General features: G+C 42.5%; 1 protein-coding gene across 8 annotated transcripts; it reads left to right on the forward strand.

The window, feature by feature from the left end:
* Positions 1-12,339: 12,339 nt before the first annotated feature.
* LOC142492591 (vomeronasal type-2 receptor 26-like) lies at positions 12,340-29,559 on the forward strand. Of its 8 annotated transcripts, none has more exons than XM_075595362.1 (6): positions 12,341-12,566; positions 12,657-12,776; positions 16,144-16,989; positions 19,216-19,443; positions 23,880-24,003; positions 27,963-29,559. In XM_075595362.1, exons 3-6 carry the CDS (start codon positions 16,231-16,233, stop codon positions 28,856-28,858), a joined length of 2,007 nt encoding a protein of 668 aa, XP_075451477.1. In that variant the 5' UTR covers positions 12,341-12,566; positions 12,657-12,776; positions 16,144-16,230; the 3' UTR covers positions 28,859-29,559. The 8 variants fall into 8 exon arrangements, with proteins under 8 accessions (XP_075451478.1, XP_075451479.1, XP_075451477.1 ...); XM_075595361.1 differs by having other exon boundaries at positions 12,665-12,776; XM_075595363.1 differs by having other exon boundaries at positions 12,340-12,776; positions 16,206-16,989.
* Positions 29,560-72,089: the final 42,530 nt, after the last annotated feature.

Raw genomic sequence — 72,089 nt, forward strand, 5'->3', positions numbered from 1 at the left:
ACGGGCATTCCAGGCAGTGTAGGGCAGGAAGTGAGAGGTTTTAGGCATCATAGGGCTTTATATACAAACGGGGTGTAGAGAAGACACCCTTTAGCTGAAGGCAAGAGTCGTGCAAGTTTATAGTGAGACATTAGTGCTGAGATGTAAGGAGGGAGTGGGGGTGTATAGACTTTATAAAATAAAGGAGAATAATTTTGTAGGTAATAGAGGATTTAATAGGAAGCCCAGAGAGAGATTTCAGCAGGGGAGATGCTGAGACAGATTTAGGAGACAATAAAGTGATTCTAACAGCAGCGTTTAGGATAGATTGTACAGGAGACAGGTGAGAGGCAGGAAGGTCTGACATTAGAAGGTTCCAATAGTCGAGATGGGATAGAATGAGGATCTGTGTTACAGTTTCAGCAGTGGAACGACAGAGAGGGCATATCTTTGAAATGTTACAGAGGAAAAAATTATTATGTTTTTAGACTATATACAAATAAGGGTTAGACAGCACCTCTATCAATAGAATGATTGATGCAGTTCTATACAGCAGCGATGCACGGACCAAGTGCCCTCCTGGGGAGCAAAAAATAATCAATAAAAATGGGTGGTGTTCCAGCACTCAAAACTCACAGTAAGCAAATATCTTCAATCAATAAATTGATATATTGTAATATACAGAAACACATGAAGGTCAGATGATGTGATCTGCGAGATTGTCACACAAGTGTATAGGTTTCCCACTTACTCTGGTCTAGGACAGTGTACAGTATGTAATTGTACCTAAACCTATATCCTGGAATAATCACAACTGTACTGTAGTATGTATCTTTATACTGATATACCCCTCAATTTGGGTGTTACCTGTTTACTTTAAGCCGCCCCTCCCCACATGTGACCTACTGAACACATCAATTAAGGGTGTTCATTAGAGCTCAGGTTCTATTAATAGTTTTTTTTATCAGATTTTGCCATTTCCTCCTGAGACAGATAGTCATTGAGATGATTTATACTGTACATGTTAAACTGGTCACTATAGTATTACCCAATTCAGAATACTTAATTATGAACTCACTGATTTGACCCTCACTTCCCACTTCACGGAGTTATCTCACTGACTTCAACTTTAGTCTCAGTGGATGCTTATTAATGACCTTTGGTTCACAATTGATATTTTTCTGTACATGTTTCCTCATAATTTTCCTACATACTGTATGGATAACAGACTAAGTGCATCAGAGGGGACTCCAGACGGATTTTGCTGTTCCCCTGTTGCCTAACTGGATCTGAAAGGAGACTAAGAGTCTGCTTCCTGATTCCACGATGACAGTGCGTATTACTGTTTATATGAATTCCCATGAAAACAGCATGTCCATTGGAGGCTGCCATAGACATGCCGTTGTGTGATTATGCCACCAAGGCATCCTATTAATGACCTGCCTGTAAGCAGAATCCCACGCCGGGGCTCACCAGGATGCAGCACGAGCCTGCAGTTAGCAGTTGCTTTCAAGTCAGGTGTATTCTACAAACGCTAACTCAAGGAAGTACCGCAGACCTCTGTTTTTTTGCGAGAATGGGCCAGAAGAAAGGCTGGAGGAGCCCAAATATGTCCACCACACAGCTGGGTACAGTGGGGCAAATGATTTCTGGTTCTTTTAGCCCTTCTGGCCCATTCTCACAAAAAGAGAGAGATATGGTACTTACCTGAATGAATGTTTGTAGAATAAGTCCGACTTGAAAGCAACGGCTTGTGCTTCATCCTTGTGTGCGACTCTGAGTACGGGGAGCTAGGGCTGTCAACAGATTTCCTGGGGCCCAGGACAAGAGTTTCAACAGTCTCCTTCACCCTGTGTCGGAGGCCCTGTGAGTTTCACCATGTCACACCTTGCGAGCCCCTCCTCTATTTCCCCCCTCTCCTCATGTTCTCTCATGCCGACGTCTGATGTGCACTGGCATCAAAGTGAGGCGTAGAGAATGAGGAAGAGGCAGGCAGCCCACATCTGGGGAGAACTGGGGCCGGCAGCAATGTGAGGACCAGCAGCCGGGCAAAGAAGCAGGGCATGGCCGGCTCCGACAGGCCAGGCCCTCCACAGCCTCCGGGCCTGTGACATTTCTCCCAGCCCTCAACCCCCCCCCCACCCCCTGGCAGCGGCCCTGCAGGGGGTACCATGCTGCTCCTTAATAGGATGCCTTAATGATGTCATCCCACATCGGCATGTCTATGATGGCCTTGAACGGACATGTTGTTTTCATGTGAACCTGTATAAACAGTAACGAGTGCTGTCGTCATGGGGTCAGGAAGCAGGCTCGTAATCTCCTTTCAGACCTAGGTGGGAAACAGGGGGACAAAAAAAATCCCTCTGGAGTCCCCTCAGGAGCACTTTGTCGAAAATCAATATGTAGTAAAATGAAAAAGTAGAAAAATGTGAGGAAAACGTACAATCAGACTAAAAATCAATTGTGCACCAAAGGGCATTAATAAGCATCCGCTGAGACTAAAGTTGAAGTCAACAAGCTAACCCAATGAAGTGGGAAGTGAGGGTCAAACTGAGTTTATAATTACTGTAAGTATGAATTGGGAAATACTATAGTAACCAGTTTAACATGAACAAGTCATCTCAATGACTATCTGAGTCACAGGAGGAAACTGCAACATTTGATAAAAACTATTGAAAGAACCAGACCTTTAATGAACATGCTCATTGATATGTACACAAGGACACGTGGGGAGGAGCGGCTAAAAGTTAACAGGTAAAACCACATTGGAAGTGTAGCCCTGTTTCCTGCTGAATACAGTATGCTACCAATGCTGTCTAACCTGTTGGCTCGCAGGGCCTAAGCCTGCGCCATGGAGAGCCTGGGGCGATAAGTATGTGTACAGATAATCTCTTACCAAGTGCAGCGCCTCCACCTGTGATGGCTCCCAGCAGAGTGGGAGTTGTGCCTCACAGAACAATAATACAATACTACGCACACAGCATATAAAAGAAACAGTGGCTTTAGTAACGGTAACCATAACCATGCAAGTCATTCATTAAGTGTCACTCTTCTAGGAGACAAAATAGCTAACACGTCTCGCAGGATGCAACCCTTCACCGTGTGCCCTCACCGTGTCCAATTCCCCCACACCAATAACCCCCACCACCAAAGTAATGTATGTGTGTGTGACTGCGCAGACACTTGTAGAACTGATTTATAGTTGGTGCACTTAATGGATGTTACCTGCCGAGCGCTCCTGCACTCGGGCCTGCAAACAGACTTTGCAATGGATCCGACGACGCAGATCTGCCTGTGGTACCTTCCGGGGCGATCCCACCCGGTTGGCTACTGATGTGCTTGAAGAGGTCTGGTCCCAAACCTCTGGGCTGGTGCCGCGACAGTCTCTGGGTCTTGACATTTCTCTCACTAATGTGACAGGTTCCTATTCTAGGGCCTGTCCCTGCATTAACTCTAACTGACTGTGACTCAGGCGTATCTGGTCCTGGGGGTATTGGGGCCTAGTGTAGTGTCTACATGCCTCTCTACACGCAGAGCTCCTACCTCTTCTCCTTCCCGTTCTTCTCTGACCAGCGTGCTCCCCTCCGCAACCTCTTATATCCCCTGCCACGATCCTGTTGCCCTATTGGCTCCCTGGCGTCACCTGGTCTGGCTGAGGCCTCTGGAACTTATAGTCTCCTGCTCTAAACCCCCTCCAATTGGTACGTGTTTCGCACGCTACCGCAACCACTGACTGCGCATGCGCGACCTCTCCTTTGTTGCCGTCGCCTACGGGGATCACGGCGCAGGCGCTAAAACCAAAATGGCGGCGCCCTGAACACTCGGGCCGCCGCGGAGCCTCCGGTGCACCGGAGCACTCCCTGCACTCACTGCAACCTTCCCTTACTCTCCCTTGGCAGCGGAGATAAGGGTGAACCTGGGGACCTGGCTACAGGAGGAACATCCATATGGAATACGTACACAAACAATCACAAGACGATTTATACATGTTAAACTAGTCACTATAGTTTTGACCAATTCAGGATACTTGCTTTTGAACTCACTGATTTGAGCATCAATTCAATGTCTCACCCACTTCATAGGGTTATCTCGCTGACTTTAACTTTAGTATCTGCGGATGCTGATGGATGCGCTCAAATATGCAGATTGGATTGGTGCACAATTGATATTTTTCTGATAGTACGTTTTCCTCATATTTTTCCTTTTTCCTACATATGGATATTCAGCTAAGTGCACCTGAGGAGGCTCCAGAGAGATTTTGTTGTCCCTCATGTTACCCAACTGGGTCTCAAATTAGACTACGCCTGCTTCCTGACCCCACATAGACAGTGCTTATTACTGTTTATATGAGTTCCCATGGAAATGTCCGTTTGAGTCCACCGTAGACATGCTGATTTGGGATGACATCATCAAGACTTTGGTCTGTGGTGCAGGTGTTGAAAAGGAGTTGAAAAGTAAATATTTGTGTCACCAGCATAGAGTTGAAATTTGAACCCAAGTGATGGGATATCGTCACCTAAAGAGAGTGTATAAAGAGAAAATGGAAGAGGCCCCAGAAAAGACTCCAAAGAGAGCAACAGAGGAATAGAGGGGGAGCAGGTGTTAGTAAATGTTACGCTGAAGGTACAATGAGAGAGGTAAATGGAAATCCAGGATATAGCTCTGTTACCGAGTATGAAAAATGTGAAGGAGAAGAGAGGGGTCTCCATATCAAAGGCTGCGGAGAGGCCGAGTAGTATGAGCAGGGGCTAATGAACGTCGTTTTTGGTCACATGGTGGTCTATGTTATTTTAGTGAGGGCTGTTTCGGTGGAATGGGCAGCCTGCAAGCCAGATCTAGGAGAGAATAGGAGTTAAGAAAAGGGAGCAATCGAGAGAATACAAGGTGTTCAAGTAGTTTATAGGCAAAAGGCAGGAGAGAGTCAGCGCGATAATTAAGGAGACAAGTAGGGTCAAGTGTGATGGTGAAGGGGTAAACAGGCTAATAAAGGTTAAGCCCACTTGGTTACCCCTGATCCGTGTTTTGACGTCCTAGAGTGCCAGCTCTTGGACCTAGATGTCGGAAATGCATTACTGTGACTGTGTGCAAATTATGCGACATTAAAGATTTTTCTGTGCTTTGCCTTCCTTGGGATGCTGGGACCAGGAGATTTCTAAGCTGTAAATTTCCGCGTGGGTTTGCCGGAGAAATTCTTTACAGAATGTGGCTCTGTACCTGGGTTCCAAAGTTGCAAGACACCCCAAAGATGTATCCGGGAATCAAGTGAGATTCTCGAATATATCAAAGCACATTGCTCCGAGCAAACCCCTACCCTGAAAACTTTCTTGCGACTCACCACCAGGATTCCTACTGCAGCATGATCCAGACAAGGTAAATGGGGCATTAAGGGGTTAATGTATGCTTGCAACATACAGGAGATTCCTAGTATAAAGGGGGATGCCCATGTACATGCCCAGGTACCTTGATCCTAGTCTAAGGGTTCAGGGGATAACCCCAGCTATAGAATAAAGCTGTGGGTAGTTTTTGTGTGTAAAAAGTTTGTCAGGTTTAGAGTGTGGCAAGGAGGAGGCTAATAAGGGTCAGTAGTATATCCCCTTATTCCATCCCTGACACCAGAACAGGGGCTTACACATTTGTAGCACGCAAGATATAGGGAACCATACATTTTATTATGTATTTTATTTTTTATTTTATTGCAAGCTCCTCGCCCCTACCACATGCAGCACTTATCATCTGAGATCAGCCTCCAAAAGACTGTTCATGGTCCCAAGGCTCAACAAAGTATCCGGTCGCTCCTCCTTCTCTTACCGTGCACCCCAAAACTGGAAAAACCTACCAGAGACTCTCACATCCACCACCAGTTTAAGTTCTTTCAAAACTAAGGCTGTCTCACATTTTAATCTGGTCAGTAACTGTTACATACGCCTATCATATATATTTTCTTTAACTGTGCATGCAACGTTTTGTATATAATGTATACCCTGTTCATTTATGTAACTGTATTTGTAACCATGTATTACTTGTCTTAACTCTATGCCCAGGACATACTTGAAAACGAGAGGTAACTCTCAATGTATTACGTCCTGGTAAAATATGTTATAAATAAATAATTAATAAATATGTACTGATAACCTGTCAATGAACTGTGGGATTTCCAAGTCCTGGGTTCCGAGGAACCAGATGGCTACCAAACTTGGTGCCTCTGAGTCTATGTGGAGTCCGGACTTGAAAGCCTCAGGGATGCCAAGGTGTTAGAACAGGCGGGGTACTGCAGTTGTACTTGAGTACCTCTGTCCTGGGCTAACACATGCCTATCCGGTGTTACGCCGGTGCTGCCCGCAGACCAGACCCGACCCCTGAGCTGAAGGGGGAAGTGGTAATACACGCACCCGCAGCAAAGGGAGCGTGTCCGGAGTGTGGTATGAAGCGTTGCCAGGCCAGGTGTAATAAGGTAGACAATACTTTCCGGTACCGGTTGTAGAGATAGAGTGAAGGATGCCTTGCCGAAGTCAGGGAGTGATCTGGAGGAGAGAAACAGATGCCATCTCCCGACGAGTGGGGGAATCGAATACTTGTTGAAACTCGGCTTTAAATGCCGGGTAATCTTGGGTAAGGTCAGAACGTCGCTCCCAAACCGGGGAAGCCCAAACCAGGGCGCTGCCAGTGAGAAGGTTATAAATGTAGGCTACCTTCTTGCGATCAGTATTGTAGAGATGGGGGGCCATTTCAAACTGCACCTCACACTGGTTTAGGAAACCCCTACAATCTTGCGGTTCACCTGCATAAGGCTTGGGGGGAGGAATCCTTACATCTGAGCTGCTAACTGCGCTTGCAGAGTGGGGGCTTACATCTGGCGGGGTCACGGTCGGTATCCTGTCTGAGAGTACTGCGACCTGGCGTGTAAGTTCCACAATTTGATCCGCCATGGCCTGTTTTTGCTGAAGCAGATTAGAGAAAAATTGTTGTAGTTCGGTCTGGTCTGCGTCTTGTGGGCTCGACATAATGTTACGCCGGTGCTGCCCGCAGACCAGACCCGTCCCCTGAGCTGAAGGGGGAAGTGGTAATACACGCACCCCCAGCAAAGGGAGCGTGTCCGGAGTGTGGTATGAAGCATTGCCAGGCCAGGTGTAGTAAGGTAGACAATACTTTCCGGTACCGGTTGTAGAGATAGAGTGAAGGATGCCTTGCCGAAGTCAGGGAGTGGAGAGTGGAGATTGGTCGTAGTCCAAGCCGTGTTCAAGGGGTTACCAGAGAGGGCGTTGTCCAAGGAGTGCCGAGATCGAGAGCTAGAGGGGGTAGTCGTACAAGCCGCGTCAGAACCTGTGAAAACACTGAGAGAATCCAGAAGTACTTCCATACAGAGACTATGTCGAACAAAGACTGAGAGCAGAGAGGAGCTAGATAAAGCAGGAAGGTCCAATTAGGAACGGAGGTGGGACAGGAAGAGCTACAGGGAGACACTGCAGATTGGTGCAGGCATAACAGGCCAGGTGGGTCTTGTTGGAAACCTGAGTATGCCCGTGCAGTGTGCGGGGGCGGAGCCTGAGGTCCGGGGGACAGGAAGAAGAGTGTGCAGACTGAGCGTGCTCCGTAATTCGTGTACGCGCATGAACCGAGCCAGTGGATGGTGCAGCTGTGCGTACAGGAGGGCGTGGGCGCACCCGGCGCTGAGCAGAGGAATCGCCGAGGGGAGTGATCCCGCGACGGCAGCAGGGACGGGGAGCTGTGGAGGCTGGTAAGGCAGGATAGTTTTGTGTGTCCAGGGGCTCCCTGCGGGGAGGGAGTGCTCTGTGTGGGGAGCGTGGAGAACGCCAATTCCTGACATCCGGCCACCATTTGCCTAACCCCAGACTCTCTGGATCCTGGATCCACGGGGTGCTCAGTATGCTAAGAGGCAGAGGTGCCAGGTTGGCTCATGTCCCTTTGCAGACCGCAGGTTCCAAGCGCCAAACCATCAGCGGCAAATTGAAGATCTGAAAAAGATGCTCTGTAACAAATAGACGCGAGCCGGCTTCAAGGATTTTCAACTCAAGAAATTTTCTGAAAACAGAACGTAGTGGTCGCGTCTGGCATTGCATGCCGAAAACAGTTCCAGGACTTTTGTGAGTAACTTCCGGTCATTGGAAAGTGCTCCTACAGACTTTTTTTGCTAACAGTTCGTTCTAGGAAAGAGTATTTCATTAGCAACATCCCAAGTAAGTGTGTTAACCGTGTAAATTGTGTTACATTGTGTGAATGTCTTTTCCTGAAATAAATTACAATTTATTTTCCTCCTTGTTCAATCATATAATCCCGGTATAAAAGGTGTTGATAAACCTGGTCTCTCGTGACAGTCCGTCTCTACTCTCCACTTCTGCCTAACAAGTCTGTCTTTTTGACATACAAAGAAACATACGCAGCCATAACACCGTATCGCTTATTTTAATGTTTCATCGGTCAAATTATGTAGACCTGTATTGTGGTTCAATTGATTGCGTATACTTATTACTGCAAATATTGACAGAAAACAAATGGCAGATGAGATATTGTACTCATTGTGTTTCGCTGACGGAGAGAGAAAGTACAACGATTTTTCCAAATTCCGAATGTTGAAAATATCATTATCATTTATTTTCTTGCTAAAAGCTGGTGATTGGGTTTAGAACCGGACTTGTGATGTTTCAGATAATAAAGAAAACTGACCATACACACATAATTAAATCATTGTTTACTCGCTCATCCCACAACGCGGTATAAAATATTGCCTTTTCCTAGTATAGTATATTTAAACACGTGGCTGTGATCTCTCACATAAAAAAACTGCTTTGTGTTAATGTTTGTGCAAGTTGTACATATATAAACCTTGAACATCACATTCACCTCCCTCTGTTTCCCCATTCCCTCTGTTTCTGGATCCTAACTGTCAAGAATGACCAGAATCTGCAAGACATTAAACATCTACAAAGATAGGATAGAAAGCCTAAAATAAACGTTGAAAAAGTGACACAAGATAATTGTATGTTGCCTCACTCTAATTATTGATTAAAATCTTAACAAAATGTTCTGATTAGAAACACCTATATTATTGTACAATTGGGGATTTTACAGTTGGTGCTCATTATTAACGTCCTTAGTCCTTAAGGCTTTTTAGTGATGCAAGATAACAATGTATCTCTTTATAAGAAGCTGCGGCTCTCATGTGCTCAGCACCGTGAAAAACATTTATGAGCTATTTCAATCAGTGAGGGTTTTTTGTTCAGACATTTTTTCGTAAATGTGTTCTTCCTGCAAATGCCTATTTAGCCAAACAGAATTATTCTATACCCTTAACCTTGACCATGCTGACTGTGAGTGCACTTCTACTGCTATTTCCAGTAACAACAGGACAGGTTACAAACCCTAATCCCGGCGGATGTGTCTTGAAGAACAGCAAATCCACCAATTACTTTAGCAAAGGGGATTTAGTATTTGGTGGTATCATGCAACTGACTACTTTGTATTTGCCTGTTGGTCGTCAGTCTACTCAGGAACCGACACTTACCAAATGCTTCACGTAAGTAAGGATTTTTTCCCTCTAATTACGTTATTTTATTTGTACTATTGCAGTGGAATACTAGTAGTGTATAACAGTGCCATGGATTTTCTTCCTAAATTATACACAGTTTATAAAGTACTTCCTGTATATTTGCAGCAGTATTGCCATGGCGGTTATATATTTTGCTTGGGTAACCGATGTATAAAGAAATGAAATCAGCACGCCTTATTTTGCTGTCAAACTCCTCTATTATTGCATTTGCACTTTAACAATTTCATTTTATTATTAAGAAAGATTATATTAATTTCAAACAGAAAGCTCTCTCCTTTACCGTTTTAGTGCCAACGTGCTATATAACAGACAGTACAGAAAACGTTTTAACCTCTTCAATTTCAACCATGACAAGTATATATTTTTTTGTTGTATATTGTCTGCCAAATGTATATATAAACTACAATTTAGGAATTGAGAGTCCTTATACTCTACCTTTTTTTGTTTAAATGAATGTTAAATACATTCCCCAATCCCATTGCCTTTTCTCGTTGGTTCCTTGATGCACATGAAGCACCTGAAACGTTATCATGTGGGTGGAAAAAACAGGACATACTGTACTACAACCAATCCTTTACTGAAAAGTAACATGTAGAAAGTGCTAGCACATTTATACTTTTCTTAAGGCATCGGTCACAATCACCCATAAGTATTGTTATCATAACTGTGCCCAGGACATACCTGAAAACTAGAGCTAGCTCTCAATGTATTACTTCCTGTTAAAACATATTTTTAGTAAAAATAAATATGGTTTAACCAATTAAACTCCAATGTTAATCAACGAAGGACCCTCTAATTCCATGGTCATTTTTTCTGCGATTGCTGCTTTAATAGTTATTGCCAGACACTTATGGTCTTCCATAAAAGGGTTGTTGAAATTTGATGAAGCCTTTTGCATTTTATTGAATATACTGTACCTTTTAATGTCAACTAGTGGGACCACAAACCGGTAAAAACAGGAACTTGACAAAAAATCGAGACATGCAGTTTGTTTTGATTAATATGATTTTCTTTACTATACATTTACAGGGTATCATTAGGACATTACTGTCATCTCTTGGCCTTCCTTTTTTCAATTGAGGAAATTAATAGAGACTCTAGTATTTTACCAAACATTACTCTGGGCTACCAGATTTATGGCTCCTGCGCCACTGAGCATACAAGTACATCTGTGCTGAATATATTATCTGGGACGAAAAACACAATTCCCAATTATAATTGTTGGAATGGTGGGAAGCTGGTGGGCTTCATAGGGGACTTGTCTACCTCCTCAACACTCTCGATAGCTCAGCTTCTAGGAATTTACAGATATCCACAGGTACTGTATGCAGGAGCGTTAATTCTACATAAATATAATCATGTTCTTAGATTGTATGCTCCTTGGTCAGGGACTCCTTTACTTGATGTTTCATTTTGCATTTGAAGAGTTTATTCCCATAATGTATTACATCCCATGTTATTTTGTTGTCTAGTACTGTTGTGAAGCATTATAGTATGTGTGTGTGATGGTGCTATACAAACAAAGATACAGTATATATATACAGTATATACAAAGATATACATAACTGTGCAAATGACACCACATGTGTATTAAATAAAAAGATCTTATTTATTTGAATAAAGAAAATGGATACATTTGGTGTAGACATTTTGCCCCCCAAATTGTATCACTTTTACCCTGATACATATGCACCTTTGTAACATTTTCTCCTTTCTTATATCCAATCGATTAAGCAAATCCCATCTTTTATTCACTTATTGCTCACCTACACCAGCTCCTCCCACTGCTAGTTGAAGATTTAGCAACCTTTAAAAAACCCCCAAAAAAAACCCAATGCATTGGCCAATAAATGATATTTTGTCAGACCCCATTCATAACAACAGGCCCTTCCTGTGCTCACAAAGCTTATTTTCTCTAGTGACTGAGATATAAATCTCCCACCTTCTCATTATCCACAACAACCTGCTCACTTAATCCCATTCCTTAACATCTCCTCTGTGATAATCTCTGCCTTAACCTACATCGTCAACCAATCTTTCAGCACTTGTATATTCCCTCATCCTTCAAGCATTCTTATTGTATGTAAACTCCCATGCTGGATTTCTTGATCTAGTCTCTTCCTCCAGCTATAGACTTATCTCCCTTCAACCTTTGCCCGCCAAACTACTGTAATATAACTGCATGCTAGAATGTATCAGGGAACCAGATAAAACAGTGAATATGGCACTTTTAACTTGAAGTGAAATAACTAAGGGCTTAAATGGTATTTCCAAGTGGTTAAGTGTAATTCAAAAGGTGCTTTCATGCTCAAAAGAATGTGATTACAAAACTGATTTAAAAAAATGCCGCTTCAACCCTATAGAAGAAGGACACGTGTCTTCCTCTGTGGAACGCTTGACAGTAGAATTTAGGGAGCGCCGTTTATCTCAGATATGAACATGAAACATAAAAAGTACAAATAGTGCAGATTGTATAGAAGGGGATATAGTAATATCTTTGAAGAGCTTGTAGGTGTACACTCACATTCTGTTAAAAGAAATAAAGCAGTTTCCAAACTCTGTTGGGTGCCTGTGTGCAATTGCTGTCACTGTCTATGGCGTGATCTTGGGCTTAAAGATGATCTTGTTAGGTGATCAGTATTTCTCAAAAAAAGATGATACAGTACACATACCATGGTGCGATCTATATCATTTAAATGTATGACATATAAAAATTGAAGGTAGAATGTAGAACTAGAGATGTAATCAGTATCTCTGATTATGGCTGATTATGGCTGCCTGGTTCTGCTCCTCGCCAGCGCCAGAATTGCCTTTCTCTGCTCCAGAGTGTGGCTGTCCAGAGTCTCTGCGTTCCATCTATCTGCGGTCCAATATCCGGAAGTGACGCGACTGGGAAATCGGAAGCTTCGTTACATGGAGGGACGCCGGAACAACAAGCGAGTACCTCGAGGAGCAGCGCCAAGCAGCCGTAATCAGAAACACTGATTACATCTTTAGTTCTACATGAATGCGTCTCACGCTTGTATGTATTTGTGATATCTTCCATTTGTATATGTTATACATTTTAAATGATATAGATCGCACTATGGTATGTGTAACATCTTTTTTTGAGAAATACAGAACACCTAACAAGATCATCTTTAAGCCCAAGATCATCGCCATAGACGGTGACAGCAATTGCACACAGGCACCCAACAGAGTTTGGTAACTGCTTTATTTCCTTTAACAGAATGTGAGTGTACACCTACCAGATATTCAAAGATATTACTATATCCCCCTTCTATACAATCTGCACTATTTGTACTTTTTATGTTTCATGTTCATATCTGAGATAAACGGCGCTCCCGAAATTCCACTGTCATGCTAGAATGTATGTCTGCTAACTCACTCCTCATCACACCGCAGACTTGGTTCTATCTTGACTTCTCCACTGAGATGACAACCATAACAAATGTAGCCAGTGACAATTTAACAGCAAAATCCCAGTGGGGCTTCTGCTTGCTCATCCTACTAGACATCTCCGCATTTTACACTGTTGAGCAACGTAATGGGACATTTAGTTGCAGCCATATCACTGTAACTAAATGACCACTAGCGTTCAGCCGCAGATTGACTCTCCACCGCAGCCAATATACCGCTGGAACCTCTGCCGCCGGCCTCTTCTAGGAGAAGGTAATTTTTAGCCGTTAAGATATACAGTGGTGTGAAAAAGAAAGTACACCCTCTTTGAATTCTATGGTTTTACATATCAGGATATAATAACAATCATCTGTTCCTCAGCAGGTCTTAAAATTAGGTAAATACAACCTCAGATGAACAACAACACATGACATATTACACCGTGTCATGATTTATTTAACAAAAATAAAGCCAAAATGGAGAAGCCATGTGTGAAAAACTAAGTATACCTTAGGATTCAATAGCTTGTAAAACCACCATTAGCAGCAATAACTTGAAGTAATCGTTTTCTATATGACTTTATCAGTCTCTCACATCGTTGTGAAGGAATTTTGGCCCACTCTTCTTTACAACGTTGCTTCAGTTCATTGAGGTTTGTGGGCATTTGTTTATGCACAGCTCTCTTAAGGTCCAGTCACAGCATTCCAATCAGGTTGAGGTCTGGACTTTGACTGGGCCATTGCAAGACCTTGATTCTTTTCTTTTTCAGCCATTCTGTTGTAGATTTGCTGGTGTGCTTGAGATCATTGTCCTGTTGCATGATCCAATTTCGGCCAAGCTTAATCTGTCAGACAGATGGCCTTACATTTGACTCTAGAATACTTTGGTATACAGAGGAGTTCATGGTCGACTCATTGACTGCAAGGTTCCCAGGTCCTGTGGTTGCAAAACAAGCCCAAATCATCACCCCTCCACCACCATGCTTGACAGTTGGTATGAGGTGTTGGTGCTGATATGCTGGGTTTGGTTTTCACCAAACGTGGCACTGTGCATTATGGCCAAACATCTCCACTTTGGTATCTTCTTTCCAAAGGACATATTCCAGAAGTCTTGTGGTTTGTTCAGATGCAACTTTGCAAACCTAAGCCGTGCTGCCATGTTCTTTTTAGAAAGAAGAGGCTTTCTCCTGGCAACCCTTCCAAACAAACCATACTTGTTCAGTCTTTTTCTAATTGTACTGTCATGAATTTTAACATTTAACATGATAACTGAGGCTTGTAGAGTCTGAGATGTAACTCTTGGGTTTTTTGCAATTTCTCTGAGCATTGCACGGTCTAAACTGGGGGTGAATTTGCTGGGACGTCCACTCCTGGGAAGATTGGTAACTGTCTTGAATGTTTTCCACTTTTGAATAATCTTTCTCACTGTAGAATGTTAGACTTTAAATTGTTTGGAAATGGCCTTATAACCCTTCCCAGATTGATGGGCAGCAATAGTTGCTTCTCTAAGATCATTGCTCATGTCTTTCCTCCTTGGCATTGTGTTAACACACACCTGAATGCTCCAGACCAGCAAACTGCTAAAACTTCAGCTTTTTTTTGGTCACACTTGCTGATGATTAATTAATCAAGGGCATTTGATTAGCAGCACCTGTCTGCTACTTAGCATCTTAATTCCTATGGAAGCAGTAAGGGTGTACTTAGTTTTTCACACATAGCTTCTCCATTCTGGCTTCATTTTTGTTAAATAAATCATGACACAGTGTAATATGTCATGTGTTGTTGTTCATCTGAGGTTGTATTTACCTAATTTTAACACCTGCTAAGGAACAGATGACTGTTATTATATCCTGATATGTAAAACCATAGAATTCAAAGAGGGCGTACTTTCTTTTTCACACAACTGTAGGGTTAGTTTTCAGGGGGTTTAGTCGCTAGGGTATGGGGTTAATTTTAGAGGTTTTTGTGGTTAAGGTAAGGTGTTTGGGTAGGCGGTTTTAGGGTGAGGGATTAGTGTAGGGGTTTTAGGGGATGATATTTTGGTAGGGGGTTTTTATGGTAAGGGTTAAGCTTAGGCACTAGACAGCAGTGAAACGACAATGACCATGTTTCAAAGCCCTGTTTAGCAAACCCTTCGCCTCGAGAGCCTCCTATCATCTTGTCTCTGTAACACAGCTCTATATTGGTTCATCTGTTATCATTTTAATTGTTCCATCAATCTTTAACTTTGCTGGTTCCCCCTCCGCTCAATTTCCACTTTGTTGGGCCCCCCCACTGGGGACTGTAACCGGACTTACAGATGTATTAAGACTGTTTCCTGAGCCACGACTGTTAAAGCGGAAAGCCACAGCTCTGGTGATAGTGTCTGTCCCAGTCATGCTGCTGGTGGGGCTCCGTGCCTCCGGATCAGACACCGAACAGCATTTATGCTCCATTTCTGGGGCAGCTGCCATCGCGTGACCTGTGGCACTGCTTAATAAATATGGCCCGCCGTGAATATGGCAGAGCTGATGCCTCTTTCACATGGAAACTCCATTCAGGTAATTGTGTGAGCAGCTGTAAGCAGAAGGATTGCCTTGTATAAATATTTACTAGCATCACAGGTAACAGGGATTCTAATTTGTGTCAGTTGCTGCTAAATCCCAGTTTATTTTTTACAATTATTGTATCTTTAGCTGGAAACATTAGAGAAACCATGCAGCCTGTGCAGCAGGCTTGTGCTTGATAAGCCAGGTGAAGACTTGTCAATTATTTCCTGCTGAAATTAACCAGTTCCCTGTTGGACTCATCAACTTAAGACTTTATTATTGAAGCCTTTTTGAAAGGGAAAAGGCCCTGTCACATATGTCCGATGTAGCCTTTTGTACTTAATGATGTGTGCTGTTTTTAATGAGCTTCGGGTCGTTTAGGTTTTGGCACCAATGTTTGCCTTTTTAAATGTGCTTGTGTATGTTATTTGCACCTGAGGAAAGGTCCATGCAGGACCTGAAACGCTGTTAATTTTTGCTGCCCTCAGCAATAAATCGTCACGAATTTATTCACTATGATGTTGTAAGTAGTTCACCACATCCTAAGGGCACGACGGTCATTCATGTAATACTGAAAAATATGCTGACTGCTTTTAAAGAAATGAAAATAGTAAGATTTATGTACAATCAATTACATTGTAATGTTCTACTTTTTTTTTTTTTTAACCTGCAGATCAGTTACGGGTCAGTAGATCTTATATTTAATGACAGGAGCCAGTTTCCATCTTTTTACAGAACTGTTCCCAATGAAATCTCCGAGATGAACGGAATTGTGCAGATGTTGGAGCACTTTGGTTGGAAATGGGTTGGGATCCTAGTTTCCGATGATGAAGTTGGACATAGAGCGAGTGAAGTGTTAAAGAAATTAATGATCAAAATTGGAGGCTGTGCGGCGTTTTTGGACTTTATTCCTCATCAAAATTCACTGTTTAAAAACTGGAGAGAAAACATGCTTTTGAAAATTGACAAGACCACTGCTTATGTCATAGTTATTTTTCTCAACTCATTGTATATTGAGAGCGTTGTAGATTTATTTTCCACACGCAGGTTTCCAAAGAAAGTTTGGATAGTGTCATCATTTTTTATGGGAATTACAGAGTTTCGTTTTCAAGAAATAAAGTACACATTTAATGGCACGTTGACACTTGCATTACATGAAGGAGTGATTCCCGGCTTTAAGGACTTTCTCTATAAAGTGAATCCCAATAGGTATCCAGATGATGATTTCCTTGCGATAATTTGGCAACATCTATTTCACTGCTCAATTACTAATGGTAATAAGCATAACAGCTCCGCTTTGGGGGGAATTAAAAGAAATCCGGCATGTACGGGGAATGAATCTTTGGAAAACATTGATTTGTCTTTTTATGATGTTTTGGACTTCAGAATCTCTTACAGAGTTTACACTGCAGTGTATGCTCTGGCTCATGCTGTACATGACATGTACATTTCTCAAAATGCATATAGTCTGTCTGGACAAATAAGTATATTGATGAAGAAGAGGTTCCAACCATGGCAGGTTAGTTAATGCCTCATCTATAAGAGAATTATGTATCTTACAAAATAAGGATTACATTGGCATGTTATTTTGGAATGGTCATAAAAATTGAACATGCTGGAACATACAGATAAAGTGATATTTAAGTTCCTTTTGCACGTGAGGGAACTGCTGATGAATAGAACCCGACCGCTGCCTGATCGCAGTCCCCCGCGTCCAAAAAGCCCAGTAATTCTGGCTGCCCTGAAGGGATTATCGCAGCGGGAGTCTCTGCTTCTGAATGGTTCTCCAGGTGTGTTAATTCTACTTGGACGACACAAATCTGTCAGAGCTGCTTAGAGAGATCAGATAGAACAGAGAGAAGCTGTTCCTCTCTCTGTGTCTCCCCACACAGCTCTTTCAGTGGATCGTACTATTTTGTGTTATATTTAGTACATAGGATTTAAGCAGGGGTTCTCCAGAGCAGAACCGCATTAATTCCAGGTTCTGGGACTCCCCTGATACCCGAGGTACAGGCCACGGTATGGGGTGCTGATAACTTCTGCAAGTTTAAATCTGCCGTGTCATGGATCATGTGACGGGACATTTAAAAAGCTCCAGATACCGACACCCCATACTAAGGCTTGTACCTCAGGAATCAGGGGGTCCCCAGACCTGGCACTTACGTGGTTCAACTCCGGAGACCTCCTGCTTCAATCCTATGGACTACAAATCAATTAAAAGCAGAGCTTCATTACCTTAGTGGCTTACCGCTACTGTAATGAAGGGGTTATTTCCTCCCACCACAACCCCGGGTGGCCTAACCACTCACCCCCCACCCCTCTCATCTAATAATAAATATATCTATTAACCAAATGTCGCTAATAGGTATTTTGGGCATTAAACAAAATAAAATACACATACAGTAATTACCAAAAAAATGTAATGTATTTGAAACATTAAACCAGTGATGCTCACTGTGGATTACTAGAAACTCTCAATGGAAAGTCTAGATAGCCACATTGTCAATAAATATTAACCTTTAATTAAAAAATACATAAACAATTAAAATACATTAATAACCCTCTCTTCTGTACCATAATGGCTGTCCGCTAGCGTAATGAAGGGTTAAAACTCCTACTACAGCCCCTCCCAGCAACCCAGGGAGGCCCAACCACCCTCCCCCATTGGGCAACTACCCCCATTCATCCCTCACCTCAATGCTCAATGTCTGCTTTTCCAAAAAATGCCCAAGCAAAACAATTTAATTACCTTAGTTGCCTAAATATTCCTGCATTATCAGGCATCCAAGAAGCATCTACTTATTGTGTCAGGGTTTAATAAAGAAGCTGCCACATTGCCTATGTAATGGAACAAGGGCTTAAAAATAACATTCAGTACCCATTGCAACATAAAAATGAAATTAATAAACAACTAAATAAATACATACATAAATGTACATAAATTGTTACCTCAATGGATGAGCTAGTCTACTGTCAAAAGTAATATGAATTATGCAATAGGTATCCATTTTACTGCAATATTGAAATATGTTGTTCTGTGAGGTATACAGACTTCTGATGAGTATGTTACCAATTTGGAAGACTCAATACCCCACTACATGATAAATTCAATGCTTATGTGCATTTACGTAAAGAAAGTAAAAATAAAGAAGAATGCAGATGTACAGATGCAGCCACGAGTATTAGAACACACTTACCTGGGAAATTCTGGGAAATTCTGGGGCAGTCTCACAGTAAATGCCTCAACATTCCTGTGAGATTCTTAATGGTCCATCGGATTAACACAGCGGGGGGTCCCTGCAGTCCCATTCAAACTGAATCAAACTGAATGGGACTGCAGGGACCCCCCACTGTGTTAATCCGATGGGCCATTAAGAATCTCACAGAAATGTTGAGGCATTTACTGTGAGACTGCCCCAGAATTTCCCAGGCAAGAGTTCTAACACTCGTGGCTGCATCTGTAGCAGACGCTATTACTCCCGTAAACACGATGAGATACAGAGACACTAGCGCGTGATAACTGCAAGTTTTAACACAAGTGGCAATGAAAACACTGGTGATACATTAATTATCTCCTTAACGCACATGCTACTAATTGTGTTATTCTGCGTTTACAGGGGCAATAACATCTGCTATAGCTCCAGGTCTTAAATGCAATCAGTGAAAAATACAATGTGTAAATGTGACTTGTTTTATACCACATAAAGAACAAAACTCTGCAAAATTGATTTGTATTTCATTTCAGCTGAATACATTTGTAAGTCGTGTACATTTTACTCCTTCTTCAGGAGTCGAGATGTTCTTTGATAGCAAAGGAGATCCACCAGCTCGTTTTGATATTATGAAATGGTTTTTTTTCCCCAACGAAAGATTTGTCAAGTTCAAGGTGGGAAGTTTTGACCCATCAGCTCCTGTGGGGGAACAACTGCAATTAAGTAAATCTATTAACTTATGGAGTCCATATTATACAGAGGTATCTTTCATTATAACAAAGTATGCCGATACTCTCACTTTCTAATTTTATTTCTATTTATTCGAAAGCTGTAACTTTAGAATTAAATATGAAGGAAAACAAAATAGCATTATAGAACTGAAGAAAGCCAGTCCATACAGTGGCAGACTTAGACCTGTGAAGTATTTCCAAACAGGCAGTTTTCCTATATTATTTCTCTATAATGTTGTAGTTGCCATTTAATCCCCAGGACTAAGGCAATATATTATTTTCAGATATCTGATATCAGCTTGATAAAGTCTATTTGGAGATGGGGCACAAATGCTGCGACTTATACTAATGTAGAAAATATTTATGATGTGTTCTGAAAATATATCTACAAATGGACCCGGGAAATCAACGAGGCATAGATTCAGGAAGATTTCTTCAATCCGGGCAATGAGGGCGAAGTTCGCTAAACCGGGAACAGCCGTTATTTTCCCTGAGTAAATGCCGTATTCACCTAAGTGATTATAGCTAAAATAGCAGCTGTAAGCGAGAGAGAAAGATAGCGACAGACAGATCTACAGGTTATCCGACACAATGCATTACTCAAAATGGCATTGGATAGCGAAACGTTGAAAAGCGAAACACATTTTCCCATAGGAACACAGTTTAAATTAAAGGTTCCGTTCCTGAAGGCATTTTTAATGCTAAAATACACAAATATTTTACGCAGACAATAAGATATGCAGCATACACATACATTATATAGTGCATATACTGTATATATATATAATATTACATAATATAATATAAAAATATAATATAGTATAATATATATATTATATACACATAAACAACTTTGCAAAGCGTCGTAAGAGCGTTGGATAAGCCGTTTTGGCGTTGTAAAAATGAACATAGTTATGCATTGCACAGTGTTGGATAAGCCATTCGTTGTAAAACGAGGACTGCCTGTATTTAGAAGAGCCAGTTACGGATTGGGCCGATTGACTTATAAACTTCCAAATAGGTTAACCTATGCTCAATGTGGGGAAATATGTGAATGTATATGTGAACACATTGACAGCATGTGAACACACGTGAGACACCTGGAAATGATGCGGCATTTCAATATGTAATATATATATAATTATTTTAATTTGTATATTTTTCTCTTTCTCTGCTCTCTAGCAAAATAGCTTTATTCAATGTTGGGATGGTAGCAACGCTCGCGTTAGACATGACTTCATATTTCACTGTCATTAACTTCAACAGAACTTAGTGAATTTGTGATGAACCTTTAGGCTCATGTGCATATATATATATTAGAGTAACGGCCATTATATATAACGCCATGTTTTTACAAGAGCAAATCTGGGTTAACATCACATTAGTTACTTTAGTGAATACTGCATTATGATCAGTGGGCGTTAACTTGGGTTACCAGCATGTGAAACCGGGCCTCAGATCTTGTGTTCAAGAATGTCAAGTGATACAAAACATTGCAATGAAAAGAACAAATAGTTACTGTATATGAAAGGAAGGAAATTGCTCAATAAGAAATACTGAAGATCCGATGCTCTTATTCTACCTTTTATGGAAAAGTCTTAATCATAGGGAAATACATCCCAGAGATGAAGACGGGTGAATCAGCCCAAATCCGTTTCCCGGATTTTCGTAGATTTTACCCCCAAAATCCGTTACGCGGTGTAACATACGCAAACAGATTTGGTCAGTTTCAAACCACGAGGATTCATAAAAACAACATCTTTGGATACAATCCGTGGACGGATTTGTAGAATCCAATCCACGGATGGCGGAACCCATGGACTATATTAGCAATAATAATAAAAAGAAAATCCTCAAAATGCGAATTGCCCTTTTATTAAATTGATCTGTGGAAATCCGTGGACCAAAGGAACCGAATGATCCACTCCGGATCAAAATCCACCAAATAAATTCACCCATCTTTACCCAAAAGGTTAGTGTGGTAATGAATACAAGGTAAGGAAGCGGTGTAACTCCCACGCAGGTAAAAATCACAGACCAGGGTAAGGACACTCCAGTGAAGCTTTAATGACACCCCACGGCCCCCAAAACCCACTCTTGACGCGTTTTGCACGTTTACTGTGCTTTGTCAAAGAAAACATAAACAGTAGAAGGAAAATCGGATTAAAATACCCATCAAACCCTGCGTTGAACCAATGGCAACTCGGCACACACCCAGTAACTCCCACCTGTTGAATAACCAATCATTGAACTGGGTGACCAGGAGAGGGGAGTGTGTGTCAAGCATCACAGGGTAGAGAGAGGTAATCTAAAATATAACCAGGTGGACAGAGATGAAGTAAAAAACAACATAACATTAGAAATAAACTTCAATAGTAAATAATTAACTCTATTCTGCCTGGTAATATGAATGGATAAAAACAACACAAGAAGAATACATAAAAACAAGAGTCAGGGGCTGTAATCCTGACAGATAAATTATTACTAAAGAATCATCTCCAATTATATATAATTAATGAAAAATATGAAACAAATACATATAAAAATATATAAAGAAGACCACATAAATAAATGCCAAAAAACAAACAAACAAACAAACAAACAATCACTCCTGCAATGGACATATAAATCTGTTATTGTCCCCACAATGAAAGAAGTATTAATTTATTGCGTAAATAATTAAATAATAATATATCTTGGTATGATGTTAAAAAAAAACGAAAATACCATTCATGGCACATATTTAATGCCAATTCAATAGTCAATAATTCAGCAATGCTGAAGACAATAATAGCGGGAGTGAATGAATGTAAAAGTATGACAAATATGAGTAACAGAAACCAATAGGCTCAAATAGCAATAAAAATAATACATGAATTAGAAATTATAATAATAATACATGATAGAAAATAATAAATAAATAATGAATAATAAATATATAAAAAAGAAGAAAAAAGAAGAAAAAAAGAGAAGAAAAAAAGAAAAAAGAAGAAGAAAAAAGAGAAAGAGAAAATAAATAGAAAATGAATAATCAATCTCAAAAATCAATCAATATAGGAAATCAATGTAAAAAATGTTGAAGCTCCCAATCAATATTGATACCTGCTGGATGCAGAGTATCAAGAGCAAAAATCCATGACATTTCTTTCTTATTGAGAAGATTTAATCTGTCCCCACCCCTTGTTGGAGTTGGTACCAGTTCAATGCCCATGAACTGAAAATTGACCAGTCCCCCTTGGGGGCAATCAAAGAAGTGCCTGGAGACAGGATGTTTCAAATCCTTATTGCGGATAAGATTAACATGTTCCCCCATTCTTTGTATCAGGGGTCTTATCGTCCTACCAACATAACCCATAGAACATCCGCACTTGATATAGTATATCAAAAATGGTGTATTGCAGGTGATCATAGATCTGATAGTGTAGTTTTTCTGTCTTTTTTTCATTGGTTTTTTTCATGATGATAGTTTTAGATGGGAGAGCATATCTACAAACTCTACATGAACCACATCTGAAGAACCCAGTGGTACCAGAAACCCGAGCCCCACTGGGTCTTCCAGATGTGTAGAGTGGGTTTTGGGGGCTGTGGGTTGTCATTAAAGCTTCACTGGATTGTCCTTACCCTGGTCTGTGATTTTTACCTACGTGGGAGTTGCACCGCTTCCTTACCTTGTATTCCTTCCGACTCAATCAGCAGGAGCACACCGGATCAGTCACACGTCCTGCTACCACAACAGTGACTTCCATTTATTTCATGGTCCCTGCCCCATATAAGATTTACCTCACGTTGGAGGCTATTGGGGGGACCGTCGTACCACTGCAATTATCAGTGTATCATCCGCATGGACAGCTGTTCAGCAAGCAGTTTCAATACACTTAAAAATGACTTTGGTTACTAATGAGAAGCGCCACTAGGGGGTGTGAGACTCCCATTTCTCTGCAAACTTAGGGGCTTATGCAGAGAGGATAGAGAAGGGAAATAGCGCCATCTTTTGCCGAAAATACGTACCAGAGAAGCTTGTCCTGCAGAGAACATGGAGAGATTCATAAAATTCGCCACAGCAGGTTTCTTTACTTTAAAAATTGCCAAACACGTGGCGAGATTGGTAAATTTGCCATGTTAAAATAGGGTGGTATGCAGGTAGCATAGATGCACTGCAACTCGCCATTCTGCCCTATATTATAGCGAGTTCAATCTAGCCAGAAAAACTTGGCAATTTTGAATCTCATCAGAAAAATGAGGTAACGCAGCTTTCAGCATACGACCATAACTTGCTCCAATTCTGTGGCTATTTTCCTGCCGTTTTCACATTAAATAACGTTCCTCTCTGCATAAGCCCCTTAGTGTGGTAATGGTAAACTTTAGCACCAGTTACATAAATTATTGATGCACCAATAGCTCAGTGCTAATTCTACTATTCGTTTCAAAATTACTGGAATATCATTGTTTCCTTTGTTTGTCCCCAGAAACCTCTCTCTGTGTGCAGTGAGAGCTGTGTTACTGGATATAGAAAGGCTAAAAGGGAGGCACAGGCTGACTGCTGCTATGATTGTGTCCGCTGTTCAGAGGGGGAAATATCCAACACAACAGGTGAGTAAGGGAAAGGGGAAAATGTTTTTAAAAGGGAGAACGAGAACGAGAGAGAGAGAGCGAGAGAGAGCAAGAGAGAGAGAATAAAAAACAAGTTGAGGGGGGGAGGGAGAGGGGAGAGGGGAGAGGAAATGGAGAAGGAGTGGGAGGGGGGTAGGGAGGAGGGAGAGAGAGTGGGAGAGAGTACAGAGTATAAAGTCAAGTAGAGAAACAAAGAAAAAAGACAAAAACATGAACATTAGTATAAATAAAAATATTGACTATAGACCTATTATGCCGTTCTTTATATGCAGTTCTGACTTTGCTAAAATGTTTTGTCGATCTTAGAGTGAAAAAAAAATCCAAATATTTGCCTAATTCCATTAAAAAATTATTTTCAAATATTTGTTTGATTTTTTTTTCCATCCGCATTCAGGTCTTAGTAAAAAGGATATATAATTAAAGCGATATTTTCCAAATATGTTTTCCCTGTCACCTAATACACTGATGTCACTGTCTTCCGTATCAGAGATACCTGGAATATACTGTATAATGATATACCTGCATGCCTACTGTAGCACCTCTAATAGAGAAAGGGCAATTATCTATTTTTATTAACCCCATATTTGCTACAGTAGATAACAATGCATTTTAAATGCATGCCTTAAACCCCATCATGACTACTAACAATTTAACACACCAAAAACTCAAGATATAGTTCAACGCCTGCATCTGGAGGAACTGGAGACGTTGCACCAGCACAGCCAGATAAGACTTCCTTATATATTGCTCCCTGATAAATATACTATATGTTTTTGGACTGGGAACTGGCCTACCCAGCCAACCACAGATAGTTAGGGCATATACTGTTTATTTATTTTCCAAAATGATGTAGGTTTCGTTTATGTTTTGTGCTGTGTGCTGTTTAAATGAACTGGCTCAATAAAGCCATGTTTTAATTTCACACTAAACGGTCTCTATCAGTGTACCTCTGCACACATCTCTCACAGGGATACGTTAGAAATGTGCAAATACATCAATGATTTTAACAAGGTACAGGAGGGAAGTATAGTTCAGAGTAAGGAAAGTGTAGTACATGAGGTCATGCTTTGAAACTGGAGGTTGGGAAGCTCAGAGGAACAGTGGGGAAGTGCTTCTTCATGGAAATCAAGATAGATTCATGCAATAGGCTCTCAACAGGTGTGGTAGAGGCTAAAAATGTAAAGAAAATTCAAAAGTGATTGGGATAGATAGAATATGCACACACCAAATGTGAGATTTTAGATATAATGCAGAAAAAAAAGACTTCACCTGGGTCTGGTGCTCAGACCCTGTGCCCGATCCTGTGCCCCGATTCTGTGATCCGACCCTGTGCCCCGATCCTGTGCCCCGATCCTGTGCCCCGATTCTGTGATCCGATCCTGTGACCCGATCCCGTGCCCTTATCCTTTGCCCTTATCCTGTGTCCTTAACCTCTGTCCCTGTCCTGTGTCCCGGTCCTGTGTCCCGGTCCTGTATCCCGGTCCTGTGCTCCAATCCTGTGCCCTGATCCTGGGCCCTTATCCTGTGCCTGTATCCTGGGCCCTTATCCTGTGCCCTGATCCTGTGACCCGATCCTTTGCTCTGATCCTGTGCCTCGATCATGTGCTCTGATCCTGTGCCCTGATAGTGTGCCCTTATCCCGTGCTCCGATCCTGTGCCCTGATCCTGTGCCCCTTATCCTGTGCCCCTTATCCTGTGCCCCGATCATGGGCCCTGATCCTGTGCCCAATCCTGGGCCCATAACCAAAAAAAGGTTGGGAACCACTGGGTTAGACATTTGAGTACATTTAAATGCTGTAAAAACACATTTGGTTTGGTATGGTACAGAAACCTCAAAAAAGGAGTGTAACAGGGAATTAACCCTGTCTTAATGAGGCTTCAATATAAAGCCTCAATGGTCTGAGGAATCCAGCAGGGAGCTGGTTAATTGCAGCTAAAGAAAATTAACCAGTCTCCACCTGGTTAATCAGAAAAGTGTAAAAACCTCCTGCTGGGAACTGACAGAGAGACTCTTGAGCACACAGAAGTCCTGTGCACTGACATCAAGACACCAGCTATTCCAGGGTGCAGCAAACCTGGGAGCTCACCAAAGGCTGGCCCCTGAACAGATACCAACATGACTGGCTGACATTGGGGTGATAGGTTGTAAAGGGGCGTATCCCCCCCAGCCCTTCAGAAAGGGACTGGGGAAGTGAGTTAGCCCTTACACAGGGATAGGCTGTTCATTTGTTTTTGTGTGTGGTTTGTGCACTGTTTAAAGTGATGGCTGAATAAAGCCATTGTTTAATTTCCCCCACATCTGTCTCCCTGGTTGTACCTCTGCACATGTCTCTTACAAGGGAGGTGACTCCAGAAATTGTAACTAAACTAGCAGTATATAGCTCATGTCATTCAGGGGAAAAGGCTGGAGCACTGAGTGGAATAGTGGCACAGATATATATCAAAGAGATCAAGAGCAAAATACTTGAATAAGAACCAGGAAGCACAGAGAGTATCTCATAGAATGTAAATATGGAACTGAACTTAAATCTGAATATATAATGTCTAAATATCCAACGTTGAAACATTAAACATCAAAAATCTGCCTACAAACTTCAATTACTGGGATGCAAATGTAGTCAAAGACTGAAATGAAAAAGAGTTTAGTAGAAATGTGAAACATCCTTTTCCTTATTTAAACCTCTGGGACTTCTGGCTTGTAATGCAAATATCCAAAAGACTTCCCTTTTACACACATCATTAAAGATCTCTCCACCTCTAGTATTAGGAATAATTGTTTCAGTAACTTGAAATGACAGAAAGGATCAATTCGACTTATGAAACAGAGAACATGTCCTGACACCGGGAAACTCATTGTCCCCAAAGTTCTAAGGGGCCTATGCAGTAAAGGTTCATAAAAAAAATTGCCGGGCCATTTAAATCGCCGTTTCTGTGACCGTTGCTATCATGGTATTCAGAAAGCGTCGATAACCTGTGAGCAAAATTCACAAACCGGGCGAGTTGCCGGCAGCGGGAAGATCGCCCCTCTGAAAAGGCATTACCCGGCGATCTGTTTCTGCTGTGGAGATAGCTGCTCAGTGAGAGCCGCCTCTCCCGGCGCAAATCTCGCCCAAAATGTATATTTTTCAATATACATTTTAATACAAGTGTAGATGAGGAGGGGGTCTCAGGAGCAGAACCGCGTTGATTTGAGGTCGGGGACCCCTGCTTCCTGAGATACAGGCCCCGTTATGGGGTGCCGGTATCTCTTATGCTTTGGATTCCCACGGTCACGTGACGCGGGACATTTAAATGCATAGGCGATACCGGCACACCATGACGAGTCCTGTATCTTGAGAAGTAAGTGGTCCCCGGTCCTCAAATCAAAGCGGTTCTGCTCCGGAGACCCCCTGATACAATACACTAGAAATAAAATTTAAATAAAAAAAACACATTTATTTCTGGCGAGATTTGCGCAGGTAGAGGCTGCTCTCTCTCTGCAGCAGATAGAACTCGCCGGGTGAGCCCTTTTCAGAGAGGCGATCATCTCGTTGCGGCTACTCACCATTTTTGCAAATGTTGCTATCACTGGTATTGGGGCATTTCTGCATAACGTGCTAGCAACGCTGTCAAAAATGGCGATTAAAAACAATTTTTTCTATCGGAGCTTAGTGCTTAGGCCCCTATATCTTTTAACAATTTAAAAGCATATTTGTTTTGGCTTATCATAAATTTTAAGTTATTTGGACATGTAAACACATTGTTGTATATGAGTGCTATAAGACGACATGAAAAGGGGATCTTACTGTTGTTCTGCTGACTATTAAAAAGTAACCCCCTTAAGTAACCCCCATAATATTTCATCCTGTGACAGTTCCAAAATAAACACATGCCCCTGCATTTCATCTTCTAGAGCTATTTGCCTACAAACTAACTCAATCATTTCTTCTTTGCTGCAGATGCTAGCAGCTGTCTGCAGTGTCCAGGGGATCAGTGGTCCAATGAAAACAGAAATGGCTGCATCCCAAAAGACCTCGAATTTATTTCCTTTGGGGGGACTTTGGGTTCTTTCTTGACCTCCATTGCTCTGATACTTTCCCTAACGACTGCCGCAGTTCTTGTAATCTTTATCAAGTACAGCGATACCCCTATAGTGAAAGCCAATAACTGGAATATCAGCTGCATTCTCTTACTCTCCATCATGCTATCTTTTCTCTGCACCTTGCTATTTATTGGCCATCCAACACGGATGAGCTGTCTGCTCCGCCAGTCTTTATTTGGAATCGTTTTTACTGTCGCCGTCTCTTCTGTACTGGCAAAAACAATCACCGTTGTTATTGCCTTCAATGCAACAAAACCCAGGAGCAAGCTGAAGAGCTGGATAGGAACCAGAGTGTCCAGCAGTGTTGTTCTGTTGTGTTCTTCGGGCGAGATAGGGATCTGCACTTTTTGGATGATTCATTCTCCTCCATTCCCAGATACAGACACAACCACTGCAACTGGGAAGATCATTTTGCTATGCAATGAAAGCTCAGTCGCTCTGTTCTTCTGTGCCGTTGGCTATATGGGTGTTCTTGCTTTGTTCAGCTTTCTGGTTGCTTTTCTAGCAAAGGATTTCCCTGATAGCTTTAACGAAGCTAAGAATATAACGTTCAGCATGTTGCTGTTTTGTAGTGTCTGGGTGTCATTTGTTCCTGCGTACTTGAGCACAAAGGGAAGCAAAACCGTGGCTTTAGAGATATTTGCTATCCTGGTTTCTGGTGCTAGCCTTCTGGGCTGTATATTTATTCCCAAGTGCTACATTATTTTAGTAAGATCCGAGCTGAACACAAGACAGATTGTTATTCGAAAGTGACATCTTTTAAGCATGAAATAGTTTGAAGAAAGCAAATATGTTCAAAATTGAAGGTAAAACTCTATTATAAGAAAATCAATATCTAGCTGCACATTTTATATTAAACATTTATTGTAGCGAAAATATGTATTGTTTCTAAAGTACTGGACCAAGTCAATAATTTATCATTAAAAAAAAAACATTTGCTGTAACTTAAATTACTATTGCTTTAAGTCTTAATTTCACATCTATGGGTTCCCTAAGACTGTTTATTACTTTTGAGTAGAGGAAGAGCGTTTTGCATTCAATAAAAAGAACACTAATGTATATGTGTTTTCTAGGACATGTCTTCTTTACAAAGTGACAGTATTTCATTTGTATTAATCCCACTTCATCATTCAATGACTCAAGACCGGCACCCAACTTTTATAACTGCGAAACGAGCCATGGAAAAGCAGGAGTAGTCAAACAAAAAGTTTATATGTACATATTTACACTGACTCGCAGGTTCAAGTACTGTTGGGACGGAGAAATTTACCCGAAATTTTACTGAGTGTACAGTTGATGCAAATACCACTACTACACCTGTACCAACTTTGACCCCTGTGGACGCCAGACCGTATCCATCATAAACACTTTGTGAAGGTTACCGAATTCAATTAACATTAGAGTCCACAACGAAACCTGGAGTTAATGCAGAATATTAATTTAACAATGGAAAGTGTCGCACAAATGTTGTAAATGTTCATCTTTCACTGCAGGGCAGGAAAGGGTCTTTTATTGGTGGTTGCATAAAGCCTTCTACAAGAAACGACCGTATAATTTCCTAACCCGCAATAATAGAGATACAAATGTAGCTAGATATCCTGTCTCTGGAGGCGTGGCCATAAAGTGAAAATATGCCGCGCCGGAGACATTGCTGTCGTGGTTGCACTGCGCTGGCTCCATGCATCCAAATGGACCAGAACTTAGTGTTAATCTTCCGGTGCCAAAACCTCAGAGGTTGCATGACCCACATCAGGTAGACCCTATCAGAAATTTCCTACACTCATTTATACTGTGTACTTTGCATTTTCTCCACTTCAAAGTGGCCAAAATATATTCCTCCCTAGTTTTAATCAATATTACACAGGGATTATTTATCAGGCAGCTGAGCATGGTATTCACCATTAAGGTACAGATGAAGGCGGGCTGAATTGCTAGGAGCGGGTACCAAATAGCTGGAGCAGGCAGAATGAAGCGGAGCCTGAAGCACGACCATAGCAATGGGCTGAGCATCACAGAATTGGTGCAGGGTCAGGCAGGCTGAAGTCAGGATAGTGCTTACCTGTCAGGGAAGGCAGAAAGCAGCAACACAGACAGGCAGGCCGGGTCAGGGACGACAGAGTTCATGATCATAGTCAGGCAGACACAAGTTCAGGCAGCAGGCAAGTCAGATAGAGGGGTGCTCTGGTCATAAAGCTGGATGCAAAGTTACAAGGCACATTGATCTGGCAACCATGAAGTGGAAGTCTCAAAAAGAAAATATAAAGAAGGCGCAAAAATGAGGCAATGAAAATTGAACAACTTTATAGATAAAAAATGTTATAACATGAATAATGAGTGATTAAAAGCAAATAATGCAAGAGTATTATTAATCACGCATTATTCATGTTATAACATTTTTTATCTATAAAGTTGTTCAATTTTCATTGCCTCATTTATGCGCCTTCTTCATATTATCTTTTTGAGGTTTCTACTACATGAAGGATTGGGTTGGGTATCCTTGCTCTGGAGGCTGCAATTATTCTGCATATGATACTGTTGCGGCCCCTTTTAACCTCCCTACAGCCCCGAAAAAATTCGGGGATGTTTTACGTTTTCACGCCACTTTGCCGCGCGTCAGCCGCATTCACCAGACAGCGCTAATAGCGCTAAACAATTGAAAGAGCCCCACGGCGCCCAAAACGACGGAAAACATGCCGCATCTGCCCGCGATTTCCAAAATCGCGGGGAAACGGCCGCAGGAGGCTAAAGGCGGCCGCCACTGTACAGACTTGTCGATAACAAACATTCAGGACTCAAACCATTGGTTCATTAACATATTTGATCAAGACCCTATATGAGAGCTCCTCATTGGTTCATGTCACATGTTTTTTTTATCCCATTATGGGTTTATTTGCACAATATAGGTTCTAAATCTTTTAGCCATTTATTCAATCCTACTGTTTATTTCATTTTTTCTGCATTGCAAGGTGGGTGCATATTTTGCATCAGTTCCATCCCCATTCCAGGGTTTTACTCATCCCCTCCACATCGTCTATTTATTTCACATATCCATCAATTGTTAGCACAGATCTTTTTAGGATTTGGTCCTCTTGGCGCACTCACACTTTTTTTCTTTTTGCATTCATGAAGTGGAAGTGGACTATAGGAAGCCAGGAAGAGTGCCAATAAGGGATTAGCTGCAGCTGTGATCAGTGAGCAGCAGAGCTGAGATGTACAGTAAGCGAGGCTGTGATTAACGGCAACAGGTATCTACTGTATTTCTCACTGCATATCAGTTCAGGCCTCGGTAATGCACACAAGGGCTTAGTGAACCATCCTGCACACTGCAGAAGAGGGGAGCTCTGGCCGGCGTGGTAGAATGACGGATGAATCCTTTCTCCAGATTGTCTTAGATGAATTCCTGCACTACCTTAACTTCAGGTTTAGACAGAGAATAAATATGGTATTTCAGCTCCTGGCAAGAGTTTGATAGGGCACTCATATGGTCTATGAGGGTGGGGGAACTCTTCTGTCTTTTTTTTATCATACACGTCCCAGTAATCCGGATAGGCTTGTGGGATAGAAGCCGTGATTGTGACCATCCCTATTCTGTTACCTTGGTATTTGTGGACTGTTTGAATTCAGTGCATTGTTTCTCAGCAGCGATTCTTTTGGGAAGGCAGAATTGTGAGCAGGGGTTTTTGTGGTATTTTGGTGCATCACCCCAACAACTTCCAACAGTGCAATATCTTGAGAAAGTATCTTGACACCTTGAGAAAGTCCTAAGCGGACGAAACGCGTTGGTGCGTGGTCCTACTGGTGTACTGACCATTAAATATTTATGTATATTTTTACCCCGTCTGGATGTGCCCTTATTACTAGCGTTTTGCTACTGCTTCCGCTGTGAGCTGTGCCCCACTTCACCACTGCTGTTCAGAATTGTGAGCAGAAAGATTACAGGAAAGAGACGTGTCTGTTAGGTCAAACAATCTGTAGTTTGTCTAGCGACAGCCCTGGCCAGCTGAGTATGACATGAAAATGCAGTGTACAGATGAGGTCAAAACGTTAAAGTCTCTTTATGGCCATGAACTGGTGACACCATTAGTGATACAGTCTTCTGGGTAACTGCTAAAACAGCAATATTAATACCAATAAAAGTGTTGAAAAAACTGTAAATAAAAAGTGATGATTCTTCAAGATTTTGGCATGTTGCACTCACATGTGTTCCTTAGTTATTACATTTATTGCACATATGTAGCAGATCTAGGGGAGGTGACAATTCACTCACACTCTTCCAGTCAAATCAAGCCTTGATTGTCATAATGGCACACTCTCGCCCAACTCTCGACAAGTTCCTTGCGTATACTCAGCCTCGGTTCAGCATAAACGCTGCCTCTCCATTGCTTCCATGTTTGAGGAATCCAAAGATGGCCACCGGTACTCATGGATGGATGGTGACCTATGAGTGCCAAATTCAGTAAGTTCCCAACACATTTTGAGTTGAGGTGCCAATGTGTTCTCTAACCTTTAATTGAATGCTTTCCTTTGAGTACTGACACTGATTGCCGTGGGAAACAGCTCAGTGAGACTGGCTATGGCTGTAAGGGGAATAAGCATAAGTAGATATAATTCTGCGCACCATAAGATAATCAATGATACCTACAGTTACCGGTGCTCCTGGTTCAGGGAATACCTGTCTAAAGAATCCTGTACTTGAATAAAGTGGATGATCCAGGGCACTGCGGATTTTCAATGAAATGTATTAGTCAGAACAGCCCAAGGTTTCGACCATCTACGTGGTCTTTTTCAAATGACTGGCATACCCACACCCCAGAATAATCCAATATATGTAGTCCCAAACACAGGTGGAAATACTTTAAAAAATCCCCACCGGTAATCCCACGTAGATCCTCCTCTGTCTGTGCCCCTCTTCCGCATTCAGCCGACTGCATGTGCACGCTGGTCCATGCATCACTCCGGGTGACGTCCTCATGTCATCCGTCCTTGTCCCCGATTGGTCCGGAGTTCCCGCGATGTTTCCTTAGTCTGTGACGTCCCCATCATTGGAGAGCTGAGGTCCCTGAATCTTGTCGCATAATGCCTCCAATCCATCCTCGCACAAGCGCAGAAGCTTCCGCATAGTAGTGCGTCCTCCGGACTTCAAAGTGAAGATCACGGTGGAGGGATAATGTCGGGTATATGGGTATTGTAGTCACACGAGGGAAGAGATAGAGAAAATCAGTGAGATATCCCAGTTAACCCTACGAAGTGCTACTAACGACCCCACGATAAGTGAGCAGTTACTCACAATAAAAATAAAAGTTTAAAAATGGAGGTCTGGCTATCATTATTTTTGCAATAGTCAAAGCACCTTTTAGAGGTGTAGAAATTACTAATATCATATTTTTTATTTATTATTTATTTATAAAAATGTTTTACCAGGAAGTAATACAGTGAGAGTTACCTCTCGTTTTCAAGTATGTCCTGGGCAAAGGAGTTAAAATGACAAATAATACATGGTTACAAATATAGTTACATAAGTGAACAAAACATTGCTTGTATACTTAAAGAATATATTATGGACGTATGTACTGTAACAGTTACAGACCAGATTACAATGTGAGACAGCTTTGGTATCAAATGTGTTAGGCCTCGGCCATGTTTACTGCGTGCTTGCGGAAGCGTGCTGATGCGCGCTCCCGCTCAGCACTGATCCCCTACAGCCGCAATTAGAGCGGCTTTAGTAGGGGCTCACCTGCGCTTCCGCGCACTTGCGGAAGCGCAGGTCTTGAGGGAATTTAAAATTCCCCCGCTTGCCGGCGAGACAGGCCGGTCACGTGAGTGGTTCGCCCTATGAGGGCGAACCAGCTCCGTGACGTCACTGGCCCGCCCCGGCCAGTGACGCGCCCGCCCCCAGCCCGCCCCCAGCCCGCCCCCAGCTCGCCCCCTGACGGCCCGCTGAGAGCGCTTGTGGTAAGCAACCGCAAGGCCAGGGAAAGCCCGCTGAGAGCGCTTGCGGTAAGCAACCGCAAGGCCAGGGAAAGCACCCGCTTTCCCTGAGCCTCAGCGCGCCTCAGCGAGCAAGCAGGGAGCATGGACTCAGCCTAAGAGTGAGGAAGAAATCAGCAGCAGCAGCAGCATGTAAGCGGTTTGTGATGAAACACATAAATGTACAAACACCACCCAATCATCAGCTGTCTAAAAAGCAGTTAAAGGTCAAGAAGTAATTGAGGTCCCTGGGGAATACAGTATCCAATGTAAACATCCAATAAGCTTCTCTCTGAAGCAAAGCTGTGTCTTTTTCCGCGCCTGAGAATGTCTTCTGGACCTGATCAATTCACATCAGTTTCAGCGAGGCAACGGTATGCTTAATCTCAGTACAGTGTGAAATTAAAGCAGTCTCCCCTTTTTTATTGTTTATCTTGCTTCTGTGATCAAGGAACCTGGTTTTTAACATCCTGTTTTTTTTCCCAACATATACTAAACCGCACGGGCATTTTATGGTATACACTACTGTACGTTTAGTGTTGGTACATGCAATCCTACTTTTGATTTTATATTTCTGACAACTCCTCGGGTGACAGAACTCATCACTGGTATTGAGACTATTGCACACAGAGCAGCTAAAACATTTGTAACACACATGTTTAGGGTGACTGAGGAAATGTGATTTTAATGTTTTTATCGTCAGCTGAAATGAGAATATCTTTAATATTTTGTCCTCTTTGAAACGCAAACCTCGGCTGATCCCTACATATATGTAAGGGGAATAAAGCATCATCTTTTCTATAATATGTGCCGTGTTGTTTTACATGTAACACTTCAGATTGATAGAATTCATAGGTTATACTCAAGGGTGTTGTTATCTGATCCAGTATGCTGATATAATACTGAAACAAGGCAGACAATGTTATGAATATAACAGCCTTTATTCTGTACACAGACGGATAATAGTTTCAAATGGCTTATGACACACAAATCCTCAGCTGCATTGACCCCTTCCCTTATCCAGTCCCCTGCCTTCTCCTAACTTTTACCCTCACGCATCTGATTGTTGCTGTCATCAGCTGTAGTTGCTTAGCAACACTGTCCCACCCCCGTTCCCTGTAATTGTACTTTCGCACGTTTTTAAGGTATTTATTGTGTTGTCCCTAGTAGGTATTTCACCCCTGATGGAGGTCCCACTGGGGTGAAAAACGTCAGGCTTGTGTGCATCTTGGATGTAATAAATATTTTTTTTCACTTTAACATATTGTGCCGGTAATATAGATATGGGGTGTGCAAAGTTTTCTTCCTGCACCCCCTGCCTGCTCTTCACCCCTTTCTCACGCCTCCCCTTCCTCCTTGGCTCCGGCGTCCAGGAGCGTCACATGACGCAGCAGGGTCATGTGACATCCCAATGTGAAGTGACCCTGCAGCGTCATTAGATGCCGGGTTCCCATGACGACACCTTCCTGGAAGGCATGGTAAAACTACGGCCACAGTGGGTGCATGCTTGTGTCGGAGCGCATGGTGGCGCGTGTGCCCTTTGCTCGAGTGATCTGTGAACTCCAGATTGCTCGCAACACCAGGGGTGGGGGCATGGCGGGGGCTCGGCCATGACGTCACACAACTGGTTTGCCTTCATTAGCTGAACCGCCTCCGGGATGTGGCCATCTCTCGGTGACCGCTTGAAAAAGACACATTTCTTGTCTTTTGAAAATGTGGTCGCGTCATCGCGCTTACTCATGCGCACTCGCATGCGGACTATGGCCAGCCCCGATCACTGTGGCCGAGGTCATAGTGAATATACAGAGGCCTCATGCTATCCCTGGCATTTAATTTAAATGGCTTCATGGGTGCACGTGGCCTTTGTAACCACCGCATCCACCCCAGAATGGTGGGCACACTCCCCACTTTGCACACCCTTGATATAGATCACTTGATTTTATTCCCAACTGTATACAGTATGTATATTCCTGTTGTAATTTTGATGCCATACTCCATCTAGTAGTTAGATATGAGAATGCATCTGTATAGATTTTTTTTTTTTTTGTAAGATGTAATTGGCGTGCGACTATAAATATGAGGAGGGATTGTCACACATGTGTACCCTGCATAAGGCCAGTGGAAGGAACCACAGGAGTTTAGGAAGGAACCACAGGAGTTTAGGCTCAGTACCACAAGATTGGAGTAAAGCAGATGTGGTGCCTATATTTAAAAAGGGAGCTAGATCACAACCGGGGAATTACAGACCTGTATGCCTGACTTCAATAGTGGGGAAGCTACTTAATTACTTTCTAATACCTAGACCTATAAACCTCAAGGTCAATTGAATAAGTGGTTTGCGGTTTAGCTCAAGTGCCTCTTCTGTCAAAATGTATCAAGCGATCTTGTTATCCCTTTAACTTGAAGTGCTGGTTCATGCCTGTGATCCCCGATCAAAGCACATTCAATTAAGGGGATAACTCGCGCTTGCAAAGAGCTAGCACTCTAATTTGTAGAGTGCAGCGAAGTAAAAAGAAACCATACACATACATATAAGTTTTATAATTGTGGCATAAGCAGAACATACTTTTATAAATAAACTGTATTCTCTTGGTGTTTTAAAATGTACAGGCAGGAAACTTTTCCTGACGGTCCGCTAATGAATTCATTAACATGCCCATATGTTATGGAGGAATGAACTGAGGGATTTTTCATCTCCGATTCTTCAAAGGGCACCCTGCTGAGATGGTGACCCAGAGTCTAGCGAAGCTCGGAGTTGAAAAGCCTCAGAGATCCCAGGTGTTAGGATGGCTGGAATGTTTGCAAGTATGAGATACTGGTGTGAAGTATGGGCGCTTCACACTTGGTAGCCAAACCCCAGACTTACTGTCTCCAGGTAAGAGGTTGGACCCGGTTTGCTAAGCAGCTCATGTGTCAAGTTAGCACCTGCGCCGTGCAAATCGGGAAGCAACTCCTGCCCTCTTTGTGAGCTACTGGCAAATCTGGGATTGGGGGGAAAAGTTATTCCCACGAGAGGATTGGGTGTATGTGTTAGGTATAGGACCCTTAACCCTAAAAGAATACCTGCAGCCCAGTCCCAGGTAGATTCACCTGATTTTACATAGAGACGTCCAAGTAACAGCAGCGACGGTTCTGGAGTGTGAGGGGTTAATTACACCGTAACCAAGGATCATTCTCCTCTTCCAGAATTCGTTTGTGCTAAGGATTCCCGAACGAATCCTGTAAGGACTCTACGAAACAATTCCTGTTGGCGGAGATATAGGGGTGGCAAGTTGCGCCCCTAGTCCAGGACTGCGGCACGGCTCAAATCGCACCCACTTGCCTGCGTGCAGGGGTGTCCAGAGACTTTGTTTCATTCAGTGGACAATTTATTTATTTTCCCTATCCCAGTAAGTGTTTTATCCAGTGCAATTGTGAAGATTTGTGTGTTTATCTGAAAAGAAATAAATTACAATTTATTTTACTCAACTTGTGTGCTCAGTCCAGAATCCCGGTATTAATGTGCAGATAAGACCTGGTCTACCATGAAAGCCTGTCCCCTGGTCTCACAGCACCGAGCCGCTGGTCCCTCGATCTCACCATGTAGCTTGTCCCACGCGGTCCCGGCTCACAGCACTGCGCAGCCGATCCCAGACCCTCAGTCCCCCGGTCTTACCGCACAGTTCCCTTTCCCCCGCTCTCACTGCCGCCACGTTGTTGGATGACTAAATTAAGAACCTGGTGGATAAGAATTGTCAGGACGCGGCTATAGTGGGGCAAGGCTGCTCCGCCTGCTTCGTGTGAGCCTGTCACCCACACTCCTGCAGCACAGATGGAAGAAACTGTGAGCATTGCAGGGGACTGCTCATGCAGACACTGCTTCTATCCTGTTGGACTGATACATTCAACAGTGGCTTATGGTTTCCTATCTCACTATATGAAGAGGATTTACATGGAGAGGGGTTCTTGAAGGAAGTGAGGGGTACATTTGCCACTCAGGTCATTGAAGAGGTGAGTTCCACAGGGTGGTTCTGTCTTGTCCCCTCTCCCTTCCTCATCCTTCTGCTGACCGGTCTCACCGGGACTTATTGCCCTTGCACATTTGCAGCCGATCGTAGGACTCACATTTTCATTATGGAAGAACTTTGTTCATTATTCATATATTTTTCTGTCTGTGCAGTTATATGAATATCAATGTCTTCATTTTTGTGAGCTTTTCAAGAATTTTCTCCCTGAATCTAGTTCTCACCGTAAAGCCACTTGTCTTTGAACTTTGTGTTCTACTTCTATCTAAGCTCTGTGCAGCAGAGACCGCCTGTGCCATTATTATATACTGCACTGCATAGAAGAAAGCTGTATATTATCCAACAGATATCTTCCAAAAAAAGGTTGGGCATCTTTTATAGAAAGGAAAGGTATACGGTGTACCTAATAAATAAACATGGGAAGGGTGTTGATCCAGGGAGTAATCTGATTGACAATTCTTGGAGTCAGGAATGAAATGTTTTTCCCTTTATGAGATATCATTGGATAATGTTTTACTTGGGTTTTTTTGTTTGCCTTACACTTGATTAATATACTGCAAGTACGGATATCGAATAAAGTATCTGTCGTCTAAATTTGGCATACAGTAGGTTAAACTTGATGGACATACTGTACATATTTTTCCAACCTCATCTACAAGGACTAATTGTAGTAAAGTATAAATATAATACAATAAATAAACGGTTATGTCAAAAACGAAGGTTGTTATTAGTTCTTATTAGAATGTATTCCATTTGTAACTGGGGCTGGGGGTTGAGCTATGTGGTGAGTAGCTTTTTTGGTTGGACGAGTAGCTTTTTCAGTAATTTGTCAAGCCCTAGGCATGACTACTAGGGAACTATGCAAACAGGTTCTTGAGGTGGGCAGTATCCGTAATGCTAAGAAAGACCTTGACAAATTCAAGAAACTCACTAGTATGGCTAGATATTTTTTGACATACCATAAAAGTTCACCCCACCTCTAGAGAGTGTGGGGTATCCAGAAACTATCGCTAGATGGGAGAGGAGGGAACACGAAGCAGAATTATTGAAACTAGAGGCCAAATGGATCTTTGATTTGAATTCAGTGATCACCACAGGGTTAAATGAAGAACTCTATTTCCTTTTTATCTAGTCTCCTGCTATAACTTTATATATTTAAAGTGCTTTAGAGATTGATACAGCACCACACACCAGAGGTTCGTGGGTATGTAGCTTAATCTTTTGTTTTCCAAATCTATAGCACTACTCTAAATATTTTGTTCGCTAGATACAGTACAGTATGTTGAACACATGTACTGGTGTAGCCTATATCCTATGCCACAGTAGTATCCTTTCAGGTATCAAAATGTCTGCTTTGGTAACAGTGTAAAATTATTGGAGTAGTACCTTTACTGGGATACCACAGATGCAGTGATGTTCTATGCTGTCAGCTATTGCAGACATAAAGATTTCACATGAGCTTCACCATACTATAAACAGCAGTGGAAGTGTATTTACTAGTAAACACAAAGTGGGCGACAAGCAAAGTTCCTCTGGCTCAGATAGCCCGCGGCATACAGCTATCATTGACCTTGATAATTCAAGGTAGGGTATTTATCAACAAAGGTACGGGCAGCGCTGTGTCCCTATTAGAACAAGTTAATATCTAACTCCTCTGCATTAATCAGGATAAGTATGCAAGTTGCTGCCAGTAAATTGTTTGCTTAATCAGCTGTCCCGCTGCTGTATCATGTGTGGATGTTAGCGTTATGGCGTCACACACCAACGCACGTTTCACGTCCAATAGTTGACAGGATAAAACATTACTGCGTTAGGAGCATCCCACTAAAGGTACTACTATAATAATTATACACTGTGTTAACAATACGCGTACCCATGGTAATCAGCATCAAATGATGCCGTTTGGTCACGTAACGTTGTCATGGCGTCAATTGACGCCGGAGCTGAGGAGGTGGGGGCGTGATCCGGGAGGTGAGCAGGCAGGGGTTCACAGGGGGGAAAGTTTGCGCACAGCTGGAATGGACAACAGAAGCAGCTAGAGACATCCATCTCCCTGCCACCTGGGACATGACAAGTCCTTGTATCCCCTGCAGGGTATAGGTAAGACAAGATCTTGCCTGGATGGGGGGCAGAGGAGGGGAGGGTAGAGGGAATCAGGGGTAGGTGACATCGGAAAACAGCATGGTAGGAAGATCTGCATGTTACTGTATATGCTGTAAATATGTATATCACGTGTTCAGTGATCAGAAGAAAAATCCACATTACAAAAAATTGGGAGCCACGCTTGCATCGCGTTATAAGCGGATTCGCGTTGTAACAGATCATGTTATAACGGGGTTTGAGCTGTATCATCTTCCCCAAAATAATTCAACCAGTCAAATGAAGTATTAACAGCAATCTGTTCATTCTCTATGGAATCTATTGTTCCTTGAGATCTTACATCGCTAGTGTTTTCTCTTACAGTTCTCTCTATCAGTACTTTCTACATTTGATTCACCCATATTTGTCTCTGGCAAATCCAAATTACTGTAGGTGCACTTTTAACAAAATGCCTTCTCAGTGTTAATTTTCACAGGAATTTCTGCAGATCTATATATAAGTTTAATTCGCTCAGTTTGTTCACCGGTGCAAAAGTTAAGCTCTTTTTGAGTAAACTGAATTGTGCACATGTTAACTGGAACTCAGACAGATTATAGATTCCATTCTCTTTCAGAATCTCCTCTGTGATTTCAACTTTTTCTGTTAGGTTAAATTTTTCCCTTTACCTCTCCTCCCCCTGGGACATCCCTGTCCCTCCCCCCTCTGAGCCATGGTAGAGCATCTGGAGACTGGATCCAAAACCACAAAATAAATTTGCCCATCTCTACTTACTAATTAGCCTATAACACAAGCAATATGTACACACATTTTACATTTCTTACACTTTTTCATGCGATCTTCACAGTTATGCCTTCCAGTCTAAATTTTCCTTACCAGTGCACATATATCTAATTATGAACTACATTAGTATTGAAAATCAGTAGAGAATATTTTGTGGCTTTATTGCAGCTCTAGTATATTGTGTGTTTAGAAGTGAGATTGCACTGTTATAGCAACTAGTAGAAACAACACAATGATGAAGCACAGTAGCTCAGAAAGAAGGAATATCCCCAGTGAGAGTAAGTTAGAGAGATGTTGAACAGGTGGAAGAAGAGGTTGCCAGATGCTCCATTGTTTAGGATGAATTAGCACAAATTAAAGTTATGCAGGTTTCAATCAGCTATTGAAGCTCAGCCAGGAGACTCCATAAATGAACTTTTACTCCTAGATTACAGAACTGAGGTTGTTTATGTAGAAAGACTTGTAGAAAGTGAACAATTGTAAGGGATTGATAGCAGCGTAATTACCTCACTAGACCCCAATTTTTTCAAGCTCCTTCACCTTGAATCAGAGTTAAGTCCCATTCAGATGCACTAACCCATAACAGAGTTTGATGAATCTAGAGGCTGGTAGGCTATGTATCACACTGATGATAAATAGGCATTTACACAGTGCAATCCTTTCCTTGTGTCAGTATACAGTACTTAAACTTATAGTTGTGTAACGCACTTCCCCCCCCCCAATCGCAGATTTATACTGTGGGGTGTAGGAAACATATATGGTTACTCAGGTGTGGTGCGTAACCTGCTGGCTCACAGGAGGATGAGTTTCCGCCACGGGGAACCTGGGGCAATTATACTATGGATATGACTTACAATGATGCAGCGCCTCCACCTGCGATGGCTCCCACCAGAGGGGGAATGGTTCCTCGCAGGACAATACACAATAACCACATAGACAGCATGTATATTTACTAACGACTTTACTAACATGCATAACACCCTATAACCACAACAACATTACATAACCGGTGCCCCTCTCTAAAGGAGCCACCTCCTGCGTCGCGCAGGACGCTAACCTCTATGCGCCGCGGCGGACGCTACCACCTCTAGGCGTCACGGCGGACGCTACCACCTCTAGGCGTCACGGCGGACGCTACCACCTCTAGGCGTCACGGCGGACGCTACCACCTCCCCAGAGTGATCCCACCCTGTGTCCAGTACTCCCAACCCAATGTCTCGTACACCCAAATCCTATACCAATATGTGTGTGTGACTGCGCAGCCACTATGTCAGGTGACAGGCCTTGTTGGTGCACGTGTGGATGTGGATTACCTGCCGAGCACTCCAGTGCTCGGACCTGCCGCAACTTCTCAAAGGATCCCGGCGATCTTTAGCACGATACCCGGATCCACTATGGGAGGATCCAGTAGGGGGATCCCCTTCTGGAAACAGTCCAACTCTCTTCCCGCAACCGATCAATGTTCGTGGTACACTACTAGCCAATAGATAAAGGGGGCAGAGTCCCTAACCTAGGGCCTGTCCCTACAAGACTCAGCTAGGATGACTCAGGGCTATCTGGGGCCTAGGGGATGCTGGCCTAGTGCAGAGAGTCACAGACCCTTGCACCCTACCTCCTTCCCCTAGCTGCTCCAGTCATCAACTAACTAGTGTGCTCAAAGCCCGCCAAATGTATCACTATGTTGAAAGCAGTTATTGCAGCCCTATTGGCTCCCTGGCGTCATGGGGCCGCTCCAGAGGCTCATGGGACTTGAAGTCCTCTTACAGAGCCCTCCTCTCATAGGCTTGGGCTTCGCGGGCTTTTAGGTGCCCCCACTGCGCATGCGCGAGCTCCCTGCAGTCCTCCCGGTGCTCCTGGCCCTTGCGCATGCGCACCGTGTCTATTAATAGCGGCGCCCTGCTCTGCGAGCCGTCGGGACCGGAGCAACGCGATCGCGGCCTAGCGACGGCCCGATCGCGTCCCCGGCAACCGTCCGCTCGCGTCCTTAGCAACCGGCCGCACAGCATGTAACGCGCGGCTCGCGCACCAGTACCCCTCACTCCCTTGTCCTCGGCGGCCCTGCGCAGCGGAAAGGGGGGCCAGCATGTCAAGGGGGACCTGGCTACATCTGCAAAGGTTAATGCCACTTCAGGCCTCGTGCATTTAATCAGTATGAAGAAAATGACAGATTCAATTTTTAATGCAGTAATACAATTATTGTCTTTTGTATGTTATTTATGTGAATGAGGAAGTCCTTTTAAGTTTTTGAGTAATGGCCAGAACCCCTCTAGTTGATATCTGAGTTTTTTAGGTCTGTGTTTGACAGAAAAAACGTACAAATAATCTATGCCTACAAATAGAAAGTCATAATATCATCTACAGCAGAGGTGCGCAAAGTTTCCTACATGCACCCCCCTGTCTCCTCTCCCCTCCGGCTCGCACCCCCCCTCCCTGCACAGCTGCGGCATCAAATGACGTAGCGGGGTCACGGGATGTCACGTCCGCTGCGTCATTTGACACCGGGTGGCAATGGAGATGCGTCGCTGGAAGAAAGGTAAGTAAAAAGTGATAGAGGCCTTGTGTGATCTCCGGCATTTATTTTAAATGCTTTCAGGGGAAACGTGGGGCCTCTGTAACAGCCGTGCCCCCCGAAAATCTTGTGCCCCCCATTTTGCGCACCCCTGATCTACAGTACCAATGATGTTGCATCTATCTGTTAGCTGCAGAAGCCATCCTGGTCCTTCTGTCATATTGTGTCCAATGGAAAACTATTCTGACTGTGTGAGAATAAATGCTTGTATCTCAGAAACAGGGTCTCTACAGAGGTTAGGGGGATGCGGATCGTCTCTGAAAGATAATTGCAAGAGCAATTTCCACGCTCCAAAAAATCGAGACATGTGGACTTTTTATTTAATACAGAAAAATGTATACTTGCTCTGAATTCCTGCTGTAGGGAAAAAGAGCTATATATTTTCAGTGGTACATTGCATCTCTGTGGAGGGATCCCCTCAAACCACCACAATTTACAACAATAAAAAATAAAGCAGATGTAGTCATATTTGTGATGTCCAAAAAGGTCCTCCAACCATTTATTAGTATACAAGAAGACAAGCAATAGAACAACATTTCAGGGTAAAAATAATTAAACCTTTTTCAGGTGTATAGAGATCAAACATGCAAGATCAGTGTTTAAATACAGGTATACATTTCCCACAATCCAGTTCTAATTTTTACAGCAAATGTTATGTAGCCCTCTTTCCTCCACTCTAAGTGAGATTGAGGTGGGTAGGTGTATCTCACTACTTATCAGTGTGATGCTGTACCTGTTTGGCAACCAGGAGGGCTGAGCTTCCGCCACGGGGAATCTGGGGTATATACTTACACTCGGTGCAGCGCCTCCACTGATGAGGGATCCCAACGGGGTGGGAGTGTGCCCTCCCCAGAACAACCATACAGTAAATACACACAATGTGAATAAACAGTATTTACTGAGCATGAACGATAACTTCAAGGAAACTCTCTTTGCATGAGATCAATACATCATATGAATAACATTGCATCACCCTGAATGCATACCATCCCCTCACCCACATGTCCATCATCACATCCCCCTCAGCCCCTTGAGTGTCCACAGCAATAAAGAGAGTGTGAGTGTGAGGGATAGCGCTTCCCACGGTTGCGGCCCAGTGGTGCACTTAATATATACTACCTCCCTGATCAGTCCTGATCAGGAAAATCTTTGGAACTCAGCAACACCGCATAGTGATCCCACGCCGTGCTGCGCTGCTCTCTGCAGCAATGGATGCACACGCTGACTCCACAGGGGAGGGATCCCCAGCCGGAATGATCCTTTATCACAGTCTGCTACACGCTGTACTGACAGTCAGGCCCTGTCATGCAGCATTCCTCTTTCTCTCTGAGTATAGTGAAGGAGTCCTTGTCTTAAGGCAGACCCTATACCATACAGTATCCTCTAGTGTCTCAGGGGACTAACTGGGCCCTGTGGTATACCTCTACCCTAGTCCCTGCATGCAGAAGATCTCTTACTGTAGATTCTGTCTGATCCCAGAATCTGGCAGCTCACCACGTGCAACTTGCACTGGTGATATTACACACACTTTATACTTGGAAAGCAACCCCCCCTTCTTCCTATGAGGGTTCTTTCCCTGACACAAACAAAGCTAACTGCTGTGGCTGCACTTAAAGCCACACTGTCTCTTCTTGTCAGAGCACACAGCACTGTAGCTGTGTCACTGACCAGACTTACACTCACCTAAGGGCAGGGTCCCTACCTAAGGGGCCTTCCCTATGAACTTACCCACTAACCTAGTGGGGAGTGGGGCTTACCTGGGGCCTGGGGGTAACCTGGCCAAGTGTAAGAAGCCACTTGCTCCTTAAACACATCCTCCCCCTTCCTTCTCCCAGCTCCAACTGACTAGCGTGGTCTCTGCAACATTGTATCCTTCTCCAACAGGAGAAGCTGCAAACCCTATTTTCTGGCTGGCTGCACGTGATGTGGGTGAAAGGGCAGTCCCCAGAGGCTGCTGGGAATTGTAGTCTACTCAGGACCTCTTTAGCATTGGGACCGCGTGCTCTATCTTTACTGTGACTGGGCGAAGCTGTAATGGCCACCGCTATGCTTAACTGCGCCTGCGCGGCCTTGGGGAGTCCCTGCACTACAAAGCACCATTTTTGATCCTTTGCGCTCACTACACTGGCCGCCGCGTCGCATCTGCGCATGCGTGTGCCTCCGCGCCCGTGTGGACATAACAAAGATGGCGTCGCCGTGCTTCTGATGCCACTGGGAGGCCTCTTTGGGGACCTGGCTACAGTTAATTATCTGATGTCATAAATCACATCCCTTTAAGTGACGTCATTCATTTAAAAATCCAAACTGGATTAGCCCTTTTGCTTTTGGAGTGCATTGCACAGGCCCGCTCCATTTTCTCCTATGCTCGGCGACCTAATGTTTCAGTCTGTCAGTATTGCTGTGAGGCTTCAGATGCTCTGTCTGTGTTCTGATAGGAAGTGCAGCCAGCTCCAACAGCAGCTGTGTGACGTCACTGTAATGGCTGCACAGGGGCACATGTGTATCCACAGGGACTATTTAAACTCCTTGAATGGACATTATGATTAAGCCTGATGAAGGGGCCAGTAGGCCTTGAAACGTTGCTCTATTGTGCTCATACTGTATAAAAGTGTGTGTCTGCTAACATTTCCTATCCTTGTGTGTCCTTATCTTTTCTGTGTTGCTGCTTTTTTTTATACATTAAAGAAAAAACTTGGTGAGACCAAAAGCAAAATGTACAGTATGTCCTTAATTATTATTTTGAGTGCTGATCCAGTTTGGGTTTTGTACAGTTATATGTATCTTGCTGTTTGGATGCAGCATCATAGCACCTCTGGCTGAATTGTGTTAGACAGGGTGAGTGCTCGTTCATTCTATTTTTGTATGTAATTCATTTCAAACATCAGTAGACTTGCCAATATGTTATGTTACTACTATATAATAACTATCTTAGTCATCACATCACAATCACATCACAATCATAATTTGTATCAATTATATATAACAATCAAATTATCTTTTTGCATTCAGACCTAAATGTTTCAGGTGACACAAATTTGTTTTTGGTGTTGGTTAGAATAGTAAATCTATACATATTTAAAACCAGAGAAAGAACATAAAACACAGACAAAGCTCAGTTTTAGCACATCCAGTGAAACTCATACACGGTACAGTGCCTAAATATATATGTATAAATATCTATTAAGTAAAATGGTCTTTTAGTTTGACATTTTTGGCCAAAATTGTTGTAAGCCCCTGAGCCAACTTCACGGCAGACCACAATTCAGGGGTCCCTAACGCTAATATAAATTCTTAATAACCTGTGTAATAACAGGAAGAATGATTTATAGTAAATCTGTCAATATTAGTTGCAAAGTTCTAAGTCTGATTGAAGCCTTTATTAACCTGTACATTACCAGGAAAAGCACTCTGTATTAGAGTTGTCACAACCATCCTGCAAGCAAACAAGTTCCCCTGTGTGGAAGATGCTATGGAGTGAGCCCTTAACCATTTAAATGTGGGAGGGGGTGAGCTTAAATTAAGTAGGAGGTTGCCACCCTCCAATCAGCCAAGACTAGCTGAAACACAATTGTAAAATATACTGGACACCTAACAAGCTCCTATTGAACCCCCAAAATAACCACAACATATATATAAGCATAGGAGTGTCACAGAGGAGTGCTACTGAGCATGGCAATATATATTTAAAACCAGAGATAGAACATAAAACACAGACAAAGCTCAGTTTTAGCACATCTAGTGAAACTCATACACGGTACAGTGCCTAAATATATATGTATAAATATCTATTAAGTAAAATGGTCTTTTAGTTTGACATTTTTGGCCAAAATTGTTGTAAGCCCCTGAGCCCCTGAGCCAACTTCACGGCAGACCACAATTCAGGGGTCCCTAACGCTAATATAAATTCTTAATAACCTGTGTAATAACAGGAAGAATGATTTATAGTAAAATAAATAGACAGCCCCTCATCCCCATATTTATGACATCATATCTTGGTCACATGATATGAAATCCACCCAAGATGAGAGATACAAATGAAAAGCTTAACAACTAATGCTGAATAGTTTTGTCACCACGCAGGTGGCAAACACCCCTGGCACTAAACGTGTTAATAACAGCGTGCTAATTTGGACAATTCAAACATTATGTACAGAGTTTTAAATTCTTTATTAAGTTCCCTCTAATGCAAAATTTAAGTACATTATACTAACCCTGAAATTAAATAGATCAACATTGTTTTACTTGAGTATTAAGTATATTTTGGTTCCTTTAAGTCATAACTTTCTTTGGAGTATATTAGATGTATATAAGAAGACGCCAAGCATAATTTTTACATTTTTATAGTTAAATGGGCTTTAGTGTTCAGCTCAGGTTTCATTAGGATAATATAGCACTTGGGAATGAAGATACAGCACAGAAGTCCTGCACTGGAGGACAGGATGGCAAATACCTCCACAGCCACCATGTATTTGCCTTTGGTGCTCAGATATGCTGGGATAAAGGAGACCCAAACACTGCAGAACACCAGCATGCTGAATGTGATATACTGAGCTTCATTGAAAGTGTCTGGTAAGTTCTTTGCTAGGAATGCAACAATAAAGCTTGAGAAAGCCAAAAGTCCCATATAACTGAGGGCGAAATAGAATATAGTGATAGAGCCTTCATTACACTTTAATATCATCTTGCCAACTTCTGATTGGGTGTCATAGTCTTGAAATGGAGGAGAGTGGATTAGCCACACAATGCAAATCACAACCTCACCCAGCGAGAGGAGGAGGACTAGACAGCTGGATACTCTGGTGCCCACCCACCTCCTCAATTTGCTGTCAGGTTTCATAGCATTAAAGGCGATGACAACTGTGATGGTTTTTGATAGAATACAAGACACAGCAACAGTAAAAATAATCCCAAAAGCCACTTGTCGTAGCAGGCAGGTCACCTTCAGAGGACGACCGATGAAAAGCAGAGAACAGAGAAAACACAGCACAAGAGAGGTAAGAAGGATGTAGCTGAGGTTCTGGTTGTTGGCTCGTACAACTGGAGTGTCCTTGTGCTTGATAAAGATCACCAGCACTGCAACAGTGACAGCAGAAAAGGAAACAGCAAGGGCTGCAATACCGCCACCCAGTGGTTCCTCATAGGAAAGGAAATCTATAATTCTTGGGATACAATTATCTCTCCTTATATTAGGCCAGTGATCCTCAGGGCACTTCAAACAGTTTTCCATATCTGACAAGAGAAAATAATTACAAATATTTATAACATTACATTTTATGGAAACATTTCAAACAGTTTGCTTTGCATTAGCATCCATACCTCAGCATTACTAACGTGGTATCATTAAACATACAAATCGACAAAGGTCTGAGAACAGGTATCTATACTCAATAAGCAAAAAATACACAACATGTTATTAGCCTCATTAGCTTTCATCCCCAATGAACAAAAAAGAGCCTGCCAAGGAACCAACTGATGAGGTTGATACATATAGGGGCCTATTCTAGTAGCCTTGATAATTTCGCTGCTACATCGCAAGGTTTGGCATGTTTCCGCTGAATGGTTTGTCAGTTTAGTTATACCGGTATTCAGAAAGATCAGTGACCACTCTGAAACCGTGAGGCAGGAAAATGCCCAAACCGTGCGGTCAGCAAGCTTCACTCAAAATTCTCCCTAGTGCGATCTGGGACAGCTGCATAGAGAGAGCCGCCTCTCCCTGTACATATCTCGCAGGCGATCGCAGGGTTTTTATAAAAATGTTAATACTAATGTACAGTATGTGAGCAGGGGGTCTCAAGGAGCAGAACCGCATTGATTTCAGGTCCAAGGACCCCTTGCTTCCCTGTTATGGGTTTCCTGTATTTCCTATAAATTTAAACTTTATATGGGGATACCGGCACCCAATAACTGTGCCTGTATCTCGGGAAGCATGGAAGCATGATCTCAAATCAATGATGTTTTCTGCGCCAGAGACTCCCTGCTCATGCACACTAGTATTAACATTTTTTATAAAAACAGGTTAATTACCTTAGTGGGTATCCGCTAAAGCAATGAAGGGGTTAAACGTGAATAGTCTTTTTATTGGGGGCAGAGAGGGTGGATGAAGGGGGTAGTAGCCCAGGATGGGTGTTTAAGCCTGCCTGAAAGGTTGCGGGAGGAGTTAACCCTTTCACTACCATTGCGGTGGGAACCGCTATGGAAATGAAGGGGTAACCAGTCCCGCTACCCACCCGGTCAGCCTAAACATACACCTTGGGGCAACTACTCCCTTCACCCACTCACTCAACCCCCTATAAACATAAATAAATACAACAACCCTAGTACCCTCCTCCTCTACCCTCAACAACCCCCCCACCCTCCCCCCAATACAAACAGTACAGTAATTGGTAAAATTACGCTTATCCAGATATGGATAATAGCTAATTTGCCTATTCTAAATAAAACATTAGCCAGCCAGCATAAATAGAGTAAATATCCTCTATGTCCTCCGTTGGCAGGAAAGAACAATAAAAAATACAATCTAATGGCCCCTAACTCCTTAGAAATTTATAACCACTATAGTAATTAAGGGGTAAACCCCCCTCCCCCGATACCCACCCAGGAGGCCTAACCAACCACCTGGGGCCACTATCCCACCCTCTACCCATTGATTGGCACTGTGGTACATCATGCCCATAAAATATGGGAATGATAAGCCACTGTAGCAGTGAATGGGCAACAAGAAATAAAACAACCTCACCAAAAAGACTCAAAAATAAAATAAATACACAAGCACCTAAACACCAGAAGAAGAAAATAACTAAAAAGCCTAGCCAACACATCAATACAATTAATCTAACACCAAAAAAATAATGAAATTGACGTAATCCCAAAACACCACAATAATACCATTAAATAAATACCTAACCAACAGAACAATTAAAGAAATGTAACCCCTAATCAATCCTAAAATGTAATAAAAACAAGACCTACAGTACAAATACATAACAATTTAGTCAAAACAATAAAATACACAGAATACACAGATTCCCAACAAGCTCTGAGAAACCCCAACCGTTACCACATAATATATATATGCATATAAGTGTCAAAAGGAGTACTAGTGGGCGTGGCTAAATGTATACAGCAAAAAAACAAAAATGCCCAAAGCTACTTCCAATGTGACAAAAATACACAGTGCAATACCTATATATCTCTTGTAAAAAGGGTCATTTAGTTTAACCCTTTGGCCATAGCATCTTAAGCCTGCTGCCACTTACAAGGCATGACAAAGCAGGTCCTAACACTCACCTGGGTTAAAATTCTTATTTACCTGTATAATTACAGGAAGAATGATCTACATTGGATCTGACGTAACCTGGCAAAATGAAACTGACCTGCCAACTTGGAAATTGGGGTGGGGCAAGCTAAAACATTGGGAGGGAGGGGCCACTACCCTCCCATAAGCAACTGAGACCAGCTGTACACAGTTAGCAAATACACAAATTCCCAACAAGCTCTGAGAAACCCCAACCATTACAACATAATAAATATATATGCATATAAGTGTCAAAAGGAGTGATAGTGGGCATGGCTAAATGTATACAGCAAAAAACAAAAATGCCCAAAGCTACTTCCAATGTGACAAAAATACACAGTGCAATACCTATATATCTCTTGTAAAAAGGGTCATACAATAAACAGAAATAGAAAAAATAACAATCAATTCAAAACAAGCATTTGCCAAAAAATGCTTTGTGTGTTACTGTATTTATCTGTACTCTAAAGAGGCACCGATCAATAAAATTACATACATTCAAGATTTATCTTACATTTAGAATTCTTCGCCCTCCGAATCCCGGCATATCAGGAAGCTCTCAACCCGCGACATCATCCGCTGTCATCTCCGTGATGATCAGCATCAGTTAAAAAAAATCTTCTTTCTTCCATCTTCTTTTCTTATTTCCTTCTTTTCTTCCATCTTCTTTCTTTGTAATCTAATGTGCCCCATAAAAAATCGAAAACGTATGTTGACTCGTCAGCATCTTAAGCTAAAATGAGACTGAACAGGCCTTATACTGAATAAGGCTTGTGACATCACATTTTAGGGTCAGATGGTACAGGTTCAATCCGATTGGATGCTGTATCATGTGACAGGCTTTAAAAATAAGAGTATGATGTCATCTCCAAGGGAGATACTTCACATCCTTAAAACCACATGGCTGATATCACGGTACTACAGCCAATGGGATTGAAGACAATACCATTGGTTCCTGTACCATGTGATATGTTCCATTTTTTAACAAAGGATGTGACATCACTTTAAGGGATTACTGTATGTCACATCCATAACAAAATAAAAATAAATTTAAAAAGACTGTAACATGTGTGGCAGGACGGCCTCGCGGCGGGGTCAGTAATACGCTAGACACGATGGGAAACTTTAAACACTAGTGGTTTATTAGCCACAACCAAAATAAGTACGGGTGCACTGTCCCTTTAAGAAACTACTTTCTTGAAAATTAAAGCCTAGTCCCGTTAGGGACACTGACTCACTTCTTGAGCCCTTACTAACAGGACAGCCAGCTAATCTGGTCATGCCCAAAACATGCTACACAAAGGATAACCGATACATATAAGAATAAAGTCTTATCTGTTTTGCCGCTCCAGTAGCAAACAGGAACACGGTTCTGGGGAGCAGGCTGTGTGGAGCCTCGCAGTGATCTTGATCTTTATCCTGGGTTGGGGTCCCAGCTGGTCCCAGCAGCCTAGCTCCTCGCAGGACTGGGGGACCAGAGCAACAGCAACTGCTTCCCAGCCGGGAGAGTTCTCTCCACCTTCCTGTGGAAAAACAATCTCACTGTGTGTGTGTCACTTCCTGCTTTTAAACCTGCAGTCTCTCAGGCCTCCTGCTTAATTAGGCTGCAGGTGTGCTTCTTTCTATCTGAGGAGATTAACACTCTGTGAACTGGCTGCAGCGTCTCTCCATTCACTATTCCAGCCTACTGAGTCAGTGACTCTGTCACACATGATACAGCGTCCAATCGGATTGGACCTGTACCATCTGACCCTAAAATGTGACGTCACCGGCCTTATGTAAGTCCTGTTTCGTCTCATTTTAGCTTAATACAGGCATACCCTGGTTTAAGGACACTCACTTTAAGTACACTCGCGAGTAAGTACATATCGCCCAATTGGCCAATGGCAGCTCATGCATGCGCCTGTCATCACGTCCTGAACAGCAGTACCGGCTCCCTACCTGCACCGAAGCTGTGCGCAAGCGGGGAGACTATAGAGCCTGTTACAAATGTGTTATTTACATTAGTTATGCATGTATATGAAGATTGCAGTACAGTACATGCATCGATAAGTGGAAAAAAAGGTAGTGCTTCACTTTAAGTACATTTTCGCTTTACATACATGCTCCGGTCCCATTGCGTACGTTAATGCGGGTTATGCCTGTATGCCGATGAGTCAACATCCGTTTTTGATTTAACATGGGGAATGGATTACAAGGAAAGATGATTCAAGATGGCAGAAAACAATTACAGAAGATGAAAGAAGATGGAAAAAATGATGCTGATCGTCACCGAGGATGGCTGTGAATGATGTCTTTGGTTGAGAGCTTCCTGATACGCCTAAATTCTGAGGGTGAAGACTTCTAAAGGTACTGTAAGACAAATATTGAATGTATGTACAGTAATGGTCTTTTTTCAGGTTTTTTTATTGAATTTCTTTTTTTTAATTTTTTTATTGCCCATTTACTGCTAATGTATTAATCTGTGTCCGTTTAGGGTAAACATTAATACACTGATAGCCAATGCATTGTTGGGCAAATTCTTGCTTTCTATTGAGTGTTATTTTTTTAATTTCAGTTTATTGTTTATAATACTGTACATTGTTTGTCATTTTCATGGCTTGGTTTTATTATTGTTTCCGATAGTTTAGTGTTTTTAATGAATTATTTTATGGGTTGGCTCCTGCTTTCAATTGGTGTGTTGGATAGTGGTTTTCTTAATTAATTGATTTGTTGGCTACTGGTTAAAATTAATTAATTGTTTTTTGGTTACTGCTTTTATTTATTTCATTTGTTAGCTAGTGTTTTAATTTCTTGAATTGTGGTGTTAATGTGCTTGTGTACATGTTTGATTATTGTTTTTTTTTTTTTTGGCATTCATGCTTTTTAATTAGGATGACCATTTAGTGCTATAGTGGCTTATCATGCCCATATTATATAGGTATGAAGTAGCACTATGCCAATCAATGAATACAGGGTGCATGTAGTGGGCCCGGGGTGGGTGGTTAGGACTCTAGGGTGGGTAGCGGGGAAGGGCGGGTTAACCCCTTAATTACTATAGTGGTTATTAACCTCAAACGTGATTAAGGGGTAAGGGGCCATTAGATTGTTTTATGTCATGTATTATTTCTGGCAACAGAGGACATGGCCCTGAAGTATGCTGACGAGGATGCCCTTCATAATGGCAGGGGTAAGTCGAAAGGTTTATTTACTTAATTTATGCTGGCTGCCTAATATTTGATTTAATAATGGGCAAATGAGCTATTATCCATATGCGGATAATAGTTATTTTGGCCATTACTGTACTGTATGTTTTGGGGGGGTGGGAGGGAGGTGTATTTTTTTTTAAATATGCACATTCATTTTTTTTGTAACAGGATTGGACCTGCAGGCACCACCCGAGGATCCCCGGACATCCATGGGGACCACTGAGGACCCCTGACACCCACAGGGACCACGTATGGACCCCCAAACACCTGTGGGAACCACCTGGGGGCCTCCAGACACCCATGGGATTCACCCATGGGCCCCTAGACACCAACGGGAACCACCTGATGTGATGGTGAAGGAGTTAACCAGGCTCATCAATAAAGGTTAAGCCCACTTGGTTAACCCTGACCCGTGTGTTGGGGTCCTAGAGTGCCAGCTCTGGGACCCATATGTAAAAACATACATTGCTGAGACTGTGTGGAACTTTTGCGACATTAAAGATCTATTTGTCTTTTACCTTTACTTGGGTGCTGGGATCGGGAGATTTCTAGGCTGTAAGTTTCAGTGTAGGTTTGTTGGAGAAAGTCTTTTCAGAATGTGGCTATGTATCGGGGTTCCAGAGTTATGGGATACCCCAAAAGTTGTATTCGGGAATTGAATGAGGTTCTCGAATACAGCCAAGCACATTACTGTGCCAAACTCTGACTCTGAAAGCACTATTAGAACTCACCTCCAGGATCCCTGCTGCAGCACCATCCAGACAAGGTAAATGGGTATGAAGGGGATAAACTATATCTGCAGCTATACACAGAGTCCCTAATGTAGCAAGGGTTATTTTTCTAAAGTGTGCCAAGAATGAGGCTAGTGAATGTAGGTGATTTATAAACTCACTCCATCCCTGACACCAGAATAGGAACGTACATCTTTTAGCACACAGAAAACAGAACACAATATATTTTATTAAATGGTTATATTTTTAATAGGTATTTATATTTATAACCTGTATATGAACTGAGGGATTTCCAAGTCGTGGATTCTGGAAAACCCAGATGGCTACCAAGCTTGGTGCCTCTATGTCTGTGCGGAGTCTGTACTTTTGTGAGTAACTACTGGTAAAGGAAAAGTGCTCCTAAAGAGGTAATTTTTGTGAATTTCGTTCCGAGCATAGATTTATTCGTTAGCCATGTTCTCATGAGTGAGATTCTCGGAAACAGCCAAGCACATAACTATGCCAAACTCTGACTCTGAAGGGTCTTTTACGACTTGCCACGAGGATCCCTGCTGCAGCATCATACAGACAAGGTAAATGGGTATGAAGGGGTTAAACTGTATCTGCAACTATACAGGGAGTCCCTAGTGTAGTAGGGGTTCCCCAGTATAGCACAGGTACCCAGATCATGCCCAGGTGACCTGAACCTAGTGTTGGGGTTCAGGGGGATGCTCCAGCTAAGTGATAAAGCTGAGCATGATTGTAGTGTATACAAGTTTTAAAAGTTATTTTTCTAAAATGTGCCAAGAATGAGGATAGTGAATGTAGGTGAATTATACACTCACTCCATGCCTGACACCAGAATAGGAATGTACATATTTTAGCACACAGAAGACAGGACACAATATATTTTATTAAATGGTTATATTTTTAATAGGTATATATTGCTAACCTGTACCCACATTCTGGGCTAACACAAGGCTATCCGGCAACCATTTGCCAGATCCCAGATTGTGAAGCCTGGGCAGCGGGTGGGCTCAGTATGCAAAGAGGCAGAGATGCTAGGTTGGCGCATGCCCCTTTACAGACTGAGAAAAGGTGCCCTCCCGGCTTTACAATACCAGCAAATCGGATGGATTCTCACACTATGATAGGCTGTACAGGTTAGTGAATGAGATCTTGAAAGCCTTAAGAGAGCTTGCAGCCAATCAGGAGCGCAGATTCCAAGCGCCAAACTAACAGCGGCAAATTCAAAGTTTCCCTGGACTGAATAGACGCGAGCCAGCTTCAAGGATTTTAAACTCAGAAAAGTTTCTAAGTCCCGCTTTTGAGAATGTAGCAGTCGCGTCTGGCATTGCATGCCGAAATCAGTTCCAGGACTTTTGTGAGTAACTACCGGTCATAGAAAAGGGCTCATAAAGAGGTCATGTCTGCGAATTTCGTTCCGAGGATAGATTTATTCGTTTGACCCGTTCCATATATCACGGTAGACAGAACTTTTAACACCAAAATTACCCGAATCCTTTGACTGAGTAAATACAAGAGATAAAATAAATTGTGATTTATTTACAGAATGAACACACACACAATAGCTTACAAAACAATTGAAATACACTTACTTGGATGAGGCAAAACGAAATCTTCTACTTCCAAAACAAAATCTTTAGAAATAGTGTCTCTAGGCAAAATTTCCCAGGAGCGGAAGTTGTGCGCAAACAAAGACGAAAACAGTGTTTAGCTATTGGCGCGCTCAACCACTGTTTCTCCGCCAGAGCTGCTTTCCTCGTTCTACCGCCGTAGAATTGGTTCTGAATTCCTTAGTTCTTACGAACTACTGAAGCTTGTACAAATCTTAGTTGCAATGTTAAATCTTTTTACAGAATGAAACTTTCACTACATGATGTATCTGACTCCCGATCGGCTGCAGGGATTCTTATACAGTAGAAAACCCCTATCTGTAACCTCTGCGGCCAAACTCTGCGTGGGAACTAATATTCCCACCTATCCCAGAGTTGCCCATACTTGGCAAACCTGGAAGAGGGGCTTCTAAGTTTGCCATGTGCATGCGTGCACCTCACAACTCTGCTGCTTAGCATACTAGAGCCCTCCCTTACCTGGCAACATTTTTTCTGAGCTGGCCTGACATCTGGCCCATTTGCCCGGACATTTACTAAGGTGGGGATACTTGTATTACCCCTCCACACGTCACACTTTATTTGGCTAAATATTTTCAACTACAGACTTTTTCAGACACTGTGGAAACAAACCAGCGGGGTGTCTTAGAAGTCTGAGTTACATATACATTGCTCACCTCACAGGAATTTCCTGCTATACACTTCTAAAGTACCGTAATCACAACTTAAGTGTTTTCGTCTGTTCCGGCCTTCTGAATGAAAATCCCCTTATGCCTGTAATGTTGGAACAATTAAAATAGGGGGACTTTCATTCATCAATTTTTATATAACTTTATATAAATTGCGCTTTAACCATTTTCATTATCCCAGCAGTTCTCAGAGTGAATCTCAGCGTGCTAGGACCTTCCTAGCAGAAGTTAGCTAAAAGACGTGTTGTTGGCTGCTGGGTTTTAAAACCATTTTTCCTTTGCCTGGCTACAGGGAAACACTGCTATAGTAATACATTTCATAATAGAAATAACATTATTCTTGCCACCTTATACCTGGTGGGAGATACACTGAACCCCAACCTGGGTTCTGTTTTTTTGGGGTATATCCCGGGGGACTGTGAATGTGATTCCTTCCCCTGCCCGGTCTTACTGTTCTGGTCTTTGCTGAAGCAGGGAGATTTGGCGGTGACTGCAAACTGCTTTCTAGGGAGGATTTTTTCCGGTGGTCTGTGTTCCTCATGTCCTCTGGAATCTGGGGGACATTCCGGAGTACATGTTTCGGTGTAACCAGCAACACTGGCCACCTTCTATCCAAACACACCCTGACAACATTTTTCCGTAAAATCACCCCTGAAACTCACGCCCTGCACCTCTCCAATGGTTGGCACTGCTGGAACAGAAAAATGCACATACATCTTTATAACAAATGCAGTTACATGCCATGATTGGGTTGAAGTGCTGACAATCACAACTTCCCAATATGGCTTAGGGGCACCCTGCCTGGCAAAATACCTTTATTTACTGGCCTGGGTACCCCTTCACCGTCACACCCAGTAAGTGTGTTAACCTTGTAAATTGTGTTACATTGTGTGTCTTTTCGTGAAATAAATGACAATTTATTTTATCTCCTTGTTTCGCACAATCAATGATCCCGGTATAAAAAGGTGTTAATAAACCTTGTCAACCGTGACACATGAGGGCCCCAGAAACCAGTGGGGCCCAGCTGAGGACACCCAGACACCCACAGGGACCACCTGGGGACCCATTGGAATCAATCATGTGTTTAAAAAAAATTATGGTTTTATGGGGGGGGGGGGGGGGGGGGGGCAAAGGGGTGGGTTGTGTATTTGTGGGTAGTACATATTGTAATGTTTATTGGAGGCAGAGGGGGTAAATGAAGGGCCAAGTACCTGCTTCACTCACCCCCTGCCCCCAATAAAGCTGCTGTTGTTCTTTTACCCCTTCATTACCTTAGCGGTTAGACGCAAAGGTAATTAAGTTGACTGTTAATGCATTTTCATCCTTAGTGACACTTTACTCTGGATTGTTAGATACAATAACAGTTGTAGTTATGCCACAAAATAGTAATGGAAGCTGCAAATTCAACAGGCAGCAATCTGCTATCTGTAACTGCTATCGTGGAAATACCCCAGTGTGCGTTGACTCTTTGTCATGTGGTAAAAGTTTAGAGACAGTAAATCTTGGAAATTCTGTATACACAATTCACGGTCATTTAAAACAACCAATGAAAGGGTGCAGAAAAATGTAAGCGGACGCATTTATTGGACACTCCATCATTAGCAAATTAAGCATTATGAGCCTAAAGCATTTCACTCACTCTTCAAAGTTCAGTTCTTTTAGTGCAAATGTCTAATGAAGAATGATTTTAATTGTTTTTGAAGAGCACAGCAAATACAGCACTAACATAGTTACATAGTTACATAGTATATAAGGTTGAAAAAAGACGTAGGTCCATCAAGTTCAACCTATGCTAAATTTGGACAACAGATACTTTATCCTAAATCTATACTTACTTATTTATCCAGAGGAAGGCAAACAAAAAACCCCTTTAAGGGGAACAATTAATTCCTTCCTGACTCCAAGAATTGGCAATCGGATTAATCCCTGGATGAACATATTTCCCATGTATACTTATTTGGTATATCCCTGTATACCTTTCCTATCCAAAAAGATGTCCAACCTTTTTTTGAACAAATCTATTGTATCTGCCATCACAGTCTCCATGGGTAATGAATTCCACATTTTATCGCAGAAGAATAAATGGGACTGGTCAATTGGATTGTTCCTCCAGAACAATCAGGAGGGAATGTAAGGTTAAAAATTGTCTCTGTTCCCCTCAGGGATTGATAAGGTTAAAAATGGAATTCGCTAGCTTGGTTTTTTTCTCAGAGACCAAAAATGTAAATACCTTTGGGACCAGCTGTCTTGTGCCTGTTTTGAAGCAAGACCAACCAAAGCCTTATATGACCGCACTAAATAGCTGTTGCTCAGCAGTTTTAAGGTTTACGTAAAGGCATTGTAAAGGTTACATGTAAATGTAGATGTGTGATCCATATTTGTAACAGATGACAACGGTTTTTCTGTCCTTGCCTTATGTATAAAAGATCGCACCGTCCACCTAATAAATCAGTCGTGAGAAATCGGTATCATAGTTACATAGTTACATAGTTACATAGTAGATGAGGTTGAAAAAAGACGTACGTCCATTAAGTTCAACCTCTGCTAAATTTAGACAACAGATACTTTATCCTTTATCTATACTTACTTATTGATCCAGAGGAAGGCAAAAAAAACCCCCAGAGTCATATAATCCAATGATGATGTCTCATAAGGGGAAAAATAAATTCCTTCCTGACTCCAAGAATTGGCAATCGGATTAATCCCTGGATCAACATCCTTCCCATGTATACTTATTTGGTATATCCCTGTATACCTTTCCCATCAAAAAAGATGTCCAACCTTTTCTTGAACAAAGCTATTGTATCTGCCATCACAGTCTCCATGGGTAATGAATTCCACATTTTAACTGCCCTTACTGTAAAGAACCCTTTCCTTTGTTGCTGGGGAAATCTCCTTTCCTCCAGCCTTAAGGGATGGCCCGAGTCCTTTGTACTGCCCGTGGGATTAATAGTTCTTTTGAAAGCTCCTTGTATTGTCCCTGAATATATTTGTATATAGTTATTATATCCCCTCTTAGACGCCTCTTTTCTAATGTAAATAAATCTAATTTAGCTAGCCTCCTCTCCTCATAAATTAGAATGTCCACCCCCTTTATTAATTTGGTGGCTCTTCTCTGTACTCTCTCTAGTTCCATAATGTCTTTTCTTAGGATTGGTGTCCAAAATTGGACTCCATATTCAAGGTGTGGTCTTACTAATGCTTTGTAAAGGGGCATAATTATGTTTACTTCCCTTCCATCCATTGCCCGTTTGATGTAAGATAAGATCTTGGTTGCCTTTGCAGCTACTGCATGACATTGGGCACTATTGCTAAGCCTGCTGTCTACAAGCACTCCTAAATCCTTCTCCATCAAGGATTCCCCAAATATATCTCCATTTAATTTGTAAGTCGCCTTTTTATTCTTGCATCCCAAATGCATAACCTTACATTTATCTGTATTAAACCTCATCTGCCATTTACAGTACCTGCCCACGTTTCCAGTCTCTCCAAGTCCTTCTGAAGAGAAATTACATCCTGCTCTGATTCTATTACCTTACACAATTTAGTATAATCAGCAAAGATGGAGACTTTGCTCTTGATCCCAACCTCAATATCATTAATAAACAAGTTAAAAAGCAGGGGTCCCAGTACCGATCCCTGAGGTACTCCACTCACGACTTTAGCCCAACCTGAAAAAGTTCCATTTATGACAACCCTCTGTTGTCTGTCCTTTAACCAGTTTTCAATCCAGGTGCATATATTATTACTGAGTCCAATTTACTTTATTTTGTACTGTACACCAACCTCTTGTGTGAAACCGTATCAAAAGCCTTTGTAAAATCTAAGTAGACCACATCAACTGCATTACCCTGGTATAAATTCCTACTTACCTCCTCAAAGAAACAAATAAGGTTAGTTTGGCAAGATCTATCCTTCATAAATCCATGCTGACTATTACTAATAATTTTGTTCTCCATTAGGTTTTCCTGAATATTATCCCATATTAAACCTTCAAGTAGTTTCCCTACTATTGAAGTCAGGCTTACAGGTCTGTAATTTCCCGGTTGTGATCTAGCTCCCTTTTTAAATATAGGCACCACATCTGCTTTACGCCAATCTTGTGGTACTGAGCCTGTGGAAATGGAGTCCTTGAATATTAAATATAATGGTTTGGCTATTACTGAGCTTAACTCCTTGAGAACTCTTGGATGTGTGCCATCGGGGCCAGGTGCCTTATTTACTTTAATTTTTTCAAGTCGCTTATGAACTTCTTCCTCAGTTAACCAATTGTTCATTAATATGGAGGTTGTGGCTTCCTCCTGCGGCACTACTATTGAACTTGATTCTTCCCTGGTAAACACAGAGGCAAAGAATTTGTTTAATACCTCAGCTTTTTCATTATCTCCAATAATATGCCTACCCATCTCACACTGAAAGGGTCCTATATTTTCTTTTCTCATTTTTTTGTTATTAAGGTACTTAAAGAACTTTTTAGGGTTGACCTTACTTTCTATTGCAATCCTTTTTTCATTATCCATTTTTGCTAATTTAATTGCCCTTTTGCAATTTTTGTTACATTCCTTATAATTCTGATACGATGTCTCTGTCCCTTCTGACTTAAAGAATCTAAATGCCTTCCTCTTCTTGTCCATTTCCTCCCCTACCTGTTTATTTAGCCACATTGGTTTTTACTTATTTCTTTTATACTTATTACCCAAGGGTATACACTGATAAGTGTGCTTTTCTAACAATGTTTTAAAGACTGACCATTTATCTTCTACATTTTCCCTGCAAAAACATCATCCCATTGTATTACTACTAGATTAGACCTCAGTTTATTAAAATCTGCCTTTCTAAAGTATAAGGTCTTTGTTGAACCCAAGTAATCTGTTTTTTGATAATTTATTTCAAATGAGACCATGTTATGATCACTGTTACCCAAATGTTCCAGGATTTGAATATTTGTTATTACTTCTACATTGTTTGATATGACCAAATCCAGAACAGCCCGTCTCCTGGTTGGTTCCTCAATAATTTGGGTTATATAATTGTCTTTAAGCACCCCCAAAAACCTGTTTCCTTTTGTTGTAACGCTAATCTCATTGCCCCAGTCTATGTCTGGATAATTAAAATCCCCCATTATGCAAACATGACCCAGTTTTGATGCCTTCTCCATTTGCAAAAGTATTTTAGCTTCCTCAATCTCACAGATATTTGGTGGTTTATAGCATATTTCCAAAACATTTTCTTTATACTTTTACCTCCACTGCTAATTTCTATCCACAAAGTCTCTACATTTCCATCATTCCCTTCATAGACATCATCCCTTATTATAGGTTTTCGATCCGGTTTAACATATAAATATACTCCACCTCCCCTTCTATTTGTTCGATCCTTCCGAAAAAGAGAATAACCCTCTAAATTAACTGTCCAGTCATGAGTTTCATCCCACCATGTTTCAGTAATGCCTATGATATCATACTGCTCCCTTGCAGCTATTAATTCAAGCTCCCCCTTTATCTGTCAGGCTTCTTGCATTAGCAAGCATGCATTTAAGTTTTTTTTCAGCCTATACTATTATCTTATCTGCTCCTTCCTTTCTGCTCTCACTTGGTTTAGTCTTTAGAAGTTTTTGAGTATTATCTGTATTTACTATGGGTGTCTCACTGCTTGTCAAACTTGCACTTGCCCTCATTCTACTTCCATACCACCTTGTATCCTCATCTATTCCATTTAGTTCATTATCTGTTTCATTCCCCTCCCCCCTAACAATTAAGGTATTTTATTTTAAGGCATATAGAGACAGATTTCTCAGAGTAAATTGGTTATGAAGCAGGATTCATATACGGCACTGTCTTGCTGGAAGTCATGATACAGAACATGGTGTTCAATCTTGCTGTTAGTGGACATCTGCGAAAATTGACCGGAATTCGAATCCACTGTGTTAAAACGGGGCTGCCCGCAGACCAGACCCGTCCCCTGTGCTGAAGGAGGAGGTAGGAATTTCACGCACCCGCTGCAATGGGAGCCTGTCCGGAGTGTGGAATAAAGCGTTGCCAGGCCAGATGTAAGTAACGTAGACAATATTTGCCGGTACCGGGTATACAGAGGCGACCAACTTTATTCTAACTCGGCTAGTTCCGCGAATTTCAGAATATCCCGGTGATGTTCGGTTTTGTATCGTTTTCGGCCGGAGTGTATTGCGTTATTTTCCCGGCTGTGATTTAAGCATTTTATTCCCGCTGGCTGCAATACTGCAAAGCTGTGTAAAAACACATGGGGGCATTTGCGAGCTGTTGTGTTTGAAGTCTAATACCTTCGCGGTTCAACCTACACAATCTGTGCGCCCGCAGTAATAGTAAAATTGCATATTTAATTTATTTTAAAGTACAGTACTGTACATGCTCGGACCCTGTTGGGGTGAAGTGAGGGGGTTCCTAACATCTGGGGGCAAAAATAATTTTATTTGTAGGTGCCCTAGAACAGAAGTTCCCACGCCAATTGTCCGTGAACTTGACCGAGGCCCTAAGTAGTTCCCACGCCAATTGCGCGAAAATAATGTAAAATAACCCGTTCTGTGGGTCTGAGCGGGTTGAAAGTCGTCTGATCCTCATGCGGAAGGACCCTTGCCATAGTGGCTAAATATCAGCTTTGCACGACCCACGGAACCGGAGCTCCACAAATACAGTTTAAAAGCACATTACCAAAGTGGCTTTTTTTCTGCCATACAAGTCAATGGCAGAAACCTGAAATTTAACATTACCCTGACTCCGTTCTGTTGCCACGAGAGGGTCGCAATTTGCCATGCAATCCTGCTGCAACTAGGACTACATGGTGACCGAATATGGGCCCTCTAAGTTGAACAGAACCGGACTTGTGGGTTCCAGGTTTCTGCTCATTCTGACTTAGCCGGTTCAAAGCTTTGTCCGCCATTACGCTCAATGGTAGGACCCTCCTCGCCGGCGTGACCCTTTCTCGTCGCCATTACTGCTCGGACCCTGTTGGGGTCAAGTGAGGGGGTTCCTAACATCTGGGGGCAAAAATAATTTTATTTCTAGGTGCCCTAGAACAGAAGTTCCCACGCCAATTGACCTAGTTCCTACGCCAATTGCGCTCATTGCTCTTTTTTACAATGTTGCGGATCTTGCGGCTGTGCGGTCTGGCAGTAAAAAAACAGTGCAGCAAGCCTCTACATTTGTTACACTGACAAAGGAGCAAATGGAAACAATGGGAGATAATTCAACATGTTCTTTTATTGTGGAGTCAGTACAAAAACATTTATTTACAAATACTGTACAATGTTGAAACATTTCAAGTGCACAGCAATTATAACCATCAACACACAATAATACATACAGTACTGCAGCCTTTATTAAATTCTTCTGCCACATTGAAATCGGAGAAACATTTACAAAACATTTGAAAACATGGAGATACCTGAAAAATGGACGTTTACACTGTATGAATATTAATTTATAATACAGTATACGGTATATATACTGTACTGTATATAAAATCTGTTTGTTTTTGGTGCATGGGGCACAGGGAGTTAAAGTGACTTGCTTTTTATGTACTGTATTTGGGGCTTGTCTTTGGGGGTTTATTCATCAAATTATTATGATGAACTGCCTTTTGAAATGTCTATAGAATAAGGGGAGTAAACCCCACGATGTTCGGTGCTCTAAGAAGTGTATATGTCTGGATATGGGTCAAGTGATATCCTTGGTTGCTTTGAGAATTAAAGGTGAAATAAGCGATCCCACTGCAATCAGCATATAAGGTGTTTATGCATATAAATGAGGCAACAGTAATGCAGACTTGAAAAACCTAGGGGGGGGTGGGCCCGTTGTGCAGGGGCTGGTAAGGAGACTGGATGAGAAGCTTTTTTGAAACTCCTCTCCTGTACTCACGGATAAGCAAACCGGTGCCTGCTGCCCTTAGCCCGCCTGGTGTCTTCACTGCTCGCTCTGTTAAACTCCCGGTGTTTGCTCCACATGTGCGGCGCTTCGGAATGACGTCATCACCGTCGCCATCCTGGTGAGTCTGGGAGGGTTTCACAGGACACGTCACGTATCCTGGCTGTCCCCGCGACTGCAAGGGAAGGAGGTATCGTGACGTATGCCCCGTAGTGCAGGGGATCCTTGGCGTGCCCCAGCCGTGGAAGTAGAGTAGACAAAATAGAAGAAAACTCGGCGGTCACTGCATGCGTAGGAACTCAGCCATGGACGGAAATAAAATCAATATTTATTCAATCTTGGTGCTGGACATCACAGAGATTCACATCCTCTAACGGAACAAAACGCGGCAGAGGATGTGAATCTCTGTGATGTCCAGCACCAAGATTGAATAAATATTGATTTTATTTCCGTCCATGGCTGAGTTCCTACGCATGCAGTGACCGCCGAGTTTTCTTCTATTTTGCCTTTTGAAATGACAGTGCTGCTAACTATTTCAGCCACACACCTCCAGAGTTTTTAATCCCTCCCTAGCCAAGCGTCAATTGGCTGAGTCACCCTATCCTAACAACCCCCTCTCACCACTGGGTCGTTAACCTTCTGCATATTTCCATTGTGTTCTTAATCCAAAGGCTCAGTGCGCCTGCGTCTAAACACACCATCCCCCTCCCCCAACCCTTAGAGGCCTGCTTTGGAAAATCCCCTCTCGAATTTGAAATGTAAATCTGACTGTGATGTGCACAGCACTGTGAGAATTGAGCGAAAAGTGATACATGTTTTCACACCCTGATGAAATACAGTGTCAGTCAGTATGGTTTACAGTCACATGTTTTAAATTAGATACTGCTGCGGCCAAGTTTATTCGAGCATTTGCCCGTTCTTGGCCGCAGCAGTAGCCTGGCGCGCGCCCGAGAGTGACGGGCGCGCGCCGAAGCAGCGGAAGAGCGCCCTCCGATCGGGGCGCTCTCCCTACCGCTGCCGGGTCCGCCGGGTCCCCCGGAACCCCCTGCCGCCGTCCCGCGATCGCGGGACACCAGGGCTCCCTCGGGGAGCCCCTGGACGCGCGTGCAGGGGGCGCACGCTCCCGAAGACGCGTGACCGCGCGTCTATGACGCGCGGCAAGCCGAGGGGCGGCCACTAGCAAGCCGGGAAATCTCCCGGCTTGCGGTACCGACCACACTGCAATAAAGTGTGTCGGTACTGTACAGTACATTCTTTGATATCTTTAAAATAAAAATATATAAATATATAAATATAACATGTTCTTTTATTGGTGGAGTCAGTACAAAAACATTTATTTACAAATACTGTACTATGTTGAAACATTTCAAGTGCACAGCAATTCTAACCATCAACACACAATAATACACACTGCAGCCTTTATTAAATTATTTTTATGATGAACTGCCTTTTGAAATTACAGTGCTGCTAACTATTTCATCCACACACCTCCAGAGAATAATACATAATGCAGTCTTTATTAAGTTCTTTACATTTGTAAAACATGGGGAAACATGAGTAATGCACATTTATAAGAATATGATTTAATACTATATACAGTACTGTAATGTACTGTATAATATATATTCTACTGTATATACAGTAAAGTAATATTATTTTTCCTTCTTTATCTTTTCCTCGTTCTGTCTGCAGTACAGTAGTTCATTGAGAGAGGAGAGGTTTTGTGTACATCATTACTGCTGTTTATATACTGTACATTTGACTGTACAAGCAGATTTGACGGGACACAACGCCCCCATCTCCCCCTAGGCCACCCTTTTTCCTGGAACGACAAGAAAACAAAAACTTAGTTCAGTTACTGTACTGTACTGTATGTGCGTACTGTACTGTATTATGGCAGAACTACTGTAGGTGGCTGGTGCAGCTTTCTCTGGAAAGAAAAAAATGGAGCAGTTACTGTAGTACTGTCAAACTAGTCTACTGTATTGTATACTGGAACATCTGTATACTCGGACTATCTGGAAAGAAAAAATCTGTGCCATACTTACCTGTATCATACTGTACTTACAATACTACAGCACTGTACAACTTTCCTGATGCTTGCCCATTACGCGCGATGACAATGGGCAACACAGTGGCAATATGGTCTATATATTTATTGCAGCGTTCCACGGTGAGTACATCGTTCCAAAAACTCAGTATGCCTTTCAACAACTCGTCCTTTTTGGAGGGTTTCGCCACTTTCCGGATATGGTCCTTCAGCTGATGCCAGACCATTTCGATCGGATTGAAGTCTGGCGATCTGTCATTGGAAAGAAAGGACAATTGGTTTAAGAGCTAAAAACAGTGGGGAACAAAAATGGGACACGGTCTACTGCACTTACTCCGCTGGCGTCTTCACCCAGTTGATGCCGCGCTCAAAGATATGCGCCGTTGACGCGTTGTGCTTGGGATCGTTGTCCTGGTAGAAGCGATGACCATTGGGGAAGTCGCGTGTGATGTATTTCACTATCTCGGGCACAATGTTGTCTTGGAAGAAAGCTTTATTCATGATTCCTATAGCAAGAAAAGAAAAGTGCTCAAAAAACTGCACAATAGTACAGTACAGTGCATACGGTAAGGCAACACTAGTCAAGTACAGTGCATTAGGCGACATTATATTTGATACATTTTACCTTCAAAGATGGCAATGCATCCCGGTCCACGCCTAGAGATGGCACCCCACACATGCAGCTTCACAGGGTGTTTTGGCCGCGGCTTCAAAGATATGCGGCCTTTTTTGTGGAACGCAAAGCTTGCAAATCTCTCCAGCGACACAGTAGACTCCTCAGTGAAGATGCAGTCCTGGAAAGTCTCCCCGCTGTCGATCCATGCCTGGGCCTGGAGCACTCTTTTGATTTTGTTTGCGTCCCGTATCATGGGGTACGCTCTGTAATGACAAGGAATAGCGGCACAGTGCAGTACAGTTTGCTAAACAACACTTTAACCTCCTGTACTGTCCAGTACTAACCTCACACGTCCATATTTCCATCCAATGCTGCGTCTCATCTTCTTTATGCTGCTCTTGGATACAGTCAGATTGTGCTTTTCCTGCAGAGTGTTTTTAACCCTTAATGCACTCCTCTCATCATTCTCCTCACTTATTTTGTCCACCAGAAGAGTTGTCTCCCTACAATGTAAAGAAATTATATTGTTTTATTAATATGCAGCAATATAAAATGTATATAAATGTCATGTTGTAATATACAGTAAATATAAATATACAAAAAATGTATACTGTTGTGTTGTGATATAAATATAAATATACATCCTATATATATCGTTGTAAGATTAATTGAAATATACAAAAAATGTATACTGCTGTACTATAAATATAAATAGACAAAATATATATACTGTTGTACTATAAATATAAATATACAAAATAATTATACTGTTGTAATATAAATATAAATATACATCCTATATATACCGTTGTAAGATTAATTGAAATATACAAAAAATGTATACTGCTGTACTATAAATATAAATAGACAAAATATATATACTGTTGTACTATAAATATAAATATACAAAATAAATATACTGTTGTGATATAAATATAAATATACATCCTATATATACCGTTGTAAGATTAATTGAAATATACAAAAAATGTATACTGCTGTACTATAAATATAAATAGACAAAATATATATACTGTTGTACTATAAATATAAATATACAAAATAAATATACTGTTGTGATATAAATATAAATATACATCCTATATATACCGTTGTAAGATTAATTGAAATATACAAAAAATGTATACTGCTGTACTATACTGTAAATATAAATAGACAAACTACTGTATAGTACAGTATATTGTAATATAAATCAACAGAAATAACAACAGTATTACAGTAGACACAGAACTGTACTGTAGCTGTACAGTACAGTTTCCTATATATTTTTTTTTTGTTAAGTTTTATAAATATTCTTACGTGTTTGTTACCCTTGGTGCCTTTTTGCGGTCTCTGTTTTTTCCGTATGCATGATAGCTCACGGTGGTTGATGGCACAACGAGGCCAGAAGTAGCTAACCAGCATTGGATATCTGCAATTCGGTGTCCGCTCGTGTACATCTCCTTCATTCGCATGCTGAGATCCTTGGAAATCTTTTTAACAGGCATTGCTGCGAGTAGAAAGAAATACAAACACAAGAATGTAAATTCGATGTTTAGTCGATGTGTATTCTATGAGCAGTGAATCCACAAAATGGATGGTGTATTTATACGTTAATGACTCACATTAGAGTACGCCCACTTTCAACACCTGTACCTGGCCGCCATGCATAAAAGGTCACACACTTTGCATAGCCCACCACTCGCTGATCTTTATCTGACCTTGCCCTTGTCCAGATACTGTACTGCATTGTGCCATCTGCTTCCATGGAGCATCCCCGGTTCTATGGACGCAAGAACACTCTCGCCTCTGACGTGCAGAAAAAGCGAAAGGCGGTTGCCATTTCCACGCCAAGGGCAAAGCGACAGGCTAAGGCCAATAAAGAAAACCTTCTGCTGACCCCAAAGGCTAAGGGATTTCTTAGACGTCATCCCTATTATGTGAAGAAGATATACGGTAATACGCTCTCTACCCAAAACGAATGGCAGCCAACCCATCGAATCCGCAGACCACTTCCTCCCATATGCTTCGACGACTCTGCTGTAGCTGTCCCGGAAATCCCGGAAATCTTCATCCTGTCTTCTCCACCCCCATCTTCTCCGGTTCCATCTGATGACGCTGCCGCCTCTGAAATCCACGGGTCACTGTCTCCTTTGCGCTTAGACGACTCTGCTTCTCGGCCGGAAATCCAAAGGTCACCTTCTCCATCCCTCTTCGACGACGCTGCCGCTTCTCTTCTACCGGGTATCCACAGGTCCCCTCCTCCACTCTTCGTCGATGCCGCTTCTGTCCATGGAAACCCCATCTCATCCTCCGTTGCACCCATCCCCCCAGATGTCCAGACGCCATGCACAAGCAGCTCATTAGACCGGATCCTGAATGGGATAACTATGGATCTCCCCGGGAACTCTATTGTGCTGGCAAAGATAGATCTGCTTCTGGAGACAATGTTAAATGTGGAGCAGCGGGTGCTACAAATGGAGCAACGGATGCTACAAATGGAGCAACGGATGGATCGACGGATGGAGAAGATAGAGGCTGACATAGCGGGCATACATTATTTGCTCGGTGTTAATGCCCCTGTTTCCCCGACGCTGGAGCAGGGGGGTGACATGGATGTGATGAATTGGACCTTCGACCCCCTTCCATCACCAAGCGCCCCCCCCTCCACCAGAAGATGCAGTGCACATGTTTGCCATTGAGGAGGACATGACAACCCCGTCAAGACCACGCCAGGAGACAACCCGGCGACCACGACCGGAGGAAAGCTTCCTCCCAGAAAACCTAACATCGCCCGTTGCCTCAAGTACACCCGCTCCCAAAAGACCTACACTGGCGACACACTTTATTCGAGCTTGGCTAGTCCCACGAATTCGGGTATACCCGGGTATATTGAGGTTTGTGACTGTTTTCTGCCCGAGTGCATTGAGTTATTTTCCAAGCAGGGATTGAAGCATTTTATTCCCGCTGGCTGCAATACTGCACAGTATATATATATATACTGCATTACAATTCATGAATTTATGCCATCTGGTAGACACGCGAAGCATTGCAGCCTATTAAATCCTAATCATTATCATTTAACAGATCAGCCGCCCGTCAGCCAGGCATGAACCCAGGCTGGGAAGGCAAATGCAACGGGGCTTGTCAGAGGTGAGGAGTGGCGCATTCCAGGTATCTGCCAGGTACATACCGGGTATTTGCTCGAATAAAGTGTGTCGGTGCAGTACACCCGCTCGCATCGAAACAGTGCCCGACATCACCCTTTGCGATCTGCCACCGGCGCCCAGGGAGAAGTATAGGGTGAGGAGTGCTGGTGTACCCCACAAGTATGCCTTGATCATTTTTAAGCACCATGTTCCCTACACGTTGTACTGCGAGTGGGTGTTCAAAGTGAACTACGATGGGAATCGCCAAAAAAAGGCGCTTCCAGTCAATTTAAGGAAAAAAATTGTGGAAGAATTGCGGCGCATTTATCCTGTTACAGATCCTGTAATGAGAGGCGTTAGAGACTGCATTAATGGCGTTTTGCGCCATGCAAGGAATCGGCCCTGGATGGACAATGTGGAGGACTTTCAGTGAGACCATACTGTTGTGCTGAACTGTATTGTACTGCACATGTTTTGCCCTACAGTACCTGCTGTACTTAAACAAAGGAGATGTTGTTGTGTGTTTTTTTTACACAGGACATGCACAACTCCAGTCCCTGACGGCCGCAAACAGGCACGGTTTTCAAGGTTGCCCTGAAAACCTGCCCTGTTTGCTGCCCTCTAGGACTGAACTGGTGCAGGTCTGACTGACAGTGTTGCGCACCATCCCACTGTACTGTACTGTATACAGTACTGTGTTTCTTTAATAAAGGAGATGTTACTTAAAATGTTTCAACATTGTATTTGTAAATAAATGTTTTTGAACTGACTGCACCAATAAAAGAACATGTTCATTTCTCTCACTGTACTGTGCATTGTTTCCATTTGCTCCTTAGATAGTACTGTATAACAAAATACAGAGTAACAAACGTAGAAGCTTGCTGCACTGTTTTTTTACTGCCTGGTCGCGCAATTGGCGTGGGAACTAGGGAATTTGGCGTGGGAACTTCTGTTCTAGGGCACCTAGAAATAAAATTATTTTTGCCCCTAGATGTTAGAAACCCCCTCACTTGACCCCAACAGGGTCCGAGCAGTAATGGCGGCGAGAAAGGGTCACGCCAGCGAGGAGGGTCCTACCATTGAGCGTAATGGCGGACAAAGCTTTGAACCGGCTAAGTCAGAATGAGCAGAAACCTGGAACCCACAAGTCTGGTTCTGTTCAACCTAGAGGGCCCAGATTCGGTCACCATGTAGTCCTAGTTGCGGCAGGATTGCATGGCAAATTGCGACCCTCTCGTGGCAACAGAACGGAGTAAGGGTAATGTTAAAATTCAGGTTTCTGCCATTGACTTGCATGGCAGAAAAAAAGCCACTTTGGTAATGTGCTTTTAAACTG

Source organism: Ascaphus truei, chromosome 4 (assembly GCF_040206685.1).
Source record: "Ascaphus truei isolate aAscTru1 chromosome 4, aAscTru1.hap1, whole genome shotgun sequence".
Lineage (NCBI taxonomy): Eukaryota > Metazoa > Chordata > Amphibia > Anura > Ascaphidae > Ascaphus > Ascaphus truei.

Bases quoted from the DNA above. Each gene is read 5' to 3' on its own strand.
- LOC142492591 (XM_075595358.1), top strand. The intron at 19,444-23,879 runs GTATCTTTCATT...GTTTGTCCCCAG, and splicing joins GGAGTCCATATTATACAGAG to AAACCTCTCTCTGTGTGCAG. The intron at 24,004-27,962 runs GTGAGTAAGGGA...TCTTTGCTGCAG, and splicing joins GGAAATATCCAACACAACAG to ATGCTAGCAGCTGTCTGCAG.